Source organism: Gopherus flavomarginatus, chromosome 16 (assembly GCF_025201925.1).
Source record: "Gopherus flavomarginatus isolate rGopFla2 chromosome 16, rGopFla2.mat.asm, whole genome shotgun sequence".
NCBI lineage: Eukaryota > Metazoa > Chordata > Testudines > Testudinidae > Gopherus > Gopherus flavomarginatus.
Window position 1 is genome coordinate 24,055,518 of NC_066632.1, and position 55,237 is coordinate 24,110,754.

The following is a 55,237-nucleotide window of genomic DNA, read 5'->3' on the forward strand; positions in this document are numbered from 1 at the left end:
GTTCTGAGAGCTCTTCAGGGAAGGGACTGTCACTTTAGCCGTTTGTTCGGAGTCCAGAACCATAGGCCCTGACATCCGTTGGGGCCTGTAGGTTCTGCCGTCATAGAAAGGAGAAAATCCAGAAGAGCCCGCGGTCAGTGTTGCTCCGGCTGGGGATGGGGGAATAGACGGACAAGCCACAACCTGATGTCTTCCCTGAGCAGTAATTTCTCGCACACCGGCTTCCTCTGCAACTTATGCGCCAGCCGTTGCTGTCCTCAGTGCCTGACATGTCCAGAACGCAACTGAATATAAAGACAAGCTCAGCTCTCTTAGTTAGTTCAGCTCGTCTGCCCAGCTGTTAAGTGTGATCTCTGCCCTAGGTTCCCTGTCCAATGGGTCATGCCCGATGTCGGGGTGTGAAGGGAAGAGCCGGCTGGCACAGAGTTAAGTGTCAGGCTGGTTGGCACAGCTGGGTTTTTCATTGGCATAGCCAATCACTGCTCCCACCAGGGCAGAGCTGCTGTTGTGGCCAGAGCAGATACCAGCCCTGGAAGTGAAGCTATCAAAGCAGCAGCCAGGTCTCACTCTGTCAGATTAGCTCTTTTAACGTTCAGTAACCTCTGCACAGCTGCTTCTCTGCAATCATCCACGCTGGTATTGCAGCTGCCGCTCCAGAACTCAGTCCCCACACGGCTTTAATAGCTTGGTGGGATGAGTCCTCACCATGGGCCATATCCCCTCTGATTGTGATGGTCATGTTATAGCTGAAGGGCACCGATCCAGGATCAAGCAACAACCCATCCCAGCCTTGGGCATCCTGCTTCCTGAAGGAGGCGTGTGTGTTCCTGAGTTTTAATATAATCCTCTTTGTTATTTATCCAACTCCCCTCACTTCCTGACAGTGGAATGGCAGCTGGAGCTATGGGGGAAATCTCGATTTGCTGCTGGCACAGAACAACAAAGGGGTCAAGCACCGTTTTCCAACAGGCTGTCCCCTTGGCCTTTGACTAAGTCACAGAGGCAGGTGTCCTCAGTTGGCTGGGACCATTCCTGTGCTCTGTATAACTGAAACCCCGTCGCCTCGTTCATGGACCAGGTCCCTGTTGTGCCAGGTGCTGTACAACAGACACAGAAAAAGAAAAGATGCTTCCTACCCCAGAGAGCTTCCAGTCTAAGGAGCAGCCCCGCTTCCAAAGTGCACCTTGGGAAAGTGTGAGTGCACACACGCATGCACACACACAAGTGCACATGCACACATACACATGCACATACACACACACACATGGCTGTACAGGGACCCTGTCAGCCTCTGTGGGAAATGCAAGGAAAGAACTGAATCCCCTGCCTTGGGGCAGACCCCACCCATTTTGTATCCCCCTTTTTTGTGGGGTGCAGCGCTTTGTTGGAGGAGCTGCTGCTCTCTCCCTTTCCCATAGAGCCTGAGGAGCAGAGCAACACAAGTGTAACAAAGGTAAAACACTCCCGCCCGTTTGTGCCTTGAGCTCATTCATGTCCTCGGTTCACTGGTCTGAGCCCTTAGGGGGGCGGAACTTTTCCCTCTGCCCTGTTAGGAAAGCAGCCCACCCCTCCAGTCACTGAACCAGTGTGAATGAACCAGCCTCTCCCTCTGCCTTTTAACCCCCAGCCTTGCATCCCCCCTGGAGCTTGCTGCTTTGTGCGTCACCCGCTTGCCCCGTCCCTGCGTCCTGTTCGCTTTCATTCATAGATTCCTAAATTCCAAGGCCTGGTGCAATCATCTCGTCTGACCCCCTGGATAGGCCAGGCCAGAGACCGAATAATTCCTAGGGTGGATCTGTTAGAAAAACATCTGATCTTGATTGAAAAAAATTGTCCATGATGGAGAATCCACCGTGACTCTGGGTAAATGGTTCCCATCGTTAACTTCTCTCACTGTTAAAAGTTTACTCCTTGTTTACACTTAGGGCTCTTCCTAGCAGTAGGAAGGTCCTCATGCCAGTGGCCCATCTCCCCCTCCCCACGCCATATGCCCCGTCTCCCTCCATGCCCATCTTTCCTCCCCTCCCTGGGTTAGGGTGACCAGACAGCAAATATGAAAAATCGCAACAGAGGGTGGGGGGTAACAGGAGCCTATATAAGAAAAAGACCCTAAAATCGGGACTATCCCTATAAAATCGGGACATCTGGTCACCCTACCCTGGGTGCCCATCTCCTTTCCCTCCAGGAGCCCATCTCACACCCTCTCTATGTACCCATGTACCCATCTTTGCCATCTCCTTGATGGATCTATTTCCCCCAGGTACTCCCCTTTGCCCCCCAGGTACCTATTACCCCAGATACCCCTCTCTGACCCCCAGGTACCTATTACCCCAGGCACCCCTCTCTGACCCCAAGTACCTATTACCCCAGGTAGCCCCTCTGACCTCCAGGTACCCCTCTCTGCCCCCAGGTATCTATTACCCCAGGTACCCTGCTCTGCCCCCCCCAGGTACCTATTACCCCAGGTACCCCCTCTGCCCCCCAGGTATTTATTACCCCAAGTACCCTGCTTTGCCCCCCAGGTACCCCTCTCTGACCCCAAGTACCTATCTCCCCTGCCCATCTCTCCCCTCCTGAGATACCCACCCCCAGATACCCAACTCTGCCCTCCCCTACCATCCCGGGGCCCATCTCCCCCCGTCCCCTCCCGATGCATCTGCCCCTTCGCCGGAAACCCACGTGGCGAGCAGACGCCTTGCTTCGGGCACCCGCTTTCCCGGACGCAGCCCACCCCGCGTTCTGATTGGCCAGCCTGGGCTCCTATGTAAACGAAGAGAACTCTGACGCACATCAGGGAGGGCGGGGATGAGGAGGCAGGGGGCGTGGCCTCCGTAGCTCCATGTGTCCCATATAAATAAACCCAGAGAGATGCTCCAGGACTTCATCTGCTGCTTAGCTTGCTTCCTCCATCCACTTTCCAGCTGCCCTGAGCCAGGATGCCTCAGACCCTCAAGCTGGCCAGCAGGGCTTCCCTGCTCACCCGAGGCTTCCCAGAGATCTGGGCTGAGCTTGGCTGCAAGGCACCAGCCAGGGTGATCAAGACCCACAAGACCCTGGAGGACATGCCAGGACCCAACGCCCTGGCCTTCTTCACGGATCTCTTCTGCAAAAGAGGGCTGGCCAGGCTGCATGAGCTACAGGTAAGGAACTTGCCCCTGTGGCAACTTTCCCACCTTGCTGCTTGGCACACGACATCTTACCTTCTGCATCCGATTAGTTGAGCTTGTAAAGGGTCTTCCAATGTGTGGGGTGCGTGGAATTACTGAGCTTTGAATAGGTCCTGGCTTTAATGATCATCATATAGGGGTTAGGATTTAGGACCAGATTTCCCAAGCCTGGAATCTACCAGCTTCCACTGGAGAATTTCCCATCAGTGCCACAACAGAAATTGCTGGGCATTTAATAAAAAAACGTTCTAGCCTGGGTTTTCAACTAAGTCAATGGGAGTTGGAGGCTCAGAATTCACTGAAATTCAAGCCCTGTTCCTAAATCCCAGCCTGAACACGTGGGAGTGAGGACATTCAAAGGTGGAAGTCCCCATAAATATGTACAGTTGTATTTTTGGTTGCTCCTCTATGTCGTTTCAATGTGTGAGGGAAACAATATACGTACAGAGGTGTACATAAATTAAGGTGTACGTGAACTCATGCTTTACCCCATGTATGTTCCGACAGGCTTGCAAAAATCGATTGACGTGACATAGGTTTCCCGGTAATCAACCCTTTCACTTGTGAGTTTAACTCTGTATAAATTGACATTGATTCTGGGCCATACAACTTTTACTCACTGGGCTGCGGAAACAGTGAATGGCATTTGCAGTGTAAATGAATTGCACCCTTTGATAGTGGCTTTGATATGTAAAGGGGAGTGTTATATCTCGTATTGCGAGTTCCGCTGCCTATATTATGCAAACATTATTTTCTGTGCTTTTTAAAAGACCCTCAGGATGTGCAGTATAGCAGGGCTAACCCTGAGATCCGTCATATCAATTTTCTGACCCGTGTGTGTTTTACATTCTTGGTGTTGGAGGATTTTTTTTTAACTCTTTTTTATATGAAAGGCAAAAAACCAAAAACGAGGAAATACCATTGGGTAAACTTGATTCACGGAGTGAATTTGTGTTATTCAGCCCCAGACCGTCTGAGTAAAATCCCTGTCGAAATCAGTGCTTTCTTGGGATCCGTTCATAAAGTTGCCCAAAATTGTGAATACGCACCACTGTGGGAATAAAGTTTTAAATGGATAAAGCAAATCTTGCATTCTTTTGCCTCTCTGCGGCCGCACGTCTCCTGCTTGTGTGGCTTTGCAAACTTGTATGCAGCTATCTATGGATTTTAAAAAGTAATGGTGATTGAACGGTCCACTGTGGCTCATTTTTAACCACTTCCAAACTTAGCTAAATGACTATCCCCCCCTGGGGATGAGCCACATGCTGAATGATACACATGAAAACTGCGGTCATTTGAGTTATCCATGTGCAACGCCAAACAAAACCCATTTCTTTTAAAGCCTGGAGATATTTAGTCTTCCCCTCACCCCAGCTCATAACCCCAAAGGGGCTGGGAGTGGGGTTTTGTGCAGTAAGATGCAGCAAAATCCATGTAGTGCCTCAGCCCGAAAGCTAAATTTGCCAATAAAAGAGTGGAAAACAGAAGGTCAAAATGGAGCGACTGGCTTCAGCAGATCATCGATTAAGTACTAGGCAGGTGTTCCAGATGCCTCTGATCCTCACGCGGCATATTTGCAAATCCAGCCATTTAAACAGACAAGAGCACGCTGGCTTCGCGGCCGCGTTTGGTTTGCCCAACGGTCTCATGGTGCATGGCGTGAGGAAGCTGGACAAATAGCAATCGAAACCGCCTGTGTGGGAACTAGGGTTTGGTGGTTTTAACCCCATGTAACACAACCCCCTTCCTTGGTGGAGGCACGAAATATCCTCGATTACATGCGCTGACTGCATCCAGCCCTGATTACGTTCCTAGCAAATGAGGCATTGTTCCTCTCTCAACTTTCTCTCTCTGCCCTGTGGGCTCACGGGAACAAATCTGTGGTTGAAGCTGGAGGGGAAGGAGAGCTCTGAACAACAGGGGCTCTTGCAGGGCAGAGTCTAGCTGGGAGATCATTGACCCTCTCCGAGCTTGATTTCTGACAACGTCGGCCCAGACGTTCCTGTGAGATCTTGATCCCTGGAAGCCCGGCTTCCCCGGCTGCAGAGAAACACAATGTAGTTTCATTGGAGTCTGTTGCAATTCATCTCTGCTGGCAGCCAGGGAATGACCCATCCCAGAGGCTAGCAGGAGGGAGTGCAGGATGGAGCTGGGTGTGTAGGCTGCAGATGGCAGGGGAATAGATCCCTATAATGCACCATTGTCTCATGGCTCTGTCCACCCTGTCCTCAAAACGCCCACACGTTCTTGTTGCTGAGCTGTAACCAGCCTGCGGAGACAGCCTGGGTCTAACCAGCTCTGTCTTCGGGTTCTGTGCCCGGTCCAGCTGGTGATGAGAACCCAGCGAAGGAGCTGACCGATTGAGATCAAAGTTAGATGGGGAGTGGTGGCCGGCCTCCTCGGGCAGCAGTTCCTAGTGCCACCGACACCTCTTGGGGCCTGCTTGACGAATTGTCTCCTCTTCCCTCCTAGATCGAAGGCAAAGCCAAATATGGGCCGGTGTGGAAAGCCAGCTTTGGGCCGATCCTGACGGTCCACGTCGCGGAGCCCAGCCTGATCGAACAGGTGCTGAGGCAAGAGGGCAAGCACCCTATCCGCTCCGACCTGTCCTCCTGGAAGGACTACCGGGTGTGCCGCGGCCATGCGTACGGGCTGCTCACGGCGTAAGTCGGCAACCCCACCACCCTCCGACACGGGCGCGAGGGTCACGCTGGGTGGGGAGGCTGCAGGAAACATCCTAGGACCCGCTGGGTCCTGGAGACACCAGGCGACGCGATGATCCGCTGCAGAATACACTGATATTTAAGGCTTGCATTTTGCCCAAGGGAGTTAGGGGCTCAAATCCCATTGACGGTCACCTGACTCCCTGAAAATCTCCCCCTTCCCAAACTAAGTGAAGTTTAGCAGAAAAACAGACGTCTCTCTCCTGCTTGCCTACCAGTGCCAGGTGGGAAAGCAGCCAAGAAAGCCCTGAAACGTGGAGATTGTGGGGGTCACCCTCTCTCCTGGCAGGGGGGTCCATCCAGCACATTTGTCCACTCTTCCCTTGGTCGTTCTGTGCCAAGCGGGATCCGTCTCCCTCTGGGCCAGGGGGAAGTGCTCCCCCGTCCCCGCAGCCTGATGCTGTCTCAGCGGCTCCCGGCCTGGAAGCACGTCACCCATGAGCTACGGCTTTACGCAAGCCCAGGCAGAGGCGTGAGTCGGGCGAGAGGATTGTGTTGGGCCGTGAGTCAGCGGTGTGATTCAGGCTCCCGGGTTTCTCATCAGCGGGGCCAGCTCGCTCAGCGCAGGGTGGGAATAACTGGCAGAGGGCGTGCAGGCCCGTGGGCTAGCCAAGGGAGCCGCTTTCCCGGCACCGCAGGCCGCTGGGCTCCTGCAGATGGGCTTGGTGCTGGCTTCACCTCTGTGGGAACCGACTAATGTGGTGCATCACGTCAGAGCAAGCTTACCCCCTCCCTCATCCCATGGCCCAGGAAGTGCGCCTCAGCCCTGCTTTAGGGGGGCGGTGCCTCTACGGGGCGGCAGAGATTAGCCCAGGAGTGACGTGGGCTGACTGGCACTTGAACTCTGCTTTCCTGGGGGCTAACCGGGTCTCTCTGGCCCTACCAGAGAAGGCGAGGAGTGGCAGAAGATCCGCAGCATCCTGGGCAAACACATGCTGAAGCCCAAGGAGGTGGAGTCGTACACGGGGACCCTGAACGGCGTGGTCAGCGACCTCATCCGCCGGCTGCAGCACCAGCGGAGTTGCCACCAGCAGCACGTGGTCAAGGACGTGGCAGGCGAATTCTACAAATTCGGCCTGGAAGGTGCATGTCTAGGGCAGCACCGGGGGTGGGGCTGGGCCCCTGGGAAGGGAGAGGCACGTTCTGCACAGAGATTGGAGACAGATCTGCCTGAGATGCCCCCCCTCCGCCGCAAACACTCCCCCCCGGGGCCTCATGTCTCTGACTCTCTCTGGGTTCATTTCCTTAGGCATCTCCTCGGTGCTCTTCGACTCCCGCATCGGCTGCCTGGAGCCTGAGGTGCCCAAGGAGACGGAGACCTTTATCCGCTCCATCAACCGCATGTTCGTCATGACCCTGCTCACCATGGCCATGCCCAAGTTCCTCCACCACATCTTCCCCAAGCCCTGGAAGATCTTCTGCGAGTCCTGGGACTACATGTTCGCTTTTGGTGAGTGTGCTGGGGCCGGGCAGCCTGGGTTGGCTGCTTGTGTGGGTGGGTGCGTGGGCCTGGGCCCAACTCCCCACCTGAACTTCAGCATCATTTCTCCTGGGGCAGGAGATCTGGAGCAAAGGTCGAGGACAACTGCAAAGAGATTCCACTCCCTGCAGCAAATCAGTTGTTGCTCAGGGTATTAGCATTAGTAACTAAACTGGAATTAACACCGCCACCAATAAACCGCGGTTGAACAGGGGGCAGTTAGGACGTGGGGACTTTCAGAAACGCCTCTGGGAATTAGAGGCCTACCATTCAATTTTGGTGGGCTTTGGGCACCGGAATCCCTTGGGTTCCTCTGAAGAAGTCCTGCCTGGAGCTGGCTCCGTCGGAAAGCCGGGGAAGTGGGGGGAAGCTCTCGAGCCCAGGCTGTGGGGCTGACCTGCATCCATTCTCGTCCAGCCAAAGGCCACATCGACAAGCGAATGAGCGAAGTGGCAGAGAAAGTCTCGCGGGGGGAAACGGTGGAAGGCAAATACCTCACTTACTACCTCGCCCAGGAGAAGCTCTCCATGAAATCCATCTATGGCAACGTGACCGAGCTGCTGCTGGCCGGGGTGGACACGGTAAGCACTGCTGGGACGTCTGGCTCGGGGCAGTCGGAGCAGGAAGGTGGCTGCATGGAACTGATTCCAGCGCTTAGAGTATAGATGGATCCCAGCCCCGTTTTCCCTCTGGCACCGATGGCAGGGATCCAGCCTCTTCCTAACCCTCTCTTTCTCCTCTGCCCCTGCAGATCTCCAGCACCCTGTCCTGGAGCCTGTATGAGCTGTCCCGTCACCCCCGGGTGCAGGCGGCGCTGCACGAGGAGATCACCGGGGTGATGAAAGGCGGCACCGTCCCGTCGGCCGCAGACGTGGCCCAGATGCCCCTGCTGAAGGCAGTGATGAAGGAAGCGCTGAGGTGAGCATCACTAGGAGGCGAGTGAAACAGGGCTGGCTCTGCTCTCTCGCTCAGGGCTGCCAGCTGGGTGCCTGCCGCACAGGGGCTGTGGAGGGACATGGTGCATCTGCTGGGAGCTTGCAGGCCGCCTGGGGTGCTGGGATCCCAGGGTTCTCCCGTCCCCCCTGGAGCTCAGCCCCCAGAGCTGAGAGGCTAGTGCCTGGAGTGGGAACGGAGCAGCTGCCCAGCCGTCCCCCTGCTGGGGATGAACCCAAGGCTGAGTTGCGGGGCTCGAACCCGCAGCCGGCCAGCTGCAGCATGAGGCTGGATCACGGCTCCTGTGACTCACCTCTGGCCGTGTCCTCTTCTCCCCCGGCAGGTTGTACCCGGTGATTCCCGGCAATGCCCGTGTCATCTCAGACCGAGACATCCAAGTGGGAGAATATCTCATCCCCAGGAAGGTGAATGGAGCTAACTGCCTGGCTAACAGGGTGGGGAAGGGAGTGGGAGGGGGGCTGACCTGGAAGCGGGGGCATCTCCTCCCCCGCTGTGACTGGCCACCCCCTGGTTGCCTTAGTGGGAGACAGTGTGTAGCTGAGGGGATTTCTCCTTGGGATGGGAGTATTTCCCCCCCATCTCGCTCGCGTGGCATGGTGCCCACCGTGCCCACATCTCACCCTGCAGCCTCTCCCTCTCTGCCCCCACTCGCAGACCCTGATCACGCTGTGCCACTATGCCACCTCCCGGGACGCCCGCTTCTTCCCCGAGCCCGACTCCTTCAAGCCGGAGCGCTGGCTGCAGAAGGACGCCTCACACCACCCCTACGCCTCCATCCCCTTCGGCGTCGGCAAGCGCAGCTGCATCGGGAGGCGCATCGCGGAGCTGGAGGTGCACCTGGCGCTGGCCCGGGTGAGTGCTGGGGCCGAGCCACCCCTGAGCGTCACGGTGGCAAAACGTGGCTCCTGGGGCTGGTGCTCCTAATTCCTGTTAAAGTACACCCCCACACTGCATCGATACCAGCCCCATAGCCCCCCTCTCCCACCACATTGGTACCAGCCCCATAGCCCCCTTTTCCCACCACATCGGTATCAGCCCCATAGCCCCCCTCTACCACTGCATTCCTACCAGGCCTATAGCTCCCCGCACTCCCCACTGTATTCCTACCAGGCCAATTGCTCCCTCTCCCCGAACGCCTGTGCACTCCTACCGGGCCCACTGCACACTCCCCTCCCCTCCCGCCAGCCTTGGCGTGACTGGTGCTAACCCGCCCTCCTCTCTCCTGGCAGATCCTGATGCAGTTTGAGGTCAAGCCGGAGCCGGAGGGAGGCCGGGTCAGGCCCATGACCCGCACCCTCCTGGTGCCCGAGAAGGACATCAACTTGCAGTTTATGAGCCGCTAACATGGACGGAGACGGAACCTCTGGCGTCGGAGCCGGCCGAGCTCCCCGTGGGGTGATGGGCCCCGTCCGAGCGGGTTGGCCCCAGATCAGAGTCAAGGAAAGGAGGGGCTGGTGCCTCGGAGCACATGTGCTCATCCTTGCTCGGCAGGATGGTGCGTGGAAAAAGAGCCGTATAACAAATCTGTGGGGCCTGGCGTGACTTCGTACCCGCTTCGCGCCCGGGCTGTCCTCCCTCCTGAACCCGGAGTTCCCGTGAACTCAGAGCAAGGCAGAGCCGGAGTGGCATTTCCAGAACCAGCGCCTCCTCCAAGCGACATTCGGCAATGCAATCATTTTGTGCGCCTGGCTCTGCTGTAGCCGGGGCAGCAGCCCTGCCGAGCGCTGAGCGAAACTGCCCAGCTCCCTGCCTCCACTGGTTCAAATCCCCAGGGCAGCCACAAAACCCCGTCATGGCCCGCTCTGGCACAACGTGCACGTCTGGGCATGTAACGGGAAGGACAAATCGGACCCAGCTGGCCTCTGGGGGATGGTTCTGATGCTGATCCAGTGACTCAGGTCTGCCCCCCCCTTGTTGGAAATCAGCCTGTCTTTGCTGATCGACACCTGCAGAGGATCAATTCTTGGGGTCCTGCAAAGAGTTGTGAGGAATGTGCATAGACGTGCTAAGATGGGTTATTGTTAATACTCACGTTAAGCACTCCCCTTTAGAGAACTGGGCTTCTATATTTATTGCCTGTAACTTATTCATGGTTCTTGGGATCCAGCCGCATCTGAAGCCGTGTGGGTATTTTTTTCCCAAGCCAGTCGCAAGGTGCTCTGTATTTAAGGACGCTGCAGCGTGAATGTCTCTCGCCTGCCGTTGCGGAACTGTTTGGCTGCAGCTGTTGCTGGTGCTTTGATATTTAACTGGTATTTATTATTCCCTGGTGAATAAATATGACTAATTTTTTTTAAAAAAACCCTCATCCTTCTTGAGTTTGGTGCATTTTGGGGATGAAGGCACTGGATGGGAAAGGGGGTTGGGTTAGATTCTGGGCAAAAAACACTGAAACCTGCTCTGTAAAATTACAAAGTGGTACTTAGTGTCCCCAGCCGGGATCAGGGCCCCTTTGGGCTGGACGCTGTTAGTAAGAGGTGGGAGGGGAAACTGAGGCACAGACGTGGCAGGAGGGAGCAACTTGTCCAGACTCATCAGCGGCAGAGCCGGGAATAGACTCCAGGTCACCCACTGCCATTCCAGTGCCCTGCTCACTAGCCCATGCTGCCTGTCTTAGCGTAATGCACTTCCTGGGTGATTAATAGCTCTGATTTGCTCCCTGGGTGGAAATCTTGTCCAATTAACTGTCAGGCTCCCTTGGCAACTTGATTCTAAGGATCGACCTCCTAACTCCCCCAGCCCCACCCCCAGGCAAGCAGCTGGAACCAGTTGCTGAGTGGCTGTTTCAAGGGCTGATGCATTCCACCCCCGAGGTGGGCGCATTAGAGGGGCAGTTGAATGGCTCCCGCTTTTCAGAAATGCTGACCAGGCCCCACCACCTCTGGAATCTCTACCAGAGAGCTGGAGAGTGCAGGAAGAAGGTGCCACCCAGCACAGCAGGGGCCCCTTGTTATGGGGTGTGGGGCTCACTGCAGTCGTGCAAAGGCCGGGGCGGGTGGCTCCGTGCAGCAAAAGAAGCCTCAGGTGTGCAGAGCTCTCCTCTGCTCCTGGCCACCCAGGCTGAGGGAGGACGAGGCTGGCAAGGTCAGGGCAAAGATGCCCTCAAGCAATGGTAGGTGCTGCCAGGCTGGCTCGGACCCGGAGTCTGGCTTCATCAGTGTCAAGCTGATCATGCTACTGCCGCCCATTGAGTTCAGTGGGACAGGCTGGCTCAGAGGTAGGGGCACAAAGCCCCCCCCAGTGGACAGTACTGGAATAACTTGCCCCGTGGGGCAGTTGCTTCCTACTCTCCCCCCAGTGGCTGAAAGCTGGTGGGAGGGTGGTGGGTTGTGCATGTGGGGGGAGGGGTTCAGAGCAAGTCCCCCTAGGCGGATGACCCCCCCACCCCCAGCCCAGATGGGGCTTGCCCTGCAGCCTGCCCTCCCCTACCAGTCATGTGCTGACTCTCTCCACACCATCATCAGTTGGCAGCTCATGACTGGGAAGGCCTGGGCACAGCAATGGGGGCACACACAGCAGGTCATGCTCACTGCAGCGTTGGGAGTGCTGCTGGCACGTGCCCAGGAGCTGGCCGGGGCAGATGGGGCATTAAGTCCAAGGCTGCTGGCAGGGTGAGGCTCAGATCCACCCACCAATTCCTACGCACAGGGCTCCAGCCATGCACCTGTGGCCACACGTTCATGCACACACAGCTGTTCACAACGGGGACAAGCCTTCACGTCCACAGTTCCTTGGCAGCAGGGTCTCTGGAGCCCAGCTCTGGGGCGCCTGGGAGAATCCACCTCTACGAACAGGGCACCTTGGTGGATGTGAGTGGTTACGCTCAGCCCCTGGTGGAAGTTATGGGCACCCACATCTCAGAGGGGGTGTGGGGGCAGATGGAAAGGAGCGATTCTCAGACCCAAACTGCCACCTGCTGCAACCCCCTTGATTTCCACGGCCGTGGGGATCCCCCCAGTCCCCTTCAGGGTCTTTCCCTTACAGAGCGGCTGTGTCCCAGGAGGGCGGCAGCAGGTCACGGGTGCTGCCAAAGGCTGGCTCAGCAGATCAGCGAGCTGGGACCTGGTGGCTCCGCTTCCCCTGGGGCAGCTTGGGAAGGGCAGGGCTGGGCCGGGCCGTGCTCCCAGGGCTGGCGCTGTCCATCCCACCCCAGTTCGGTGTTGTGTTTACAGTGGACCCAATCGAGCACTCATCACATCCGTCATCCGCGTTCAGCGCCCGTTCCACACCCACCTAGCTCAAATCGGGGTGCCTGCTGGAAGGCTGCTCCCCCACCCAGCCCTCAAATGTATGATCCAGCCCTGGGCTCCCCCAGCTCTGCCAATGCCCCTCAATGCCAACCCACAGGGCCCCCTACCAGTCACCCCTGGGCTTCGGCCACCCTCCGTCTGGCCTGACTGACTGCACGGCTGGCTGCTCCCATGCAGGACCCCAGTCCCCACTGAGTTTGCTGCAGTTTCAGCCTGGATTTTTCATGCCAGCTGAAGGGCACATGGGGTTTCCCCGGGAACGTTTGCCTGACGCACTAGCAAAAAATCCCATCTCCTGAGCTAAACCCCATGTAGCCTCGCTCACAGCCAGCCTGACTGCAGCCAACAACAGGGGGCCCCTGGCTCCAAGCCCCCAGTCACAACAGGTTCCAGTGAAGCCCGACAGGAATCTCATCAACCCCTGGCATCTTTTCAGGCATGTGAGCCACACGAACCCCGTCATGTCTGAGTGCTTGTTGGAAATGTTCAGCTGCTCACTGGCAAGGTGAGTAGATTCCCTCCGCCCCGTTCCATATTCCCATGACTCCTGGAGCCCGAGGCCTTATGAAAACCAGAAGATGCAGCAATGCTTCTGACAGCAAGGCCCTTGTTTAACACCCCGCCCCGCCCCCAGCAACTGGGACAGGAGAGCAAAGCTGCACACACCACCTCTAGGCACAGCGATCTTGGTTGTCCAGTGCCCTGTCTGACCCACTGGGCAGCGTGTCCACCAGGTCTCCTCTGCCATGCCTGATCCCTGGGGCTAGGAGGCTGTTATTAAAGTCCTGGTTCTTAGCTCAAGGAGTTGGCGCATTTAGCACGGCAGGGCCCACATTCATGTCCCCAGGGCAGTGTTACATGCACCTAGGTTGGCCAGATACCTAGTGTGGAAAAAATTGGGCCAGGGAGTAAAAGGTGCCTATATAAGAAAAAAAACCCACATAGCGGGACTGTCCCTATAAAATCAGGACATCTGGTCACCTTACATGCAACCCAGTCTGAGGTGCTGTACCCCATGGAAGAGCAGGCCCCTATGGGGTTTAACGTACCCCAGCCCCTCTGGCAGCTAGGGTGTTAATTGCTCTGCACTATCTCCGGTCCTTGCACAGATGTTTTTCCTGGTAAAACATTCACGTGCCCTGGGCTGCTTCCTTATGCCCCCATCCCATGCTGGGCCCCTGGTAATGCTGTACCAAGAGCCACAACCGACGTCAATTGCATGGGACTCTGGACCGGCCAGGGCACACTAGTGGGCTGGGCCCGTGATACAGCTGGGCCCCTGTGACACCGGCCCAGCCGTGCAAGGAGACGCTGGCGGTACCAGTGGACAGGGCCAAGATTACTTGGCAACAGCTCTCGCCCCAGCCTTTCGCCCAGTGCCAGGCAAACGCCATGCACCCCTGCTGGTAGCAAAAGACAGCCCCATCACCTTGGGGGAGGGGGGGACCCTTCCATGGGCTGGCACCAGTTGTGCTTGGGGGTGGCCACCACTTGATGCGGGTACCCCGAGGCAGGCAGGCTTGAGTCCCTCTGTACTCCAGGCCAGGGGAAGGCTGCAGCTCCAGGTGTCTCCTGCCAGGGGGTGTGGGGGGGGGGAGCCACGTAATGTGGCTGCTCCCCAGGGATGCAAACACAGGGGAACCTGGCTGAGCACCGGGCGCTTGGAGCTGTTGGGCGGGGGAGGGGGGCGGGCCTGGGGCTGAGGAGGGCACGTTAACCCCTCCCCTGCCACAGGCCCCCTGGGCATTTGGAGATGCCAGTGGTGGTGCTTTTATTTATCTAGCACCAGTCAGGAGCAGCCCCCGGCCAGACGCAGAGGATGGGGGATCCTTTCCCATGCCCCAGATGTGCTGCCAGGAGTGACCCAGCAACATGGGGCGGGGTGGGTATAGGAGTCACTGAAATGCTGTGGCCTTTGGGGCAGCATCTCCTGGTGCTCATGTTCCTTGGGGTGCACCAGGCATCCCCCAAAAGCTCAGCAAAGCCCCAGGGAAGAGCCATCTAATGGGCATGGCCCATTGCACAACTGGGGAGGGGCTGGACAACAGGATCTGCCCCCCCCTTGGTAAGGCTGTGCCCAGCGAGTTCACACCCCCCCTTCCGCAGGTGCACGGGGTGGGGTAGCAGTGTGCCACTGGCTGGCGGGTGGCAGCAGTGAGTCACTATGGGGCAAGGTAATAAAGACTCCAGCGCAAAGGGGGGAACGGGAGTGCGTTGTCACAGCTGGCCCACGCCGTTTGCCTCTGCCAGTGCCTCCTAGAGGGGACAGGGGGATCAGCTTGGCTGGGTTCCTGGGCAGACCTAATGGGGCCGTGTCGTCCTGGCATTCAGCTCCCAACAGGCCCAAGGGCACATCGCAAGATGCAGAGATGTCACCGCTCCCCTGGCTTCCCAGGGCTGGGAGCCCACGTGTGTGTGTTTCCTACAGGAGTCACGGGGGTGGGGTGGAGGCTGTAGGCCCCTTGAGGGGGGGTCACAGACCCCATCACAGCCATGCTCGAGATGCCAGGGCCATGACTGCTGGGCTTGGGGCATGGTGAACCTCGATAGGGCACACTGGGGCTTCGGGGTTCAGGGGCAGGGATGGGGACACACACACACACACACACACACACACACACACACACACACACGCTCTTCGCTGGGGCATGGGCAGCGGGGATCGAACCTGAGCCTCGGCTGACTCAGCCTCACCACCACCCATCTGCAGTACTGGGGTAGGTGCTTCAGGGTGAAAGGCCCATAGTCCACTCAGAGGCTGGAAGTCTCCCCCTCGCCGCTGACGCATTCCCTGACCCCAGAGCCAGTCAGTCCCATGCCCTGGGACTAGATCTAGGCCAGCGGCACTGGAGGGGCAAGGCCCTGTATCTGTGTACGCATGGAGTTGTGTACCCCTCCCCTCACGATGCCGAGGTACCAGTGCCTCTCTCGCCCTATCTCCACCCCCCTCACCCCCTCAAAAATCAGCAAATCTCTGTGGCTTCATGACTCAGCGCCTGGAAATCAGCTCCCGGACGTCCCCTTCCAACAGGAGTTAGCCAAAATATTTGTTGGGGGCGGGGGGGGGAAAGAGAACAAAGTTTGCTTGGCATGGAGGGAAAGTTCCACCGATGGCCACTAGATGGTGCTGGGGCTTCAGCATCAACTCCATGGCAGGGGAATGGGTGTCAATGTGGCATCTGGGTGGGGGGCACATGTGGGGGTTTAAAGGGCTCTGATGAGTCACGTTAAGTCCGCCCCACAAGCCAGCCAGCCCCACAACCTGGGCCAGACTGGAGTGGGCACCCCTAAGCCCCACAGAGCCAACCGTTTGCTCTCACCTGATCAGAGCCAGTGCCCCCTAGTGGGTAAAGGCCCATATCCCAGTCCCTGAGCCAGCTGGTCCCCCACCCTGGGGCCGGATCAGAGCCAGTGCCCCCTAGTGGGTAAAGGCCCATATCCCAGTCCCCGAGCCAGCCAGTCCCCCGCCCTGGGGCTGGAACAGAGCCAGTGCCCCCTAGTGGGTAAAGGCCCATATCCCAGTCCCCGAGCCAACCAGTCCCCCGTCCTGGGGCCGGATCAGAGCCAGAGCCCCCTAGTGGGTAATGGTCCATATCCCAGTCCCTGAGCCAGCCAGATCAGAGCCAGCACCCCCTAGTGGGTAAAGGCCCATATCCTAGTCCCTGAGCCAGCCAGTCCCCTGCCCTGGGGCCGGATCAGAGCCAGTGCCCCCTACTGGGTAAAGGCCCATATCCCAGTCCCTGAGCCAGCCAGATCAGAGCCAGCACCCCCTAGTGGGTAAAGGCCCATATCCCAGTCCCTGAGCCAGCCGGTCCCCCGCCCTGGGGCCAGATCACAGCCAGCACCCCCTAGTGGGTAAAGGCCCATATCCCAGTCCCCGAGCCAGCCAGTCCCCCGCCCTGGGGCCGGATCAGAGCCAGCACCCCCTAGTGGGTAAAGGCCCTGTGTGCCATTCCCGGTCCCCGTGACCCAGGCAGCCCCCTTTGACTACATTAAGTAGTGTCAGTTTGTGTCTCTGCAGCTCCCAGGTCAGGTGGTGCGGTCTGGAGGGGGGGCAGGTGGGAATTAGCGAGGAGCAGCAGTTCTGGGCCTAGGACTGGGGGGGTGCACCTTCATCCAGCAGCTGTTAACCCTTTGCTGCTGCTGCCCCCCCACCACTTCACAGCTAACCCGGGGGCCGCCAGCCCAGACTTTGAGTCAGGCCCGGCTGGGAATCGGGGGCGATTCCTCTGGACATGAAAGGGCTGCCAGGGCAGGAGACACATCACCCCAACCCTGAGCCAGGACCAAAGGTGGACTAGTTAGTGCAAGACAGCACATCTGGCATGCTCAGTGAAAGGTATTACACACCCCCACACCCCCACCGTGTCGCGCTCGGAGTCTGAAACACCACTGCACCCCACGAGCCGGAGCAGACGGGGCCTGGGTGCCCCTGAGGCTGTGGAAAGGAAGTGTGTCCTTGCATCAGGGCACCGTGGGGAGCTGGGCGCAGAGAAGGGCTGTGCATGGCCTGTGTGTAGGGCTTTAATCAGCGCTTGGAGGAGAAGAGCCCAGCACAGCCATAAACCCGGCACAGAGCAGGGGGCTGGCTGAGGTGGAGCCGAGGTGGACTGAACAGGGCCGCCCAGGTTACAGATTGTTACCTGGTATTCCACTCCCCTTGGCAGGAGGCAGGGACAGCCTGGGACTCTCCAGTCCCGGATCAAAGCTGCCACAGGTACCGGCTTGATTGTAATGGGGTGGGAGCAGGGAAGAGGCAGGGAGCCACCTGATTAATGCCCCCCCTAAGCTCCCTCCTGCCCCCGCCACCCCACTCAAGACACTGCCCCGTGGCCCCAGCTGCAGCCAGGAGAACCCGGGCTCCCTGTGTGGGATTGTTAAGCCACTGGGGCCACCTGGGCCCTGGATTCTGGCTGGAGCCCGATGTCACCTATCTTGGGGAGCTGGGGTGTCTTGTCCAGGGACCTAGATGTGTGTTGAGGCCCTTGATGGGGTGTTGTGTAGTTGTTGGTGTGTTGTGCTGTTGGGTAGCTGTGTTTAGAGCCTCGACAGGGCGTCACAATCATGTTTATGTCACAACTGTGACAGCTGTGTGTGTATTAAGGCCGTGGAGGGGGTGTTGTGTAGCTGCGTGTGTGTGTTATGCAGTTGTGTAGCTGTGTGTGTGCTGAGGCCCTTGGAAGGATGTTGTGTAGCTCTGTAGCTGTGTGTGTGTTGTGAGGTTGTGTAGCGGGGTGTGTAACGAGGCCCTTCAGGAGGTGTGTAGTTGTGGGTGTGTCGTGCAGTTGTGCATGTGAGATGTAGCTGTGGAGCAGTGGTCACAGCAGGCCCATAACTCGCAGGCAGACACCTGGCAGGATGGGTGGACGCAGAGGGCCCAGAGCAGGTCGAGAGTCTAGGTACAGGGCAGGCAGAGGGAACGGGCATAGAGCAGAGAGTAGGTGGGGTTGGAAGGCAGAGGCTGGGTTGGGGGTCCAGGCCCAGGCAGAGAGGGGCACTCAGCACCCTGGGCACACAGAGGGGCAAGGTGCAGAGCCGCAACGAGCAGACGCAAAGGGCCGGGATTTGCCATGGAGCCTTGAGGCCGAGCACACGATCTGGCTCTTTTCGTTCGCATCATTAATTCTCCACTGGACGAGCTCTGCTCCCAGCACTCCCAGCTGAGAGCCTCATGCCAGGCTGGGGCCCCGGAGGCGTCTTGCAGCGTGGCACGCTTGGCTGCATAGATGAAACCTCTGCCTTGTGGGAGTGAGTCAGAGCCTGTCTCCCGCACCGTGCAAGGAGAACAGGGCTGAAGGAGGGAATCTGCAAGCCAAGCAGGGGGAAGCTGGAACCAACTCATGATAACGGCCGCTGCTGTCCGAGGGCGCTTGGCTTGCACTCGAGCTCATTGCGCTGGTGAATTTAAGGGAAAACACTGCCACCGGGGGTGCCCAACTGGATGGCATGGCAGTGCCCCTGGACAGCAAGGGGTTCAGATGGGGAGAGCCCATGCCCTGGACCGAGAGGGAGGGACACCCAGCTCGGACTCCCCGTGTGGCAGTGGGTAAGGAGCAAGAGCACCAATCAGCCATCAGAGGGCCATTGAGTTCTGGGTGGATGGGGTTTTGCTGGCAAGAATTCACCAGCCTGGCTCCTTGACCTGCTTCGGCTGCAGCACCAGCCGCAACAACAAAACACCAGTGCCTTTTAAAGAGCTACTCACCCAATGCTACGCTGCTCTCTCCTCCTCGGGGGAATCGTGCTCTGCCCGGCAAGGAGCCACTTGGCACGGATCCCTTTGCAGATGGCACAGTGCCTGCCACGCTCTGCCAACAGCAGCTGGTGCACACCTGCCTCACCCAGCTGTGAAACTTTCCAAGGGCACTCACAAAATGCCCGGCCCCTCCGCGAACAAGGCAAGGGACTGGGTCATGGCGACGGAGGGAGGAGAACCCAGATTGCAAGACCTCCCCTGGATATCACCCACCTGCGCTGTAATTCCAGCTTCGTTGCGTATTCTTGGTCGCCTTTGCCAGAGCTCTTTCCTGGCTCAGGCTGGACGATGGGCTGGCATTTCTGATCTCACATGTCCAGCCCATCCTACCCATGGTGAGCTGTCCCCACAGCCATTCATCCCTCCTGTTTCCGGTTGGATGTTGGCTGACATGGACACCCAACCCTCATGCTTCAGTGCACATGACGTTCCCCCGCCAGGGTCAGGAATCAATCTCCTTCAAGAGTGCAGCGGGCTCAGCTCTTTCCTCGGCAGCATGTGGTGCTGACCACTGTTAGAAGAGGAGAGTTGATCCTCCATCTCTCTGTCTGGGCGCCTAAATCTCTTCCACGTAAGCCAAATGCTACCGCTCAGCCAGTGGGTGACTTTGCACCCCCATTCCCAAGCATTTTCATAGCTCTATAGATTCCAACACCAGAATGGCCCATTGTCTGAACATGTCTGGCTTCAACTTCCAACCACTGGATCGAGTTATGTCTTGGTCTCCTGGATTACATCAATTGTTGGGAGCGACGTGGTGCCAAATGCCTGCAGCTGGGCTGGGATGCGAATGTCAGGCTGAGGGCACAGAGCTGCAGTGGCTCCATGCATGGGTTCACCCCCCCTCCTCTCCAGCCAGCTCCCCACTCGGTGCTGCTGCACATGCAGACTCCAGCGCCGGGATCCTCCATGCCGCAACTCCAGCAGAAACTGCCATTCCCAGCCCAGCTGCGTCCTCGAGGTGCATCCTTCCTCCATCCCAATCCCCCCCGGGCTGAGCTCGAGATTGGAGAACGCCCTTGGCAGGTGTGTCCACACTGCAATTAAAACCCCCTGGCTGGCCCATGCTAGCTGACTTGGATTTGCAGGGCTCGGGCTAAGGGGCTGTTTCATTGCTGTTCAGGCTCAGGCTGGAGGCCGGGCTCTAAGATCCTGCGAGTGTGAAACGTCCACACCGCAAGTAAACAGCCTCTTAGGCTGAGCCCCAAGCCGGGTCAGCTGGCACGGGCCAGACAATGGCAGTGTGGACACACCTTTCTTGGCCTGGAGCCGTCATCTCTCAGCTCCAATGGACTCGGCTGCATTTCAGCACCATGGACAGAGCTAGTGCGGCCTTGCCTGGGACCTGTGGTGTAGGCCCCTTGATCCGAATTCCCTTTCTCCAAAAAACCCAGTTATCTGAATCAACACTAGGTGTCCCTCAGGCCAGCCTTCTACTAATGATTTACCCCCTAAGAACATCTCAATCATTCGTTTAGCCATTTGCTTTCCGCACTCCGTTCCCCATATTTCTGTACCATGGAAACTGCAAATCACTGGCGTCCCACGGATATCAGGCTGGGGGTGGGGGAAGCTTTAAGCCCCAGGGTGGGGGTTGGAAAGTTTGGATCCTGTCCATTGAAGGCCCCTGATATCTGCAGAACGGCGACTGGAAATAAAGACAGATGGATGGGAAATAAAATACCCGCCAGCATTATAACCGACAGGACCCACAAATGTCCCCACAAGGACCTTTAGGGTCAAGATTTGGGGTTTGCCGGCTCAGCCCAGCCCACCGAGGCACCTTCCTCCTGCCTGGCAGCTCTGGTAATGCTTTGGGGCCCGGATTTCCAGGTGTTAGCCCTGGCAGCTAAGCCGGAGCAGAGAGCAGGGCAAAGGGATGCTCAGAGCAGGGACGCCTGGCCATTAGGGCTCCCATTGTCGTTACCCAGGATGGAGCTGCACCTTCTGGGAGTGCACCGTGCTAGTGTAGACAGGACTTATGGGGAGATTAACTCCTATTGAGACACACCAGCCCCCAGGGCAATGCTTAACCTAGGGGTGGCCTGGGAATGCCGTGGTAAGTGTCTGGCTCCCCGAGACATGAAAGTCAATTGTCCTCATCTCAGCACCTGCGATTGCTATGATGGGGCATCAAATTCTCCAACCTGTCTTTGAGATCCAGCTGCGCTGAGCTTAGGGCTCAGGGACTCTCCCACGGGAACCTCTCACAAAACACAGGGAGGAGAGGGAAGGACCTGTCCACAAAGGCACAGATTGTAAAGCCAGAAGTGATCGCTATGACCATATAGTCTGACCTCAAACCCTAAATCCCATTTCGTCCAGTTCCCAGGGCACAGGCAGGACCAGGCAGTGCTTTAGAATCACTAGTGTTTTCCCAGACTCATTTGAACGCTTCTCAGAGCTGCCTATGGGGGGTGGGGGAGGCTTTTAAAATGACTAGGAACCAGGCATCCAAATCTCCTAATCTCAGCCTAAATATCCCAGGCAACAGGTCTCCCACCCTTTCTTTCCTGGGGCAAGATCCTCCAGCAGCTGTTACCAAGGTTCCCCCTGCTGGTTGGTCTCTATTCCCCCGTCCTTGTCAGCTTCCAGCGCGAGCCCCTTGTTCCTTTGAAAGGCTCCAGTTTTTTTGGTTTCAGAAAGTTGAAGGTCCCCCAAGCCAACAGGGCTGATGCCGTTAAGGCCCGTCGGTTTCATAGCCAAGGGAGCGATGCGGTCAGCAGCACGTCCGACCGCCTTCAACTGCCCTAAGCCGAGGGAGCGGGTGCCCATTTGGCAGCTGCAGGTGGCTTGGCAGGATGAGCCCAAGCGAGACTCAACCCCACAACCTTCAAGCTTGGAGCCGAGCGCCTCAACTGCTCAGATCAATCTGGGTATTTTCTAAATTGATCCTGCCTCCGCTCCACCCCGCCCCTTTCCTGTCCCCTTGGGACTACAGAAGGCAAAGAGAATTTTCTCCTTGGTTAAATGCATGAAAATACAATTACCCACTGGACATTTCTGGTGCTGAAGAGGGAACTTGATCCTCTGCTTTGGCAGGGAACTGGAGATCCCTCTGTGCTGGGCACAATCCACATGGCCCAATCCATATCCTGCTGTGCCTAGGGCTGAGAGAAATGCCTGGCTGGTGTGATGGGTGAGCCCTGTGGAGCCTGCACAGAGGTCAGTCGCCCTAGTCCCACAGTCCGTTGAATCTGTTCAGCAAAGCACCTGGCTCCTTGGCTCTCCCTTGAAGGATTCATTGGGTTGCAGATCCACTGGCCAGGGCATGCCAAGGCTTGCGCGCACACACCCCCACACAGGTGGTGCACAGCCACGGAAGGTGGTGAAGGTTGACTGAACAGAGCACATGCTGGGAAAGGAACGAAGCCAGAGCTGGGTGTGCAAGGAAGGGGGCACCTGATCCGCTCACCCCACCGGCTCGGCTGTAAGCGCCGTGTCAGCATTTCCAGCCTCTCACACCAGGGGCATCCCAAGTGGCTGCATCGATCGGTTTCTTCGTCCGGCCTGACAAGAGGCGATCGGTATTCCAGGCGGTCAGGGCCACAAACCCCCATCCAGGACGCACCCCTCTCTCTTGGGCTCCGTCACCCAGCAGTGACGATATCCACCCACTTCGCAGCGTGGGCTGAATGTCTCCTTTGAACCGGTATGTGGTATTTCCCAAATGAAACCAGCTTTTGGAGGGGGGGAGGGTTGTTCATGAGTCCCCCAAAGTCTTGGCTGAACCGGGGTTCTATGTTTCAGGCCTTTTGAGCCTCCCGCAGCGAGATCTGTGCTGCAGCCCAAGCTCCTCTCCATCTGGGACCATGCCCAGAAAGCATTTATCCCCTGCAGTTCCAGAGAGCAGAGTGCTAATTCCTCCCCATGGAGTCCCTCCTGTCCCCAGTCCTGCAGCAGGGAACAGAAGCAAACTTCAAGGCAGCAGCTATAGGGCAGGGAAATCTCCCCCAGCCGCCCGCACAAACCAGTGCCCCCCCCATCCCCCCTCACAAATCCCACCCTGCAACACTTCCCTAGGACGTTAGCTTTTGAAGACAATGATCACAAAGATGGATTATCAACAGACAGTGCTCACAGGTCACCCACCAGAATCTGAGCCCCCCACGCGCTACCATGGTTTGTCCTCACAACACCCCTGTGAGGTAGGGCCAGGCTGTTACCCCATTGTCCGGATGAGGAGTTGCAGCCCCAGGAAGACACCCATCATATGTGGCGAAGATCCCTGAAGAGCCAAACCAGTGCTCTAACCACTGGGCCATTCTTCTTCCCCAGCGATCTGGCCAATTTCTTCTTAAGGTCAAGTCCAGGGCAGGCCAGGGCCACCTTTCAGTGAAGGCTCCCCAGAGCCGAGCTGAACATACACCAGGCTGGGGCTTGCAAGGGACGAGACAAGACAGACCTCTTGAGAGCTGTTTGACAGCAATGCCGCCCCCTCCCCCCGCACATCCTGGGGGTGAGCCCTTACAGCCCCCTTCTGCCCCACCGAGAATTCCCAGCTGGCAGGATTAAGAATTTTAAAGAAAGAGAGAGATGGCTTTGGAGCTGACCATTTGCATATAAATGATTCTTTATCCTCCCACGACAGGAGAAAAGGGAGAGGGGAGACAGATTCTCATGCATTCAATTAAAGATGAAATGTACAGGTATCTTATTGCCGGATCCCATTTTGCTTTAGAAATGTGTTTATTGCACCTTTTTTTGGGGCGGGGGGGGGACGAGGAGTTCAGAGCCTTTCCAGCTGGTGCCTCCGGGGCGGAGACTCACGGCAGGGTGGGCGGGGAGTTGGGGCTGGGGAGGGTTGATCAGATTGTTGTTTGACCAATGATGAGGTAAGCACATTTGTTCTCGGCCCCCTGGATCAGTTGTCGCTGGGGGGGTGTCTGATAACAATCTTCTCCCATCCCTCCAATCAGGGAGGGGTTGCAGGGGAAGCCAGCAGGAAGGGGCCAGCCCGGTCCCTTCCCGCGCAGGAATTTTCACATTGATGGGAGGTTAGCCGGGTGCGGGCCAAGACGCGGGGAGGACGGCCCCCAGAGTAGGAAGATGAGGTGGAAACAGTGGGGTGGAGACAGCTGCCATGCGCCCTTCCCTGGGATGCAGCCCCCCCCCGCAGGAGCAGCTCTCCGAGGTGTTCCTCGAGCCAGCGGCCCCGTCCACCGGCCAGGCGGCGTTATACAGTTGTCACTCTCATGACCACCTCCCGGCCTGAGCTGGCGCCCCCGCGGGGCTCGTTCGGCCGCAGGTGACTGAGGATGTGCAAGATGGTGTAGCCACAGTGATGGTTCAAAATCGTTCTAACCCGCTGACCCCGCCGGGGGTTCCTTTCGCTCCCGGAGGAGGGGTTCGTCCGTGAATTCCTGCCCCCGGCCTTGGCCGCCCCGCTGCCAACGGGCTCCCCCAGGTCCTTGGCCTTGTCGTAATTCAACACTTTCCACTGCTGGTTCACTGCCTGCCACCGCTTGAAGATTCGATACACCGAGGAGCCCTCGTGAATGATCAGACCTAGAGGAGAGAAGTCGGGGGGGGGGGAGGAGAGAGGTGAGACCTCCTGGGGCAGGCTAACAAACAGGTCCCTCGAGATGGTGGCCTGCCATTGCTTGGAACTCACTCATGACAATGTGGCACTAGAAAATGCCAGGGCCCAGCTATTCGGATCCCAGTGGGAATGGGACCCCTAATTCCCTCCAGGTTCCATGGACAACTGCAAGCTTCTGGGGAAGGGCGTGGGGAGGCCTGGTGTTTGGGAGGGGGAAGGCTGGGGGTCGGGCGGGCTGCAGATGCGGCCTAGATTGACAGGTGCGACCCCGTGGAGACCAGCGCTACCTTGGGATTAGGCCTGTTGCCATAGAATCATAGAATATTACGGTTGGAAGAGGCCTCAGGAGGTATCTAGTACAACCCCCTGCTCAAAGCAGGACCAACCCCAACTAACCATCCCAGCCAGGGCTTTGCCAAGCTGGGCCTTGAAAACCTCTAAGGAAGGAGATTCCACCACCTCCCTAGATAACCCATTCCAGTGCTTCACCACCCTCCTAGTGAAATAGTGTTTCCTAATATCCAACCTAGACCTGCCCCACTGCAACTTGAGACCATTGCTCCTTGTTCTGTCATCTGCCACCACTGAGAACAGTCTGGATCCATCCTCGTTGGAGCCCCCTTTCAGGTAGTTGAAGGCTGCTATCAAATCCCCCCTCACTCTTCTCTTCTGCAGACTAAACAATCCCAGTTCCCTCAGCCTCTCCTCGTAAATCATGTGCTCCAGCCCCCTGATCATTTTTGTTGCCTTCTGCTGGACTCTCTCCAATTTGTCCACATCCCTTCTGTAGCGGGGGGACCAAAACTGGATGCAACACTCCAGATGTGGCCTCACCGGCGCTGAGTAGAGGGGAATAATCACGTCTCTTGATCTGCTGGCAATGCTCCTGCTAATGCCATTAGCCTTCTTGGCAACAAGGGCACACTGCTGACTCAGCCATGGCATATCTCATATAAATGTGCACAGGCCTGGCCCAGCGGGTGGGCTCGGAAATGGGGCGGGGTCCTTCACTTTGAGCCCTGCTTGTCCTGGGTGGGCATATTGCTCCCATGGTAGGCGTGTGGGTACCGCTGCCCGTCCAGGTGACCTTGGGCACGTCCCTTCCCCTGTCCGTGCCTCAGTTTTCCTTGACACCCATTGTCTATGCAGATTGTAAGTTCTTTAGGTCAGGGACTCTCTCTTGCTATATGGATGTACAGCGCCCGGCACAATGGAGGCCTGATGTTCTCAGTTGGGGCCCACCGGCATAACAGTAATATAAATAAATAATCATTTCAGAATGGGCTAGCTGACTATTCATTCTTATTTTTAATTCTACTGATTAATTATGATTCTAGCTATTAAGTGTTTTATTATATTATTGAACTATAAGTATTATTTTATTAAAATTCTGTTATTAGTGTGTATTCATTATCATTCTAACAATTTGTTATGTTAATACTTTAATATTAGATTATTGCAATATAATCATCATGATCTGTTATTATACTAGATTAGTCATAATTAGAATAATTATCAATTAATTATTCTAGTTGTTATTTAATTAGAGTATTATTAAACTATAACTATTGCTTTTTATTATCTATTAATTATTATTCTACCTTATTATTCTATCTGATAATCATTATTCCTGATTGTATCAGGCCCTATTACTGTAAATTTTTCACACGTGGGGAAGGCACTAAATACATGCGAACATTTCTAAGTACATTTCTCCCGTTTCACTATCATGAGATCCTGCCTATTTGCTGCGAGTTCGACCTCTCGCTTTTCCTAATGCGGGCACAATGGGACACACGTAGCCGCTGACTCAATCGGAAATTTACAACCCATCCCTTCATTTGCAGCTGGTGGCTCATCATTCCAGCCACAAAGCCCCAGCCGGTAATCGTCTCGTCTCTGTCACCTGCAGAGTCCATCATTGAACGCTGCCGATCTTGTCCCAGTCCTGAGTCCGCTTCATTCGCTTTTAATTAACAGGCGTCATTGCAATCAGGTGGGGCTTTATTGCCAGTGAGGGATGCCTGTTTACAGCAGGAGCCCCTAGAGATCCCAGCCAAGACCCCACTGCGCGAGGTGCTGTACGGAGAAGAGCCCGTCCCTGCCCTGATGAACGTACAGTCTTACAGAGAAAGGGTGGGGAAACCGAGGCGCAGAGCGGGGCAGTGACATGCCCAAGATCACCCAGCAAGGCAGTGGCAGAGCCGGGCACCGAGTCCAGTTCTCCTGAGTCCCAGGCTAGCCCCTCATCACCCAAACCCCCACGTGCATCGCACGTTAGGTAGGTCCTTCTTCCCAGTACTCCGTACTCTGATGGCCCCACCATGCCCAGAGCTGAAGGGGGTGGGCAGCAGAGGGTGGGGGGATGAGATAGAGTCACCTTTTAGTTACTGCTCTGGCATGCACTGCCTAGCTCCAGCCAGAGGAGGTGGACAGGGGAAGTCAGGGAGCCCATGGCTGGGGTGGGGGGACCTGACGGGCCGGGCTCTCACCTATGCAGACAATGTCCATAAAGCCGTACATGCCGTAGCAGATCTGGAAGAGCAGGTCCTGCCGCTGCCACTTGGCCGAGGGGCTGAGGGATGACCAGATGAGCCAGGAGATGCTGGCGATGAGGAAGAGGGAGCCCAGGATGATGGCTGCGATCTGCACCTTCTCGATGACGGTCAGGGAAATCGCCTGCCACTGCAAGGGAAGAAGGCGCCACGATGGGTTACCGGATCGGGTGCGGGGTGGGGCGTTGGGGGATTAGAGGGGGCTGGGGACTGTGGGGTACGGAGATCCTAGTGGCTGGGCACACGATGCGTGGCAAGGGAATCAGAGAGGCCAAAGGATCTGGTGTTTGGGGGGAAGGGGCTGGGGCCGCAGTGGGTTGGGGGGAGGAAAACACAGGGGCTAGGAGACCCGGGGAAGGGCAGCCGCTGCCAGTGCACCAGGCAGGGCCGGCACTTCCATTAGGCGACCCTAGGCAGTCGCCTAGGGCGCCAGGATTTGGGGGGGAGTGGCATTTTGTGCGCTCCCCACGGGGCGCACGGAAGTTTGCAGTTCCGCTCCCGTTGCGCCGCCGAAGAAGGACCTTCTGCCGACGTGCCGCCGGAAAACAGCGGCAGGCAATTGAGCAGCTCAATGACTGCCGCTGTCGCCTACGGCATTTTGGCGGAGGGTCCTTCTTTGGTGGTGTGATGGGAGCGGAACCGGAAGCTCCCACACGCCCCATGGGGAGTGCACAAAATGCTGCCCCCTGAATTATGCCTAGGGAGCCAGAAACCCTGGCGCCGCTCCTGGAACCAGGATAAAGTCAAGTCAAGTCTGGTCTCTGTCAAGTGGATTCTGAGGAACGTTTGGACGCCGGGCAATTGATTTGCACTCCTGTAGGTGCCCATCGGGACAGCGGGGGGGGAAGCTCAGGGCTGGGAGGAGGGGGCTGCGGGTTGGGATTGAGGGGCACCAACAGAGCTGTGGGAGTGGAGCCAAGGGCTGGGCTAGCCGGAGGTTGTCAGTCTAGGAGTGCAATGGCCCTGGATCAGCATCAGGGTGTGTGCTTAGCGTGTGTGCACATGCGTGCGGGTGTGTGGGTCCGCGTCAGTGCCGGAGCATGCATGTGTCCATACGCCGGGGCGCCCCCCGCTCACCTGCAGGGGGTTCTTTGTGCTGATGGCTAACACCTGGTATTTGAAGTAACACAGCTCACAGCTCCAAGAGCCCCTCTCGCTGATCCAGCGAATCAGGCAGGGCTGGTGTGTGCAGCGGACGGATCCGTCACACCGGCATGGGCTAAGCAGCTCCCCCTGCAAAGCGAACAGGCCCTGGGGTTAGGAGCTGGCAGTGGTGGTGGGGAGGCTCTGCAAGGGTATGCTGGGTAACACCAACCGTCCCTGCCCTGCGGCCCCAGCGAGCACCCGGCGAGGCCACTCTCCATTAGGCTGCTAAGATTTAAACAGCAGTTTATTAGCCTCGTCTGCTTGATGCGCTGACCGGGGGGGGGGAGCAATTAGCATAAATATTTCATGCCTCCTGACAGGAAGCACTAAGGATGCTTCATGGAGACACTGGGCCAGTAGAGTGCCGGCGAGTTCCCTCATCAGGGGTCACGAGGGTCATCCCCCCCAAAAAACCGTAGCCATCGGTCAGTTTTACAACCACAGGAAATTGGTGCTTAGATACCATGGTGATGGCACAATAGATAGATTGGTAGACAGATAGACAGATGGGGTGGATGGGGATGGATAGATAGATAGATAGAGGGGGTAGACAGGGATAGATAGATAGACAGATAGATAGATAGATAGAGGGGGTCCATGAGATGGATGGATAGCTAGATAGCTAGATAGGGTATATGGGGATAGATAGGTAGGTGGGGTGTATGGGGATAAATAGCTAGATAGGTGTGTATGGAGATGGACAGATAGAAGAGGCTGGATGGATGATGGTGTTGCCCCATCTCCGTGTATCCCTAAGTGGGTGCCCAGCAGCGGGAGGGTGAAGCCCCCATGATGACACTCCAAGTCCCATCAAGTTTTGCATAAAATCTTTGTTTTTTTCTAACTGTCCCTTTTGAGTGCAAAATCCCACCTGGACCCTCTCGTGGCATAGGTGGGGGGGAGGCCACGTGATGGTGCCCCCCAGGAGCCCCACCCCAGCCGCAGCTCCGCAAACCGGACTGCAGATTGCTCCCTGCAGCGGGAGCTGCAGATGCTGGTCTGATGGTGGGACTGTGCCCAGCTGGGTGGGGCTGAGAGGAGCCCTGGCTGGCTGTGCCAGGGGCTGGGGACAATCCCCTCTTCAAAGGAGAGGCAATGACATTCTGCAGAGCGGAGGAGGAGGGCGGGGGGGGGGGGGCTGAGATGTGAGGAAACCCTGGGGCTTTGCTATGTGCTAGTGGCTGCCTTCAGAGATGGGGTCATTGTCCTAGGAAGCCTGGGCTAGCTATGCTCCATGCTGGGCCGGGGGGATCCCTTCCCTTCCCGGCTGTTCGGAGATGCAACAGCGTTACAAAGCGTCTCGGAAAAGAGCAGGCAACGTTCAGGGGAGCCTGGTGATTGGTGCTCGGCTCCCCACACGCAGTTCGGCTGAAGGTCCTCAGTCCTGACTCACAGCCCCCCTGCCATCCCAGCCCTGCCCCCCAGCTCTGCCGGTGCCCCTCAATCCCAACCTGCAGCCCCCCTGCCATCCCAGCCCTGCCCCCCAGCTCTGCCAGTGCCCCTCAATCCCAACCAGCAGCTCCCCTGCCATCCCAGCCCTGCCCCCCAGCTCTGCCGGTGCCCCTCAATCCCAACCTGCAGCTCCCCTGCCATCCCAGCCCTGCCCCCCAGCTCTGCCAATGCCCCTCAATCCTGAGCGCAGCCCCCCTGCCATCCCAACCCCGCCTCTTGCCCTGGTCTGGAATCCCATCCCCTTGGCAGTGCTGATCCAGCGCCCTGACCCCATCACCTATCCTTCGCCGGGGGACTTTGGCATGGTAATGACCATCACTTGGCTTTTCCTTCCTGTGCTCCCTGCTCAGCAGCTCGTCACAGACAGATCCCGATCGCAGCTCCCCGGCGTCCCTGCTGCCCTCGCCCCCCTCTCTCTCCCTTAATTAGCATCTTTGCTATTCTGCCTGATCAGCAGACAGTGCGGGGCTCTCCATGAGGCTCCCCTCCCCCAGCCCCTCTACCCATGGCTTTGGCCCCCCTCTCCTGCACCAGAGACCCCAGCCCAGGGCACACTGGTGGCACGGGTGTGATGGGTAATGGGTGGCGCCTGTTGCGAGGCCCTTGACTGCCTTGAGGATCCTGCTGAGCTGGGACCCCGCAGGACAACTGACCGGAGTCCTGGAGCAGAGACAGAGCAGGCCGGGCGCCCCAAAGTGCTGACACCCTTCCCTGATGGGGAGCATAATCCAGGGACATGCAGCCTTCTCCCCACGGGAAACCCAGATCTGGCAGGACTGGAGCCAGGACTCCAGCCCCCTGCACCCAGCCAAGCCCCCACACCGAGGTACCCGAGACGCTGCACTCAGCATGGCGCTGCACAGGCTGTGCCAACCCGGCAGAGCCCAGGCCGCAGAGGTGGGGAACAGACCCACAGACAGCAGCTGACTCAGAGGGACCTTGGTCACTTCAACAGCTGAAGAGGGGTCACCGGCCCCCCAGAGCCCAGGAACAGAAACCCAAACTCTGGGATATCCTGGACGGCACTGTCTGTGTGTGTGTGTCAGCTAGCACCCCTCAGGGCTGCCTCTACTTTGACCTTTGACAGTGCAGCTGGAGGCAGGCAGGAGCAGGAGATGCAGCTTGCAGGAGTGCCAGGACCCCCACTAGGGTCCTCTCCCCGCCGGCCCCGTGCCATGAGGCAGAGGACGCACATATGCCAAGCTTGTCTGGTTACTGCACAGCGGATCGCATCTGCCAGTTTCACAGCTGGCTGACCCCACACCGGTGCAGGCATCCAGAGACGGACCCAGGCAGGGTAGGGGGTTCTGAGCCGTCTCCCCACTGAGCTGGCCCACACCAGCCCCTGGCACAGATCACCAGGGCCTGCTCTGGCTCCTCATATGCCCCATCTGATGAAAAAGTCTCCTGGGCTCTTTCTCCCCAACAGGCCCAGGGGCATTTACTTGTGTGATCCCACCCGGGCTCCGGCTGGAGAGCGGTGCCCACGGCTGCACCGACTGATGTCTGCTTCAGAGGCTGGATTCCCAAAGGCCTTCATGAGGGTGGCTGGTGCCTGAGCTGGCCTAAGGGCTCTGCTCACGCGCACCGAACCCAAGCCCCTGGTATAGTGGGTGGCTTGGGGGCCATGGCCGGAGTGCACTGCATTCTGGGTATTCTTGGCTCCACGGGGCCAGGGGAAGCAGAACACAAATTAGAGCAGCCTTTAGGCTGTTCCAACTTGCAGCAAGGGCTGGGCCGGGCCTGAATATGGAGGTACAGAGAGGGAGGGCTCTGGTGCCACAGGTAGCTTTTGAAAGGCATTTTTAGGCCTAATGGTCATTTATTTTTGCTCACAACATTCCAGGCAAGCTGCCCTCTTTCAAGATGGCCACCCTCACTTTTGGTTCCCAGCCCTCGACAGCCCGGGCTTCCCTGAGGGCCCCTGCGACTTCTGCTCCGTGCAGAGCAATAGGAGATGGCAGCCATTTTGCAAGAGGGCAGTTCTCAGGGGAGCTCGCTGGAGGGAAATAGCGTTTGCCCCTCGCTGCTGCAGGAGAAATGAAAACCAAACGGCCAAGAGTTGCCAGCAGCCCCCAGAGAACGGAGCCTCAGATGGAGCCGGTGGCCCCGGGAGCTTTAGCCCCATGGGGAGTTTGGACGGCCTGCGCCGGTCCATTGTTAAGACCACGTGGGACAAACAAAATGGCGCCACGCCCACCGCTCCGTTTCTCACGGGCGCTGTTCTTTAATGAAGGCCCCCTTTGATCACCCGTCCCGCTGCAGGTTTGGTCTAGGCTCAGGGGGATCTGGGGCCAGAGTCACCGGGTTCAGCACCCGGCTGTGACAAAGTGGGAATGTTTCTAATGTTTCCTCTGAATACTATGTGGGTGCCTCAGTTTCTGGCCAACACTCTGTCTCCTGGCAACTAATGGCCTGGGCCCTTCCCTTCTGCAAAGGGATGCTAAAGGTGTGGGAGAACAAAGAGATCAGGTGACCTCCTGGCCCGGGAAAGAGACAAAGGCAGAAAGGAGGGGCTGGAGGGGGTTTCAGTTTGGGGCTGGCTGGGGATGAGGAGTGACTGCAGATGGGGTTGTCTGGCTCGCTGGGCCCCAGAATGGACCCAGCTGAGGGGTCCCATTCACTGTACCTACAAGCTCTGTTTTAGCCCGTGTTCCTGTCATCTAATAACCTCTGTTTTACTGGCTGGCTGAGAGTCACGTCTGACTGCGAAGTGGGGGTGCAGGACCCCCTGGTTTCCCCAGGACCCCGCCTGGGCAGACTCGCTGTGGGAAGCGCACGGAGGGGCAGATGCTGAATGCTCCAAGGTCAGATCCAGGAGGTGAAGCCATGTGAGCTTCTTGCCCTGAAGACAGTCTGCTCCAAGGGAGAGGAGGCTCCCCAAAGTCCTGACTGGCTTTGTGGGGAGCAGTTCCAAAGCATCGCCTGGGGACTCCGTGACAACGGCCAAGCCCGTTTTTAGCATGGAGCTCGGCTCGGTGCTCTGGGCAGAACCACCCCAGCAATGCTAGCACCTGAGGGCTAACCGTACACCAGATGACTCCCCTGGAGAACAGTGGTGCATCCCCCCTCCACTCCATGGGAACAATGGAGAACCCCCCCCCACACACACACACACACCTGAGAATGTGTCTGAGCGACCCCCCCAACCCCGGCCAGGATGGGGGCAAAGGCACCTCTAACTCGGGGCCGCTGGGCAGGGCTCCCTTGTACATGATGTCTGGAGACGGCACACGGGGCAAACAGCCCAGTCCCCAGGGCAGGCGGGTAGAGCTCTGAGCTCTGGGAGTCCCGGCAGCAGGATTGGGACAGCGACCCATCCCGGTCCCACAGGGGCAGCCCCTGGGCCACACAGCAAATCCCACTGCTATAATGCATAAATAACACACAGAGCCTAGCGTGAGGGGGTCCTGGACCATGACTGGGGTTCCTAGGTGCTATCTTAATACACCTAATAAATAACATACAGCACCTAACGCAGGAAGGTTCTGGGCAATGACTGAGAACCCCACTGCTCTGCCCCTCCACTGTGCGCCCCACTGCCCTCCTCCCCGCTTAGCACCCCTCTGCCCACCCCTTCCCCCACTGGTGCACTCAGCTCTTACCACTTGGCCCCAGCACCTTCCTCTCCCCCCATCCCAGCGATGCAGCCATCTCCCCTTGTCTGCCAGCTCCCACCCCAACATTTCCCCCACACGCTGCACCCTTTGCAGGGGAGGCTGCCCTGGGCCACCGTGGCTACAGGCAACTGGCACCAGGGTGGGACATGGGGCAGCGAAGGATCCAGGACTATGATTCCCTCGGAGCGTTTCCCCTCCTCAGGTGAACGCCTCTCAGGGCGGGGGCTGTCCCTTGCCAGCAGGTGGGCAGCGCCAGGCACCTGGTGGGTGCTGCCAGGATACACACATTGCTCACAGCTCAGTGTCTTAGTATGAGTCATTTGCTGTATTGTGGTGGCACCCCAGGGACCCCAACCAGGCTTGGGGCCCTGTCGTGCCAGGAGCTGCACAGACCCAGAGCGACAGACAGTTCCTGTGCCCCAGGGCTCGCAGTTTGAGCAGAGCAGGCGAAGGGGTATAACAGCAGGATGGGGGCAGGGTCCACACAGGAGGATATGGACCCTGGGATTAGGGTTTAGTGGCTAAAGCACAGGAGTGGGAGCCAGGACTCCTGGGTTCTTTCCCCAGCTCTGGGAAGGAAATGGGGGCTAGCTGGTTAGCATGGGGGCTGGGAGGCAGGACTCCTGGTTGGGCGGGAAGAGGCTGACGGGGGCTTGGGAGAAGGGGTGGAGGGGCTGGGGAGGGGGCAGATCAGGGGTGGGAAAAGGTGGGGCAGGGCGGGAAGAGGCGGGTGGAGGCTTGGGGGAAGGAGTGGAATGGGGCAGGGAGGGGGCAGAGCAGGGATGGGAAGAGGTGGGGAGGGGCTTGGGGGAAGGGGTGGAATGGGGCAGGGTGGGGGGAAAGCAGGGGCAGGAAGAGGTGGGGCAGGGCAGGAAGAGACGGGCAGGGGCTTGGGGGAAGGGATGGAGTGGGGTGGGGTGGGGGGGAGAGCAGGGGCGGGAAGAGGTGGGCGGGGGCTTGGGGGAAGGGGTGGAATGGGGCAGGGTGGGGGGAAAGCAGGGGCAGGAAGAGGTGGGGCAGGGCAGGAAGAGACGGGCAGGGGCTTGGGGGAAGGGATGGAGTGGAGTGGAGAGGGGTGGGGTGGGGGGAAGAGCAGGGGCAGGAAGAGGCGGGCGGGGGCTTGGGAGAAGGAGTGGAGTGGGGTGGGGGGGAGAGCAGGGGCAGGAAGAGGTGGGGCAGGGCGGGAAGAGGTGGGCGGGGGCTTGGGGGAAGGGGTGGAGTGGGACTGGGAGGGGGCAGAGCAGAGGTGGGAAGAAGTGGGGCAGGGTGGGCTGGGGTCAGGTCACTCATTGCTGTCGGTGCCAGGCCCTCTGCTAACCCCCCAGGACCCCACGTCCCCCTGAAGCCCAAGATGGGACGGCTCTGAATATATCAGCCCAAACACTGGTGGAGCCGGGCCCACGTTCCTGGATATTGATGGAGCACAGGCACCACGGGCCCATATACCTGGCCGCCTATGCTGCAGGGGCTTCCCACGATCCCAACCCCCCACTCAGTGCTGCCCTGGCTGGTTTCCGGGTGTCCCAGCCACGCTGCCGCCCCAGCAGCGGCCCATGTGTTTGGTCCTGGCCCGGCGAGCTCCTCTCTCAGACACCAGGGCCTCGGGAGGCCAAAAAGCCCAGCCTCTTTGGTGGGGACTGGGCCATCTCCATCACCAAGCCCAGAGCGAGCTGGTACCGACGCACCAGGCCCGTCAGCCCCTAACGAGGTGCTTTGGCTGGGAGGGGGATGGAGACATGCTGGATCTGCCCAGGGTCCAATCCCTGCTGGTGTTTCCGGGGGGGGGGACACTCCCTGCAGGGGCACAGGGAATATCCAGGCAGGAGCCCCCCACTGGAGTCTAAAGAGGCACAAGCACTGCAGCATGCACAAACACGTGTGTGCATACACATCCATGTAATAAGTATGAACATACACACCTAGAGGTGTGGGCTCACACAGGTCTACAGGCACGGGGGCACACGTGTCCAGCCACACGCATACACCAACAGGCATACACCCACGCGTTTGCATAGGTACATAGGGCCACACATGAATGGGCACAAAAACACCCCCATGTCCCCACCGGCACATTCCGGTGTATGCAGCACAGGCAGAGACGCAACACCTGCCCTCCCCGCAACACACACACATATATTTACCTGGGGTGTTTACCTTCCCTCCGTAATGCTTATTGGCCAGGAGGGAGTTGTGGTGCATTAGCTCCAAATGGGCCCAGTCAATATCACGGGGTCCCCTCTCTCAGTGCCCCCCAGCCCTAGTGCAAACCCTAAATCACTCCATCTGAGATCTTCAAGGCCAAAAAAATCCTGCTGGCCTCATACCCATTCCCTCTTCGGAGCTGCAGGGGTTAAAATGCTCCAAGGACTCCCCCAGGAAGAGGGAGGGGATTCCCACTGGAGTCCGCCCACCCCAGATCCTCAGCCCCAATCCTTTCCTCTTTGCCCCTTTAATCTGCCCAGCTCCAGCTGAGGACCTACGTGCCTTGCTCTAGCCACGCTTCGGCGGTTCCTAGAAAGACTTCGCGCCCTCTGTGACTCCGCGGCCCAGGCCTGTTCAAACCAGGAGTCCCCCTTCCCCGGGACATCCGGCAGCACCAGCCCTGGCAGAACAAGCTCTGCACGGTAAGTACCGCGGCCGCCTGGTCTCAAAGGGGAAGGATTAATTAACAGTTCCCAAATCCCAGCATAAATATCCCGCCTCCCTCCGGCGCAGGCAGGTCTGTGTCTGTCGAGAAGCGGGGCCAACGGGTGGGGATGGAGGGAGGGATCCGTCTACCCCACGGTTCCAACCTCCTGCTTTTCTCTCATTTCCCCTCCTCCCCCAGGTTCCCCCTGCCAGTCCAAATGAGGGGCACCCCCATCGGCTTGGGCCAGCGAGTTCAGCGCCACGTCGGGCATCTGTCTTGCCTATGGTCACCCCTGGCTCTCAAAGGCAAGCAGTGCTTCCCCTCTGGAGTTACAGATACCACGTCTTATGCATCTCGGAGGACCTCTGCCCGGGATCGCAGGAGGTCTTGCTGGGTTAGATCTGGGCATTACTCAGATGGGAGACTGGCCAGGTGCCTGCAGCCAGCTGGAGATTCAGCAGGGGGCGATCTCCCCTGAGACCCTGTGCCACCCAGCACTCTGCCTAGGAACCTCTGCTACTGGGATGAGACACTTCCAAAGCCACCACAAGCCTTTGGCCATTAAAGAGCTTCCAAGTCTTCTCACAAAAGTCACAGTGTTATCCCCGGCACCCCACTTCCAACTCAGGGAATTACCAGATCCCTTAGACGTCCCGCTGCAGTGCCATCTGAATGAGTACACCCTCTCGCACTGCTAAGTGGCGGCTACGCCCCTCCCCAGAGGTGGCTGCATTTCAGTGGCGGGGAAAAGGGCTGCTAGACACCGCATGCATTGCATGCTCTGGGGGCAGCCCGCGAGCCGTTGGTACCATGCTCCGCGCCAGGCCGACATGGGCCAAGACACAAGGCTTCTCCGCCCTGGCCCCAAATAACACACCCACAAGCTAGGTCTGGCTAATGCCTGGGCATTATTGTAACCCTAGTGCAGCCCCTGAAATCTCCAGAGTGTCCTTTATCCCCCCAGGATTTCAGTGCAAGCTGCACACTCCTCTATCCCATTGACTGTGCCCACATCCCCCCAGATGCCCAGACCTGTCCTGCCAACCCACCCCCTAAGCAGCACGACGTCCATCCACAGCACCCCAAGGGTGGGTCTGACCCAGTCCTGGGGTTTGAGGGGGCAGCAGTGGGGGGGGGGGTTAGAGAGGACATTGCCCCGCAAGGAACCAGTCCGCAAAATAAGGGACAAACAGTGCCCACTAAGACCACTTTCGTCTGAGCACTGGCATTGCCTCAGAGGGCCAGGAGAACAATTCACACACCCTCCCTGGACATCTTCACCATAACTACCCGCCCCACTGGCCACGAGGCACAGACCTGGCACTGCCTGGTGCACAGAACCCGCCCCCCTCGCCATGAGGCACAGACCTGGCATTGCCTGGCGCACAGAACCCAGCCCCCTCGCCATGAGGCACAGATCTGGCAATGCCTGGTGCACAGAACCCCCCCTTGCCACGAGCCACAGACCTGGCAATGCCTGGCGCACAGAACCCGCCCCCCTTGCCACGAGGCACAGACCTGGCATTGCCTGCCGTACAGACCCCTGGCCTGTGCTCACACTTTGTCCACTGGCATTCTCGCCACTTGGTATCTGACTGACCCCCTGTTGCACCTTGGCATTCTTGCCTCCTCCAACGTGTTTCTATCCTTACTGTGGCCCATGCCCTGGCACCTTCGTCTTCTGATAACCAGCCACAACCTAGCACTGCCTGGCACCTTCACCTCCTAGCAACCAACCCACTGGCCACATTCACCATCAGGCAGGCCCGGGCATCCTCCCCACACACTGACCCTCCATCCTGCCTGCCCTGCCCCTGAGAATCCCTCAGCACTCTCATCCCCTGGTACCTCCATCCATGATCTCTCCCTGGCACCTTTCACCCTCTGGTATCCCTCAAACCTAGTAACCCCCTGATACCCCTCACCCCTAGTAATTCCAGTAACCCCCCGCAACCTTCAACCCTAGTAACCCCCCTGGCACTCCTCACCACTAGTAATCCCCTGACACCCCTCACCCCTAGTAACCCCCTGACACCTCATCCCTAGTAACTCCCTTGCACTCCTCACCCCTAGTAACCCCGGTAACCCCTCACCACTAGAAAACCCCTTGTATCCCTCACAACCCCCTTGGCATCCCTCACTCCTAGTAACCCCAGTAACCCCCTGGCACCCCTAACATCTAGTAACCACGATAACCGCCTGGTACCCCTCACCCCTAGTAACCAACCCCCTTGCACCACTCACCCCTAGTAACCCCAGTAACTCCCCAGCACCCCTAATCCTTAGTAACCCTGGTAACTCCCTAGCACTCCTAAACTCTAGTAACCCCGATAACCCCTGGCACCCCTCACCCCTACTAACTCCAGGACCCCCCGGGCACCCCTAGTACCTCCGGGCACCCCTCACCCTTAGTAACCCGGTAATCCCCGGCATCCCTAACCCCTAGTAACCCCGGTAACCCCCGGTACCCCGCACCCCAGTAACTCCCTTGCACCACTCACCCCTGGTAACCCCGCTAACCCGCACCCCAGCGAGGCGCCGACTGACCTGCTCGGGCCCCTGGAAGCAGATCCGGCACTGCGGGGTCCTCATGCCGCTGTCCAGGCTGCTGCTGAGAGATACGGTGTCCAGGGCCCCCCCGGTTCCGGGCTGCTGGCCGGGCTGCTGGCCGGGGGGCGGCGGCCGGGGCTCCTTCTCCTCCAAGGCCAGGCTGCGGGGCCGGGGCTCGGCCACCCCCCCGTAGTACTCGGCCTCATCGTCCTGCCGGGCCGAGCAGTCGGCGAAGGGGGGCCAGCCGCAGCCGCTGCCCCCCGGCGCCCGGCTCCCCCCGGCTCCGGGCTCGGGCTCCGGGCGGCCCCGCCGCATCAGCACCAGCAGCTTCAGTTCGTTGAAGAACATGCGGATCCGGTATTTGAACATCATTTACCCCGGGCCCAGCGGCTGCCGCGCCTCGGAGAGCTGGGGCAGGGGCGAGGGGCGCACGGGGCGAGGGGGGCGCTTAGCTCTGTCCCTGCGCGGCGCCCGCCGCACCGGGAGAAGGGGAGGAGGGGGCCTGTGGGGGGGCCTCGAGGGGGCAATGAGGGGGAGAGGGGTCTGCACCGCCTGGGGGACACATCTCCGGGGGCGCAGGGACTGGGGAGCGCAGGGGGGGCAGCTAGTGATGGAGGGGGAGGGAGACAGGGGCAGGGGAGGGGGGCGGCCCCGGTCGCTCTCCTAAGGCTGGGCCGGTTCGGTGGGTGTCTGGGCCCCTCCGCAGCCCGCGTCCTGCTGCCTCCCCCGGGGCATGGTGAGCGGCGATTCCAGCGGCGGCCCAAAGGGGCTTAAACCCGGGAGCCTGCGCCCCTCTCCGCCTCCTCCCCTCGGGGCGCCGGCTCCTTTGTCTGCAGGGCTCCGGGCATCTCCGCTCCTCCCGGCAGGCGCTCACCCGCCGACACGCGGGGCCCGGAGGGGCCGCATCCTGCCCCCGCCAGGGGCCGGGCGCCCAGCCCCGCGCCCCCCTCTCCGCGCCCCGGCTGGGCTCGCCCTGCGCCGCGGGTATTGTCTCTCCAAAACCGCGGCTCGGCGCTCAACAGGAGCTGCTGCTGCTGCCCGGAGCGCTCCCCCTCCTTCCGGGGGGTCAGCGCCCCCTCCCGCCAAGCTCCCCCTCCCCAGCCACCGCCGGCAAGGCTAGGGCGCAGGGCTGGCCGTGGCCGGGGCTGGCGGCGGCTCGGGGCTGGAGAGGAGAAATATGGCTTCTTCTTCCGGTACAGCAGCGTGTTAAATAAAACATTTCGGGGCGGGGGGGGGGGGGGTGGGATGCGAGGGCTGCTGCGCTACGCTGCCCCCCCCCCCCAACGCAGGGAGCACGTGGGGGAGTCCCCGGGAAATGTGAAAGTGACCAGAGGGGGGTCCTCCCCTCCCCAGAGATGGGAGCCTTCCGGACAAAGAAACGGAGAGGTCCCACTTTCCCCCTCTCCATGAAGGAGGGACCGGAGCCAGAAGGAGGCAGGTGTGGGGAGCCCAGCCAGCCCATGGTTCTCCTCCCCAACAATCGAGAAGGAGCCCTGGCTCTGCCCTCCCCCAGGGCTGCCCAGAGAGAGAGGGTGGGCAAGTGGGGCAATTTTCCCCAGATCCCGCAGGGGCCCTCACAAGAATATAGTATTGCAACTTTTTTTTATGGAAGGGGCCCCAGAAATTGCTTTGCCTCAGGCCCCCTGAATCCTCTGGGCAGCCCTGCCCTCCCCAAGCCTGGAGTGCTGGGTGAGTGGCTGAGTCTCTGTGTCTTTCGCTCTCTCCCACCCCGCCCCCAGGTCCCTGGCTGCAGCTTGACTGGACTAGGGGAACTTTGGCTGTGAATTTCCCAGCCTGGATACTCTGCACCAAATCCCTCCCCAGCCAGGGCACCTACACCAAACTGGACCAGGGTTTGTTAGCTTGGCTGTGAGTGGCTCACCTAATCCACTGATGTCCCATCTATTTCTTTGTCCACCACCACCACCTCCATCTGTGTCCACCGGTTGACTCATAAGATGGACCAAGAACCCAATGTGCTCTGTGCTGCACACACAGTGCAGAGAGAGGAAGCTCCTCAGAGCAGGGCTGTGTTTGTTCGGCATCTCCCAGCTCCCTGGCTGGCCCCCTAAGCGCTGGACCACCCAGGCAGGGCACGAAGATCTGCCCACATAGCGCTGGGTCTAATCTTGGTGCCTTCTGGCTGCATGCCCAGCTGTCATTCTTTCAGGAGCTCTGGTGACCAGTTGAGGAACCCAGCGAGGCAGGCAACCTGTGGAACTCATTGCCAGAAGATGTTGTGTGAAGGCCAAAAGTGTAACAGGACTCAAAAAAGAAGTAGATAAGTTGATAAAGGATAGGTCCCTCAATGGCTATTAGCCAAGATGGGCCAGGAGTCCCTAAGCCTCTGATTAGCAGAAGCTGGGACTGGACGACAGGGGATGGATCACTTGATAATTGCTTGTTCTGTTCACTTCCGCTGAAGCACCTGGCATTGGCCACTGTCGGGAGACAGGATACTGGGCTAGATGGACCATTGGTCTGACCTAATATGGCCGTTCTTATATTCCCATTTGCGCTGAGAAGTGTTGCTAGCCATAAGTGTCCAAAAACCACGAGTCAGGCCCCAAAATCATGAGATTGGCTTAGAAATCATGAGATTGTTTTTTAAAAAAACCAGTCCGTTCTGGTTTCTTTTTAATTTTCTTCTGGGTTTCTGAGCCTTTCAGGTCACACTTGGGACATGTTTTCAGGGTGACCTTTTTAAAATACGAAAGCTGGGATTCTCGTGTGATGGTCTGGCTCCAGGAGCTGGGACTTCAAGAAAAATCCCAAATACTGCAAGACTTGTAATCAAAGCACAACAGTTGCCAACCCCATGAGTGACACTTTAATTAAAGATGAAAAAAAATAGTCCTGCCTATTTCAACCTCGTTTCAACTTTCTCTGGCAAAAACTAAACTTGCCATGTGTAGTCACTAGAATAAAGGAGAGTTTTTAAATAAAATCTGGAGTGAAACTGATAAGCCCTCTTAGAGTTGTGGGTCTCGCCCCCTCCCCCATTTCTTGTTTTAGGCTGTATTATACCCTGGGGTGTTGTGTTGTGTTGCATTGTGCTGTGTGGCATTGCAGTGCATTGTGTTGCATGGCATTATGTTTCACTGTGTCATGTCACATTGCCATGTATTGTGTTTCACGCAATGCAATGTCACACAGCACAATGCAAGGAAACAGCGCTGCTCAATGCAATGCACCGGACACACTGCCATGGTGGTGTGCTGGGCTGAACTGCATTGCATTGAGTGGTGCTGTGCTGCATTGTGCTATGCTGCATTGGATTGTCCAGTGTTGTTTTTCTTTGTTGTGTTATATTGCACTGAATGGTGCTTCACCGTACTGTGCTGGCTGGAATTGCATGGCGTTGGGTTGAATTGCATTGTATTGCGTTGTGTTGCCTAGCACTGCACTGAGTGGCATGTTGTGTTGCATTGTAATGTATCGCTGTGACCCCCATGTGTTAAGGACCCCTGCAAACCTTGGAATGCACACAATCCTAAATTGTCCCTCTATCAAATCTTGTTGGTTTTCTTTTGATTCTCTTGACACTTGGAATTTACATTCTGTCCTGTAGCAAAAAGGTCTGGGAGGGCAGGATTTGCATAGGAAGCCACTTTACTAATTTACCAGGGAAAAACACATTTGATTTCTCAAACCAACCTGTGGCTGGGAGCCCAGTAATGCTGCTTAGTATATCAAAGGACTTGTGCCTGGAATTTTATAGTTACAGCCAAGAAAGAGACCTCCGGACCTCCAGCCATAGATAACTCATCCCCTAGGCCAAATGACTCTCTGTTGGAGGTATTGTTAGCCCAAAGTGGCCAGTTAAAACAGTTATATTTGCAGGTCATTAATTTCTCAATTCCCAAGTATTATCGCAGGATAATATCCACAGGGTCACATGTTATGACTTCATTATGGACCCAGCTAATATCGTTTCCTTGCATTTTGATAAGGTAGTTGGAATAATTTCCTTCCTTTCTATAAAGGATTGATGGCTTTGACCTTAATTTGCTACCAGTGCCAAAAAAAAGAAAAGAAAAGAAAAGAGAAAAAATCCTTCTGGAATCCATTTGCTCTCTGAGCTTTAAACCCTGGGGCTCCCACATCTTCACTTTGGTGTCACAAAGGAGCCCCCCATCCCAGGACTATATTACTGGCCCAGTAGCATTCTGGGAAGTTTGCATCCATCAGGGGATTGGTCAGGACACCATATTGGATGGGCCAATGGGCGGGTCCAGTTTGGCAATTGGGCTACAGAAATGACAAACTCGGGTATTTTAGTCTCGCCGGCTCTTATGTTTTTGTGGGCTTGCTGACGGAGCGCCCCCGCGTGGCCGGGCGTGGTACGTCAGCTTTTTCCTCATCTAGCTGAGCTCCTCCTGCTGATGGGCCACTTCAGCCCTGGGAGGGTCTTGCCTCTTCTTGTAGCTCAACCTTCCAGCTTGGGCTTACCCCGTCTGGGGTAACAGAAAGTCCAATGTCCCTACAAAAGGTCTTCAGCCCTGACTGGGGGCCCTCTGGTCCCCACCCCCTTCCCTCAATCCTTTTCCCGTTCCCAGGGGCCTCCCACCTGCTTCCCCAGTGACTAGAGGGAAACCCAGGCCCTCCCACTATACTGGGCTCCAGTCCAGGGATCCTACAACCCGCAACCTGTCCCCAGACTCCCTCCTGCCATAACCTGCCAGCAGGCCTCAGCCTCTTGCAGGTCCTACCCTCTCATCGGCGCTCGCTCCACCCCAGTGACAGCTGTGTTTCTCCTCTGGCCTCACCACGCAGGAGAGGAGCCCCCAGGCCAGCTCTCCCCCTGGGCATCCTCTCCCATGGCTCTGGGGTCTTTGCTCTCTACCTCCAAGTCAGGGCTTGCGGCGTTCTCTCCTTCTCATCTGTGTTCCCTTAAATAGTCACCACCCAGCTCCTTCCCCAGCGGGGCTTCATCTTTAATTAGGTCTTGGCCACCTGTGACGAAGAACTGGGACCGTTCTTAATGTTTTCTCTGAATACTGTCTTGGTGCCTCAGTTTCCCCTATGCAGTTCTTAAGTATCTAGGTGGTGGGGTAAGGGGGTGTGATTGCTGCAGAGCAAGGGGCCAGTGCACCTAAATACCTAGCACTCTATGTCCTAGCAACTGATGGCCTGGGCCCCTTCTCTGCAAAGGTACCAACTGAAGGTGTTGGAGACAAAGAGGTCAGGTGACCTCCTGGCCTGGGGAAAGGAACTGAGCAGAGAAGGAGGGGCTGGAGGGGGTTTCAGTCTGGAGCTGGCTGGGGATGGGGAGTGAAGTGCAGACAGGGGGGTCTGGCTCACTGCCCACCGGAATGGACCCGGCCGACGGGTCCCGTTTGCTGTACCTACAAGCTCTGTCTTAGACCCTGTTCCTGTCATTGAATAAACCTCTGTTTTACTGGCTGGCTGAGAGTCATGTCTGACTGCAAAGTGCGGGTGCAGGACCCTGTGGCTTCCCCAGAACCCCGCTGGGACGGGCTCGCTGTGGGAAGTGCACGGAGGGGCAGAGGATGCTGAATGATCCAAGGAGAGACCCAGGAGGTGAAGCCGTGTGAGCTTCTTGCCCTGGAGACAGTCTGCTCCAAGGGAGAGGAGGCTCCCCAAAGTCCTGATTGGCTTTGTGGGGAGCAGTTCCAGAGCATCACCCGGGGACTCCGTGACACCACCCACTCGCCAGGTGGGTTAATTGGCCTCTCAGGTCTGCATTAACCCTCTCAGAGCCAGAATTGGGGTGGGGAGTCTATCCCGATCAGGGATGTTTTTACTGAAAGCCTGTGATCAGGGCATATCTCAGCTCTTGTTTCAAACAGAAAGAAAGCTGGGAACTCTGGCGATTGAAAAGGAAATCTTGGCACCACGACCCCCTGGTGATGATAATACCACGAGGCTTTTGATCAATTGGATTGCTCTGTACTAACGTAGCAACGTCATTTGAGAGCAGGTCACTGGGGTGTTTCCTGCATGAAGATGGTTCAGTTGAATGGGAGGATGGGGTGGAGTGGTAAGAAAGTCCCAACAGGAAGCGAAACAACTGCTGGACGTGCTCCTGGGGGTAAATGCTTCAGGGTTGTTAAAAGCGCTGGCCGGGCTGTTAGTGGGGAGGGTTCTATCTCTTTACATAAGAACGGCCATATTGGGTCAGACCAAAGGTCCATCCAGCCCAGTATCCTGTCTTCTGACAGTGGCCAAGACCAGGTGCCTCAGAGGGAATGAACAGAACAGGGAATCATCAAGTGATCCATCCCCTGTCGCCCATTCCCAGCTTCTGGCAAACGAGGCTAGGGACACCATCCCTGCCCATCCTGGCTAACAGCCACTGATGGACCTGTCCTCCATGAACTTATCTAGTTCTTTTTTGATCCCTGTTATAGTCTTGGCCTTCACAACATCCCCTGGCAAAGAGTTCTACTGGTTGACTGTGCATTGTGTGAAGAAATACTTCCTTTTGCCTGTTTTAAACCTGCTGCCTATTAATTTCATTGGGTGACCCCTAGTTCTTGTGTTATGAGAAGGAATAAATTACACTTCCTTATTTACTTTCTCCACACCAGTCATGATTTTATAGACCTCTATCATATCTCCCCCTTAGTCGTCTCTCTTCCAAGCTGAAAAGTCCCAGTTTTATTAACCTCTCCTCGTACAGAAGCCGTTCCATACCCCTAACCATTTTTGTTGCCCTTTTCTGAACCTTTTGCAGTTCCAATATATCCTTTTTGAGATGGGGCAACCATATCTGCATGCAGTATTCAAGATGTGGGCATTACCATGGATTTAAATAGAGGCAACGTGATATTTTCTGTCTTATTATCTATCCCTTTCTTAATGATTCGTTGCACCAGCTGAGCTACAAAACTTGGTTTGGGTGGGAACCAGCAGAGTGAAAGGACGTCTGGTGGGATGAAAAGTGACACCCTTCTCTTTCTCAGAGGATGGCGGTGGGGTTGTTGGTGGGGGCTGTCCAGACTAATACCGGCTGAAGAAGCCAGACCTTCCCGGCCCATTGTCCCAGGACTTTAGGGAAGGCAGATCTGCATACTTGCTGTTTGCCAATCCTTTTCCCTCTCATGTTATGCTTTGCTCCTACTGTTAGAGTTAAGCAGCGCTTTGATTGCGGAAGGCCGTTGGATCTCTCTGCTCACCACTGAAGAGGTGAGGTTTTTACCCATGAAAGTTTATGCCCAAATAAATCTGTTAGTCTTTCAGGTGCCACCAGACTCCTTGCTGTTTTTGTGGATACAGACTAACACAGCTACCCCCTGATACTCTACTCATCACTGGCCACAGAGCTCTGCAATGGCCTAGTGGGCTGGTTGGACCTGCTAGGGAAAGCACGGTGAATGCACAGGGTGTGCCAGCCCAGCGCCCGCTCAGGGGATTTCACCCCAGGAGAGGTGACAGCACTTGTGGGAGGTACACTCGGAGCGGCCACAGAAGGGTCAGCGGTGCCGCCCTGTAACCGTGACAATAATTATTATTAGGGCTAATTAAATAATAAATCCGAGAAGGCTAGCCAATCAGCAGCCAGTGTGTTTGTAATTAGCCGTTCCAGGAAATGACTGATGAGCTCTCTGGGGCAGGGTCTATCACCGTGGTCACACGGGCCGTATAGCACCTGACCAGCAGGGCCCCATTTGGGTTCCTAAGGCGCTGCCATAATACACCTAGTTTATGAGTTGTGAATAGAGCTGCTGTTTTGCTGATGTTCATCTGCAGCCCCCCCCCATGCATGGAACAACGTGGGATGCATCGTCTGCAGCTGAGGTCTGCCCACTTGCGACAGGAGTGGATGTTTGTCCACCGGTGGGACCCCAGGTGAGGACGCGGCCTCCACTCCAGTTCTGGCACAGGAGAGCCAGAAAGGAATCATCTGAAGACTGCGTAAAACCAACTCCCTGCAGAGTCCCCGGGAGGGACCCCCGATGCAAACAAGCGAAGAGCAGCCCTGGATCTCTCCAGCACAAGGGCCATTTCTTTCCCCTAGAACCAGCCTGGGCCCTGTTCATGGTGCTGAAAAGGTGGTGTTAGGGCGGTGGTAGGTTGCCCCAGCCTTATCAGTTAGCTCTTGGGACACCATCTTCCCCCGCCCCACTCACTTCTTGTGGGGCAGAGCGTCTTGTTCAATTGGGTACAGCTGTGACCTCCTGCCCCCCACGTCCTGGGGGATCGGGAGACACCCTGCAGCTGGAGCTGGCCTTGTAATTAATCATTGAACGCTCATGATTGGTTTCTGATGTGCCGGGCACTTTGCAGCAAGGATGGTCCCCTGTTCCAGGGATCGCCTGAGCTAGGAAGGGGCCAGCACGGAGGCAGAGGCTCCGGGAAGGGAGCAGCAGGTAGAAAGGATGGCCTAGTGGGCTGGGCTCTGGCCGGTGACCTGAGTTCAATTCCTAGCTCTGCGGCTGACTCCCAGGCAGCCTACGGGCCCTGTAGTGTCAGGCGCTGCATAGCCACAGAATGAGAGACAGTCCCTGCCCAAGACTGAAGAGACAAAGGGTGGGAGAAGGGAAGGATTATTACCCTTGACTTTACAGCTTGGGGGCCTGCAGCTCAGAGAAAGAGTCTGTCCCTCCATTGATCCCAACCTGGGCCAAAAGGATTTCACTCTCCCAGCCTTTCCAAAGGGATTTTCCACTGTCTGTCCACCCAGGTCTTTGGAAAGCTCCTGTCCCTGAGGGAAGCAAACCACGGTGCTTTGCTCCTGCGATAAAGGCTGGGGCACGGCGAAGGAGAAAGCAGGAGGCCTGGCTGCTCGACTGTCAAGGAGAACGACTCCAATTAGATTTCTGCAAGCCCATGATGGCCATCTCGGGTGCTCGGAACACAATCAGGGTAATGGATGGGGAAGGCGCTTGGCCAGAGCTGCCGTTCAAGTCATTCCCCTGGAGAGGAGTCGATCCATGAGCCATTAACCCTTCCATGGGGTGCAGAGGAAATTCTCCTCTGTGGATTTTGCCTTCTGTCATGCCTGATCCCTACCTAGACATGTCCTCATATGGCCCTTATCACCCTGGTATCTGAGCAGTTCACAGCACCCCTGAGAGCTAGTGGAGCATTATCCCCAGCGGGGGAAACTGAGGCATGGCGCGACTAAGCCCCAGAGCCATTGGATCCAGACCACTGGTACAATTTCCCAAGGGGCGTGGTGGGTTCTCCATCAGTGGCCATTTTTAAATCAAGATGGGATGTATTTCTTCTCTGGGAATTCTTGTGAGGAAGTTCTCTGGCTTGTGTTATACAGGAGGTCAGACTAGGTGATCTTGGACACTGTGAACCCCTAGTGGGATCTGGGCTCCTAATTTCCATTGGTTTCCTTGGAGGAACCGGGCCTAAGTGACTGGAAGCCATGACTCCTCCCCCAGGCTTGCTGCTCTACCCACTAGACCTTCCATCCTTATTCAGGGTTGCCCTCCAGTTGTAGCCCCTTATTATTCCCCGACCAAGATTGGGGCTTCCATTGTGCCAGGTGCTGCCGCAGATGGGGAGCCAGGGCCCACCTCAAAGGAACTAACCGGACAAGACAAAGGGGGGAAGAAAGGCTGGACTGTTCTCCGGGGCGGAAGCTGAGGCTCAGAGGGGGCGGGCTTTTGAACAGGGCTCAGCACCCAGGACTGAGGCCAACTGAGCTCTTCTGACAAATCTGGTCCTTTATTCAAGCACCAAAATGGGAGCAGGGCCGTCCTGCAGAAGATCTGTCTCCCCGGGACTTGCCCAAGATAAGTAGCACAGTTGGGAAGTGAAGTCGCAGCTCCTGCATCCCCAGCGAGCGCGTTAACCACAAGGCAGTCCTCCCTCACGTCTTGTGACCCTGGGCACCGGCTATGTCTGGAAAGTCAGGGCCACACGAAGGCCGGGGCAGTTCAAAGATACTAAAAGGCAACTGGACGCGTTCACCTTAGGATGGCGCCTGGGGGACCCCCGGCACAGCCGGCCGTGCTGGACGAGGGATTGCTGTGTAGAAGCCCCGGCCTGTGTGCCAGATACGGGCTCGCTGACATGCAGCATGGCAGCTCAGCAAGAGGGGCCATGGAAAGAGAACACTTCCCTTCGATCACGGCCCCGCGAGGAAACGCAGGAGCCGAGAACATTGCTCGCCTTCGGCTCCCGTGACATTGTCACTCGGTACGTCTCCGGCAAGGTGGTGTGTTCCCTCGGGGGCACCCGGCTGGCTTGAGCGGAGGCTTCCGGGGACTCGCTGCTGCTGACTGCAATGTGCCAAAGGGAGCAATAGGTGTGTATGTGTGTGTGTGTGTGTGTGTGTGTGATATCAGCAGGTTAGCGCGTGTGTGTGACAGCAGAGCCTGGGGGAGGGCCTGGCAGCTCCCAAAGCCTTCCTAGCCGACATCAGGCCTTTGCCCCCACCCAAATTCACCCTGGTGCAGAGATGGCGCAAGGTGAGAGGCATAAGTGGTGTCTAGACCAGAGTTTCTCAACCTGTGGGTCGAGACCAAGAATTGGGTCGCCAGAATGTTTCAAAGGATGGTGCGGCAGCTCCTGTCCCATGGCGCAGGCTGGGCTCACCTCCCAGCACCGCAGCCTCTGGGCTCCCAGCGCCGCTCAGGTTTGGACCAGCCGTCATGACGACGGGAGCCTGGGTAGGCCGCATTCGGGGTGAGTGGCGCTGCAACCCCCGCGAGCCGGCTCACATCTCCACTCACACACATTTGATCCAGCCGGGGCAGCGGGGCCAAACCTGAACGGTGCCGCAACCCCGGAGGTCGCAATGCCCCCCTAGCGGGGAGAGCCAAGCCCAGCCAGCCCCACAGCACAGGAGCTGCAGGAGCTGCCACTGTGGGGTGAGTGCCAGGCAAGACCCAAGCCCCCCAAGGGGGCAGGATCAGACCGAAACCACCCCAGGGCCTCCACTCCCAGCCTATTTACTGGGTTGTGACGGGTCATAAAACAGGTCCTGAGCCCAAAGAGGTTGGGAAGCACTGGGCTGGACTGAGTGGACTCCTGAATGCTACATCACATGTTCGATACAGTGTTTTCATACCATGGTGCCTTTCGTATACACGCCGCCCGCAGCCAACGGGTGGGCACCTCTCCTGTCCCCAGAGCCCCGCATCAGCCTCTCGTCAATTTAAATAGCGACGTGGCGGCTTTCACTTTCACAGCAGCTGGGCAGCAGTGTCAGCCCCTGAGCTGAAGACGAGTGGCTGCAGCGTGCTGAGCCCAGAGGAAGGGTCAGGAACCCCTGACTCCCTGCAGCAGTGGGAGGTGGTCAATTTCCTTTCCCTTCTCCCCATGATCTCTCCTGCAGGTGGCCAGCCAGTCTCTTTTTCTCCGACCCATTTAATTTCCCATCCTCCTGTCTGGCTCCCAGGACAGCACAGGCCCTGGGTGGGCGTCAGACCCAGCACCACGCCAAGCCTCTAAATCCATTCAGAGCAGCTGGCAGACCCATCAGCAGAGCCTGGGACTGGCTCCCCTCTCATGGCCGGGGGTTGACGACCGGGCTGTCTCTGAATCTTCCCAGGCAGCAGAGAGGAGGCGCTCTGAAGCTGGGGTTGTGGAGGGGTTTGCATTGCTAATAGTAATGATGGAGGCCAAAACCCACACTGACACCGTCCTTTGCCATCTGCAGCCTGGCCTGCTACCCATGACCCCAGTACGTCTGGCTGCATGAAGCCCCAGACACCTGCTCCAGCTCCCAGCCATGGGTGGGTGGCAGGGACATTTAAGCCATGTGCTTTTCGAACTGCCTGCTCCCCGCCCTCACCTCTCCCAGCATCGCACCTTTTAATCAGGCTGCCAGGTACAGCGTCAAAGCCACGCACCCCACCCAGTGGGGTCCATCTCAAGCCCCCGCCGTACCCCACTCCCCATCCCCGGGGACCTTTCTGCCCCCCGAAGAGTCTGAAAGCTGCGATGGGCCCAGGTGTCCACTAGGGGGGCCCATCACACAGTGAAACGCAAAAGACATCTGGGGCTGAGCTTTCAAGAGCTGGATCCCCTCCCCTCCTACTGCCCCCCTCAAACTGGGGAACAGGGAGGGGAGGTGTGGAGGGGAACCCCACTTGATTGGGGATTAAGAGCAAGGCTGTGGATCTGCTGGAAGGGATGGCCACAATCAGCAACCCAAGTCTGCCCTGCTGCAAAGACCTAGAGGGGCGGTGAAGTCCCCGCACAGCTGGCAGGCCTCTGGGATTTAGGATCCCTACCCAGAGCTCATCCTCTAATGCAGAAACAGGAAGAGCCCAGCGCCTCCTGCAAGGCGGTTCTAGGAACTGCGAGCCCCATCTCAAAGCATGAGGCAGTGTGGAGACTACAGCAGCCATTCCACGCTCGTCAGAGGGGACACGGGGGTTAAACCCCCAAATGTCGTAGGGCATTAGAAGTTCTCCTGCCAACATAGTGCTGGGCACACGGGTGTAACTTGTGTCGCTCGCTCAGGAGGGTGGAATATTCACCCCCTGTGCGACACACATTTTGCAGCCTAGGCAGTAGTGTAGACAGAGCCTTAGGAACAAGCCCCGAGAGCTCACTGGATTCCTCTGAGCGGGAACCTTCCTTGCAACAGGACTCAATTCAACCTCGCGCCCCGAGAGGCAGCACATAACACTGGGTGGGGCTCTATTCCAGCCCTTCCTTTCCGTGCCCCGTGTCCTCAGAAGCCGAGATTGCCGTGGGTTTATGAGCCACGTTAGAGCCCAGAATACTGGCACGTTAGCCACGCAGTGCATGGGGAGCCCGGGACTGGAATCACCAGGGCAGAAGATCAGACTTGAGGTGCATCAGCAGAGCTGGATGTGGCAGGGCTGGTGCAAGGAAGTTTCAGGCCCTCGGCAAAACTTCCACCTTGTGGCCCCACCTCAGCTCTGCAGCAGCTCTTTGCCCCCTCCTCCGCCCTGAGGCACCTCCCACCCCCCCGCGGCAGTCCCCCCCCATGCAGCAGCTCCACCCCACTGTCCTGAGGCACTCCCTCCCATGGCAGCTCCCCACCCCCTGGCCCGGGGAGCCGTGCGGTACTTCCCCACCCCAGCTCACCTCTGCTCCGCGTCCTCCCCGAGCACGACGCCCCTGCTCTAATTCTAGTCCCAGGCTTGCGGCGCCAAACAGCTGATTGGCACTGCAAGCCTGGGAGGCATGAAACAGCGACTGCGTGGTGGAACCCCAGGCTGCCGGCGGCACGCTGATCCAGGGGAACCTCTGGGATGCCGGCGGTGGCTCAGATTCCCTCTCCCTCCCAGCACAGTGGCCGTTGAAACAACTTTAAAGAATTGGGGGGGCACCGCTTTTTGGCGCCCCCAAACCTTGGCGCCCTAGGCAACCACCTAGTTTGCCTAAATGGTAGCACCAGCCCTGGGATGTGGCCAGACCAATGCCGGAAAAGCAGGACAGGCTGTGTGGGCAGGGATGGACGGCCCAGGCCCTCCCCACCCAGTGCTGGTTAGGGTGTCCCGCTATCGGCCCCTTTCTCTCCTGAGCACATGCACAGGAAATCAAACAAACCCCAACCCCACCCTTTCTGGTTACAAAGAGACTGGAATCATTCCTTGAGAAATAGCTGGGAGACACCTTGGGAAATCTCTTCCCTGTCTCCGCTTGACCCCGGGGCTAAAATCCAGCTCCATGTGAAATGTACAATGGCTCAATTTTCTTTTCCGAGTCCCTAGGGTGCTTGGGGTGCACCAGGAGCTTGGCAGACAAGGGGAGACCAGATCCCTGCCTGGAACTGCTGATGTATGGGGCCCTTTCCCCATTTCTCTTTGTTACTATCAGGAAATGCCAGACACCCATTCAAACCACCCCAGAGCCCTGGCTCTCTGCGGCACCAGGCTGTGTCCCGCATGAGGGGGCATTTTCCCCTCTGCCCCACTTTGCTGTCTCTCTGGGCACAGCCGATGCCAGTTTTGGCTCGTCGGCAGCCCTGGAGCCGAAGCTGCACGGCCAGCCCTAAATAAAACCATCCATTATCGCAACATGCAGCTTCCCAGCAGAAAGGAGCAACGATGTCTTGAGCTGATTTAAGTAGCTTCAACTAATTATAAAGCTTAACGCCCAAAAGGCCGTTTACAGACAGGTCCCCGAGCGTTCCTTGTGTTGGCCTGCTTGCCATGCAAGGATGCACCGTCGTGCTCTGTGCCCACACTTCTGAGCAGAGGGAGCAGATCACAACTCCACAAAGAACCTTCTGCTTTGCTCCAGGCCGGGCTGAAGAATTGCCCGGGCAAGTATGGCATGGAGCAGAAGAGCATCCCCAACCGCAGTGCCAGCGTGAGGATGCAGGGAGGCTTGCTGGGCTGCAGTTTGCATGAGCTGGGGGCTCGTGGCCCATGGGGTTGGCAGGCGGCTGGGGATGCAAACACCGCTGGAAACTGCAATCCCGAGCCAGCTGATTGATTGTCCAGGATCCCAGGGTGCAAGCCCGGATTCCCTCAGCTTAGACTCTTAGACAGGCTGTGGCAGCCCTTGCTCCACCCCCCAGAAAGCCTGGCAGCGTGGGGTTAGCACCCTGGGACCGGCAGCCAGAGAGGCCCCACGTCTTGCCAATGATACAGCGAAATGGCATGAGGCAGCTGAATCCAGAGGGAGAGGAGAGCAACCCAGCAGGAGCTGGTGGTGTGGTGTCCTAGCAACACCTGTGTGCTGCAAAACCCCACCGGTGTGACCCATGGCCATGGGCTGAGCTGATCCCATCATTCCTGGCTGGGTCTGGGCTGCAAGAAGCCTTTGTTTTACATAATTGTCTGGGCGACGCTGCACCTGACCAGCCTGGCTTAGGCACCTTAGGATGCTTTGGAGCGGGGGGATCCATCTCTGTGATAAATGAAGGAGCAGCGGGGGAGCTTCCTTTTACAGACACTCAGCCCGCCAGGAGCTATAAAATCCCTCTTGGTAGCTGTTCTCTAATTGCTCTACCTGTAAAGGGTTAAACAGTCTCACCGTTATGCACAGGTAAAAGGAAGTGAGTGGGCACCTGGCCAGAAGAGCCAATGGGAAGGCTAGAGCTTTTTAAAATTGAGAAAAGACCCACCCACCCCTTTGTCTGTCTGTTGTTCTCCTGGGGAGAGGCAGACAGGGCAGAGCTATGTTGTAAGGAGCTTGGAACAAGTATGAAAAAATCATCAGCATCATACCTAGAAACTACGCATTTAAAACCCCAGTAGATCAGGAAATGTCTAGGAAGACACAATTAGGTTTATCTCTTTTATTTCATTATGGCTTATAGATTCCTCTGTGCTAATCCCAGGTGCTTTTGTTTTGCTTTGCTTGTAACCTGTAAACTGGACCTCAAGAAAGTGATTCTTGGTGCTTAATCCTTGTAGTTGCTCTTATTAAACCTGGCAATAGCCTGAGTTCCCAGATGCATTTTCTTGCTTTCTTTTTTTATTATTAAAATGTACCTTTTTAAAGAACAGAATTGGATTTTTGTGTCTTAAGAGGTTTCTGCAGATTGTTTAATTAGCTGGTGGCAGCAGCTGATTTCCCCCCCCCCCCCCACTTCTCAGCTCTTCCCTGGAGGGGTGTGTGAAACGGCATGAGGGTAGCCCATAGGAAGGAATTCCCAAGTGCTCCTTCCTGGGCTCCCAAAGGGGTTCTGCACTTGGGTGGTGGCAGCATCTACCCATCCAAGGTCAGAGAAAAGCTGTAACCTTGGAAGTTTAATACAAGGCTGGAGTGGCCAGTGATTAATTTTTAGAATCCTTGCGGGCCCCACCTTCTGCACTCAGAGTGCCAGCGTGGGGAATGAGCCTTGACAACCTCCATTAAGTCACCACCATAGCAACCGCAATTAGTGACCAGAAGGCAACGGAATCCAGGGGAGTGGGGATGGAATCATGAGGGAGCAGCTTCCAGTTCTCCTAGATAGGCTCCAGCTGTGGGCGAGACTGGGGTGTGCACCAGAGCTGGGAAGCCATGAGAGCCCCCATCCCCGTGGGCTGGGATGCAGGGGGAGGTTGGCAGGACATGCAGCAGTCACCATGCATCCAGAGCTTTAGTGGCATGAGAGATCTGCCCTCTGCTGACTGTGTGGATGGCCCAGGAGGAAAGAGGACCAGAGGGTGACACAGATCCCAGTCACAGAGGAATCTGTTGCTGCCAAGGGGCTGAGAGAAGGAAGAAAAGTCTGTATGGAGAGGAGCTCCCTTGGGGGCAGCCCCAACCCCATCACAAGCTCTGGGGGCTGGGAGCAGCACCATGATCCAGCCACCTTTAGTGGTGCTGACTCAACAGATCCAAGAGAAGCCTGCCTGAAACACCCAGCGATGCAGATGCGGCAACCAGGCACAGGCCTGTGCACAATGGGGTCCTGGTCCGAGATTGGGGTTCCTAGGTGCTACCACAATACGCCTTCTCCTCCTTGGCTGGTGCACCTGGAAGATAACAGCTCACTACTGGGGCTGGCGATGCTAGAGGAGATGTGTCGTGGTGCTGATGATCCAGAGTTCAAGCCAACTGGGGGTGGTTTACACCGGACAGATGGGTTCCTGGGAGGCTTGTGCTGCTTCCTTGGGGGCCACCAAGGTGGGGGAGGGGAGAGAAGAGCCTCAGAGTTGCCCTCAAGAGGCCGGATGTGGGTGTTGGGGATGCCAGGCTGGGCCCCTTCAGAGTAGCACCCCGCACCTCAGGCACCAAGGACGGGTGGGGCTCTGGCAGGGAAGCCAGGATGGGTCCTACCCTAGCTCCCCTAGGGGACGTGGATGTCAGCAGGGATCAACCTGGGGCAGCTGGCCCCTTGGCACACAGGAGCAGACTGCCTGTGGCCCCGGGGCTGGCCGCAGTAGTAGAGCTGTTATCCCACCTTAGAAAGGGAGCAGGCCCTTGCCAGGGGTCAGGGGAGCTCAGCCTTGCCCCACTCTGCCCCTCCTTGGAGAGAGGGACCCTCAAAACCTGCCCAGAACACAGGAGTCTGGGCTCTCCACGCCCCACAGAACCAAGGAACCCAGGAGTCCGGACTCCCCATG

General features: G+C 57.5%; 2 protein-coding genes across 2 annotated transcripts; one reads left to right on the forward strand and one right to left on the reverse strand.

Moving 5' to 3' along the window:
- The first annotated feature begins 2,936 nt into the window (after nucleotides 1-2,936).
- On the forward strand, nucleotides 2,937-9,667 carry LOC127035420 (25-hydroxyvitamin D-1 alpha hydroxylase, mitochondrial). Its single transcript, XM_050925299.1, has 9 exons — nucleotides 2,937-3,140; nucleotides 5,640-5,830; nucleotides 6,777-6,973; nucleotides 7,140-7,340; nucleotides 7,788-7,951; nucleotides 8,122-8,288; nucleotides 8,647-8,728; nucleotides 8,979-9,176; nucleotides 9,554-9,667. The coding sequence occupies exons 1-9, from the start codon at nucleotides 2,937-2,939 to the stop codon at nucleotides 9,665-9,667; spliced, it is 1,518 nt and encodes a 505-aa protein (XP_050781256.1).
- A 13,774-nt stretch (nucleotides 9,668-23,441) lies between these two features.
- On the reverse strand, nucleotides 23,442-38,745 carry MARCHF9 (membrane associated ring-CH-type finger 9). Its single transcript, XM_050925306.1, has 4 exons — nucleotides 38,322-38,745; nucleotides 28,005-28,160; nucleotides 26,865-27,057; nucleotides 23,442-24,338 (listed from the first exon to the last, which is right to left on the reverse strand). Exons 1-4 carry the CDS (start codon nucleotides 38,694-38,696, stop codon nucleotides 24,007-24,009), a joined length of 1,056 nt encoding a protein of 351 aa, XP_050781263.1. The 5' UTR covers nucleotides 38,697-38,745; the 3' UTR covers nucleotides 23,442-24,006.
- Nucleotides 38,746-55,237: the final 16,492 nt, after the last annotated feature.

Bases quoted from the DNA above. Each gene is read 5' to 3' on its own strand.
- MARCHF9 (XM_050925306.1), bottom strand. From the start codon at position 38,696: ATGATGTTCAAATACCGGATCCGCATGTTCTTCAACGAACTGAAGCTG. The intron at 27,058-28,004 runs GTGAGCGGGGGG...CTTCCCTTGCAG, and splicing joins GCACAAAGAACCCCCTGCAG to TGGCAGGCGATTTCCCTGAC. The intron at 24,339-26,864 runs GTGAGAGCCCGG...TCTCTCCTCTAG, and splicing joins TATGGACATTGTCTGCATAG to GTCTGATCATTCACGAGGGC.
- LOC127035420 (XM_050925299.1), top strand. From the start codon at position 2,937: ATGCCTCAGACCCTCAAGCTGGCCAGCAGGGCTTCCCTGCTCACCCGA. The intron at 3,141-5,639 runs GTAAGGAACTTG...CTTCCCTCCTAG, and splicing joins CCAGGCTGCATGAGCTACAG to ATCGAAGGCAAAGCCAAATA. The intron at 5,831-6,776 runs GTAAGTCGGCAA...TGGCCCTACCAG, and splicing joins GCGTACGGGCTGCTCACGGC to AGAAGGCGAGGAGTGGCAGA.